General features: G+C 47.4%; 2 protein-coding genes across 9 annotated transcripts; both read left to right on the forward strand.

The window, feature by feature from the left end:
- The first annotated feature begins 5,141 nt into the window (after nt 1-5,141).
- Nucleotides 5,142-45,111, forward strand: INCENP (inner centromere protein). Of its 8 annotated transcripts, none has more exons than XM_030810941.1 (19): nt 5,142-5,448; nt 20,917-21,067; nt 21,537-21,650; nt 22,550-23,364; nt 30,581-30,632; nt 31,458-31,515; nt 31,633-31,750; nt 32,967-33,018; nt 33,437-33,554; nt 33,646-33,777; nt 34,235-34,246; nt 37,703-37,812; nt 37,890-38,010; nt 38,376-38,510; nt 39,414-39,658; nt 41,243-41,321; nt 41,506-41,613; nt 42,822-42,972; nt 44,551-45,111. In XM_030810941.1, the coding sequence occupies exons 1-19, from the start codon at nt 5,229-5,231 to the stop codon at nt 44,763-44,765; spliced, it is 3,006 nt and encodes a 1,001-aa protein (XP_030666801.1). In that variant the 5' UTR covers nt 5,142-5,228; the 3' UTR covers nt 44,766-45,111. The 8 variants fall into 8 exon arrangements, with proteins under 8 accessions (XP_030666801.1, XP_030666803.1, XP_030666804.1 ...); XM_030810943.1 differs by having other exon boundaries at nt 38,376-38,498; XM_030810946.1 differs by lacking the exon at nt 5,142-5,448 and adding an exon at nt 16,705-16,912.
- A 14,339-nt stretch (nt 45,112-59,450) lies between these two features.
- On the forward strand, nt 59,451-59,937 carry LOC115834703 (elongation factor 1-delta-like). The gene is made up of 2 exons (XM_030810136.1): nt 59,451-59,567; nt 59,640-59,937. Exons 1-2 carry the CDS (start codon nt 59,451-59,453, stop codon nt 59,913-59,915), a joined length of 393 nt encoding a protein of 130 aa, XP_030665996.1. The 3' UTR covers nt 59,916-59,937.
- The last annotated feature ends 10,864 nt before the right edge of the window (nt 59,938-70,801 follow it).

Raw genomic sequence — 70,801 nt, forward strand, 5'->3', positions numbered from 1 at the left:
CTTTTTGAGTTTAAATGTCTTTTATAATAGTAGGATAATAAGGGATAGGTGTTAAAAAAAAAAAACTCATATGTATTTATTTAATAAAATTAACTCAAAGTTAATGCTTAAACATATTTGCAAATTTTGCTACCTTGTGAAATCCAAAAGTCCAGAGAACTACCATTTTAACGAATGCAACTTGAGATTTAATGTGATATAATGGATTTAATAAAATTTAATTAAATTCCATTCTGATGAGAAAGGTTTTAGATAATCCAGCTCTCCATATTCAGAAAAGTCAACCTACCAGCCCAATTTAATGCTTAGATCCACCACAGGGAAGCAGAAATCAGTCTGGATAATGAAGACCAGAGAGCCAGACTCTTAGACCTAAAGGAACTTCGGAGATCACTTCTCATTATACAGCTGAGAAAATAGACTTGATGGTTTGTATTCCTGGTCCTGCCATTTACTTGCCATTGCCTTGAGCTAGCTACTCACCACAACTGCAAAGGGTGCCTTCAGGTCTGAAATTCTGAAATTTAACAAGTAACATATTAAGAAAAAGAGATGAGGCTGGGCACGGTGGCTCACGCCTGTAATCCTAGCACTTTGGGAGGCTGAGGCAGGCAGATCGCTTGAGGTCAGGAGTTCCAGAACAGCCTGGCCAACATGGTGAAACCTCGTCTCTACTAAAAATACAAAAAGCAGTCGGGCGTGGTGGTGCATGCCAGTAATTCCAGCTACTTGGGAGGCTGAGGCAGGAGAATCGCTTGAACCTGGGAGGCGACAGTTGCAGTGAGGTGAGATTGCACCACTGCACTCCAGCCTGGGTGACAGAGTGAAACTGTCTGAAAGAAAAACGAAAAAGAAAAAGAGATAGTTCCTTATGGGTAAAGGGTAAAATCCAGGGAAATTCAAGCTGATGTAGAAAACAACAAAATACTCATTTTTTTCTTATTGCTCCAAATGGCCACGATTTATAAGGCTTTATTGTAGCTTGGTATTGAGGGGAAAACCAGATTCCTTATCCCACCCACCTGCCTCTTATTTTCCTAATAAAGGTGTCACGGTATTTCAAGGCCTGTGGATCAGTGGATCCAAATGCGAACAGTTACTGCCCCCTAGTGGACTTACAGTATGGTGCTCATTTTTAAATTCAGATTAAAGCTTGACTCCCCTGTTGCTGAAAGAATTCATCTTTGGCGGTGGAGGGACCTTAAGACGCCACCTTCATTTTTATGTTTTAACATGTTTTAATGCCCTCATTCTACAGATGGGGACACTGGTCCTCTAAGTCACATAGGTGCCCCAGGGCTTTTTGTTCCAAGTCCGGGGCCCACGCCACTGCACCACAGTTTCATTAGGCTGCAGGAGCTCCAACTATTTCTGGAGTTGCTGGGGAACTACCATGACCTGTCCTTCTGTGGCAGGGAAAGCAAGATACCACCTCATGTTTGGTTTGTCTTCCACTGCAACTTTTGCTGTGGAGGACAACTCTGACACAGCTACGTGACCTAGTAAGGCGCACAGGGAGAACGCCGTGTGATCATGAATGCAGACTTTCAGCAAAACACCAGAGCCAGGCCAGTGTGGTGGCTCACGCCTATAATCCCAGCACTTTGGGAGGTGGAGGCTGGTGGATCACCTGAAGTCCGGAGTTCGAGACTAGCCTGACCAACATGGTGAAACCCCATGTACTAAAAATACAAACATTAGCTGGGTATGGTGGCAGCTACTGTAATCCCAGCTACTCGGGAGACTGAGGCAGGAGAATCATTTGAACCCAGGAGATGGAGATTGCAGTGAGCTGAAGATCGCGCCATTGCACTCCAGCCTGGGCGACAAGAGTGAAACTCCATCTCAAAAAAACGACAAAAATAACAACAACAAGACACCAGAAGCCACGACAGCTGCATGGAACAGATTCACCCTCATGGCTCTCAGAAGGGACTGACCCAACCAACACCCTGATCTCAGACTTCTGACTTCCACAATCGTGGGATTACACATTTCTGCAGTCTAAGCTGCTCCTTTTGTGACACTGTTATAGCAGCTTTAGCAAGTGAATACAGATTTTGCAGAGATTTATCCCCCAAACACTTTTCAGTGGTTACTTTGATTTTGCTGAACCAAATTAAGTTGACTTCCCCAAAGCAGCCAATAACTGGAAAACTTCAAATTGTAAGGATATATGAACTTCGAATCTCCAGTCCAGTGACTCATCCTGAGCAGGAATTCCTTATACAATGTCTTTGTCAGCCAGGGTAGAAAAGGGTGCTGTGCCCTTACAAAGAAAGTATGACAAAGAAACAGAAAGCTGGACTGCCCACAGCCGGACAAACTATTCTGTAATAGAAATTAGGCTTAGAATGCAATGAAGAATTAATGTGCTCGACTACCTTCAATACTTGGAGCTACAGAGAGGTGCTCCTAATGAAGCTGGAAATGAGGAAAACAGAAAACAAAATTGTCACCTGGGAGCTCAACTCTGAGATCACTTATAAGGGATCAGAGCAGAGACACACAAGGTCACCTGAGCGAAGCAAAAGGAAAGTTAGAGAGGCAAATGTTGGCATTTCCTATCCAAGCGCTGTATAAGGGAGAATGAGTTTCAGTCACCAAACCTGAAGTATCTTCTGTTCCAAAGGACAGGTTCTCCTTTTAGGTGGAGATAGATGCAGGGAGTTATGGCTGGAGGACTTCATGTATTTCTGATTCCATCGGCAAGACTCTCTCTGATATAAATGGAATGCACTAAGCTGTCATAGTTTGATGCCATTAACCATTCCTCGAACTGGCCTTCTTCCTTCATGATCACATGGCATTCTCCCTGTGTGCCTTACTAGGTCCCTGGCTGTGTCTGAGGCATCCTCCATAGTTTGATGCCATTAGTCATTCCTCTAATTGGTAAATATTCCTCTGAACTATTAGCAACCTCATGCTAACTCCGTGAGTACTGACAACCTTCAGACTATCCGTGGCTTCCGTTGTGCCTTAGAGAGAGAACACACTGGATTGCCCCCAGGTTAATTGGCTACTCAGGACAGTAATTCTTCATACTAAACCCTCAATAAAAGCCTCTGGCCAGGTGCAGTGGTTCACACCTAAAATCCCAGCACTTTGGTGGGCCAAGGCAGGAGGATTACTTGAGGCCAGTAGTTTGAGACCAGCCTGGGCAACATAGTGAGACCACATCTCTACAAAAAAGTAAAATATTACCTGGGTGTGATAGCATGTGCCTGTAGTTTCAGCTACTTGAGAGGCTGAGGCAGAGGACTGCCTGAGCTCCAGAGGCTGAGGCTGCAGTGAGCTATGATAATGCCACTGCACTCCAGCCTGGGAGCCAGATTGAGACTCTCTCTCTGGGAAAAAAAAAAAAAAGAAAGAAAAAAAAAAGCTGATTATGATTTTCCTCATGTGCTCTGCTTATGAAAGAGACTGAACAATAATATGCACACAGACATTCTAGTCTGATGAAATTTTATTCTTTACTGCAAGTTGATAAAAGGCACTCTTTTATTAACCTTCCGTCTGCACTTTTTTTTTTTTTTTGAGACTGAGTCCCACTCTGTCACCCAGGCTGGAGTGCAGTGGCGCAATCTTGGCTCACTGCAACCTCTGCTTCCCAGGTTCAAACGATTCTCCCAGGTAGCTGGGACTGCAGGCGTGTGCCACCATGCCTGGCTAATTTTTTGTATTTTTAGTAGAGACAGGGTTTCACCGTGTTAGCCAGGATGGTCTCAAACTCCTGACCTCGGGATCTGCCCGCCTCGGCCTCCCAAAGTGCTGGGATTACAGGCGTGAGCCACTGCGCCCGGCCAGATGCACATTTTTTAGTTAATGTAAATGAGCCTCTCAGCCATCATCATCCTCATAGGGCAACAACTAACAAGAGGGAGCCTTTGAGACTTCAACACACAGGCCCTCAAATAAAACACAGCACGGGTGACTTCTGCTATCATCTATGATGGAGAAATTGGTACAGAATTAGCCTTCCCACCATAAACAACAGAAAAACTAGACAAAAAATATGAGGCAACTCTTCCAGGCACTGGATCACAGGAAGAGAAAGAGTGTAATTCTGGAAAGAAGAAAAACATCTAGGGTTTGAGACCAGCTTGGCCAACGTGGTGAAACCCTGCCTCTACTAAAAGTACAAAAATTAGTCCCATGTGGTGGCGGGTGCCTGTAATCCCAGCTGGGAGGCTGAGGCAGGAGAATCCCTTGAACCCGGGAGGCGGAGGTTGCAGTGAGCTGAGATTGCACCATTGCACGCCAGCCTGGGTGACAGAGGGAGATTCCTTCTCAAAAAAAAAAAAAAAAAAAAAAGAAAGTCTTGTGGAGCTGAGGAGGCAAAAGATGCCAGATGCAAGAGCAGACCATAGGCTACATTATTATTATTATTATTTTGAGATGGAGTTTCACTCTGTTGCCCAGGCTGGAGTGCAGTGGTGCGATCTTGACTCATGGCAACCTCCACCTCCCAGGTTCAAGTGATTCTCCTGCCTCAGCCTCCTGAGTAGGTGGGATTACAGGCACCTGCCACCATGCCCAGCTAATTTTTGTATTTTTGGTAGAGATGGGGTTTCACCATGTTGGCCAAGCTGGTCTTGAACTCCTGACCTCAGGTCATCCGCCCGCCTCGGCCTCCCAAAGTGCTGGGATTGCAGGCATGAGCCACTGCGCCCGGTCTATTATTATTAGTTTATTATTATTATTATATTTTGAGACGGAGTTTGACTCTTTCATCCAGGCTGGAGTGCAGTGGCGCAATCTCGGCTCACTGCAACCTCTGCCTCCCAGGTTCAAGTGATTCTCCTGTCTCAGCCTCCCAAGTAACTGGGACTACAAGGCGCGCCTGCCACCACGCCCGGCTAATTTTTGTATTTTTAGTAGGGACGGGGTTTCGCTAAGTTGGCCAGGCTGGTCTGGAACTCCTGATCTCAGGTGATCCACCCGCCTAGGCCTCCCAAAGTGCTGGGATTACAGGCGTGAGCCACTGCGTCCGGCCATAAGTATTATTTTAAAAGCAAAGTAAACTATAATGCTTAGGGATGCTGCTTGGATGGTAAAGCAATAATATGATTACCATATTTTTAATTTAAGGAGGGCGGATATCGGGAGGGCTCAGGAGGCCTCTGGGAGGCTATGGGAGCTTTATTACTTGACCTGGGAGGTGGTTTTTCAGGAATGTTTTTGGTAGAGTAATAAGCTGCTTAACTGTTTTGTGCACTTTTTAAAAGATGTGTTCTATATTTCGCAATACAAATGGATTTTTTTTTTTTTTTTTTTATAAAGAGAAAACTTCATTCGGGATAAGCTGGGGGTGTCCGAGAGAAGCCAGGACCCACTCCCAGGCGCACACCACCATCTGCAGCCCGACCCCCTCCTCGGGCCGGCTGAGCGGCCTCGCGGGTCACCAGACTCCCAGAACGACGGCTGCAGGCCCCAGAGTCCACGAGGGTGGGTACAAATCCCCTGGGCACAAACAGCCCGGGACACTATCCAGCTCTGCAACCCCTCTTCCCGCACTCCGCAGGTAAACTCAGTAGCCTCGGACCGTCTGCGCCTGCGCGGACGACTCGACTGCGCATGCGCCCTCTGCCCCGCAGGAACTGTAACAGTAGCTAGAGTTTAAAGAGAGGCTGGCTCTGGGGCTGGGACTGCAGTCATGTGTCCCTTGGACTGCGTTGCAGGTTCCTAAAGGGGCAACTATGTTCAGTTCTAGAAATGTTCTCTTTTTTTAAATTTTATTTTATTTTGTTTTGTTTTCTGAAACGGAGCCTTGCTCTGTCGCCAGGCCAAAATGCAGTGGCGCGATCTCGGCTCACTGCAACCTCCGCCTCCGAGGTTCAAGCGATTCTCCTGCCTCAGCCTCCCGAGTAGCTGGGATTACAGGCGCGCGCTACCACACCCGGCTAATTTTTGTATTTTTAGTAGAGACGGGGTTTCACCATGTTGACCAGGATGGTCTCGATCTCTTGACCTCGTGATCTGCCCACCTCGGCCTCCTAAAGTGCTGGGATTACAGGCGTGAGCCACCGTGCCCGGCCCCCTTTTTTTTTCTTTAGACGTATTCTTCCACTGTCACCCAGGCTGGCGTGCAGTGGTGCAATCTCGGTTCACTGCAGCCTCCTCCTCCTGGGTTCAAGCGATTCTCCTGCCTCAGCCTCCCGACTAGCTGGAATTACAGGTGCGCCACCACACCTGGCTAATTTTTGTATTTTTAGTAGAGACTTCTGCCATGTTGGCCAGGCTGGTCTCAAACTCCTAGCCTCAAGTGATTTGATGGCCTTGGCCTCCCGGAGTGCTGGGATTACAGGCCTGAGCCACTGCACCCTGCCAGTTCTAGAAATGTTCTAGCGGGCAGACCTCTGTAAAGGGTGAAATAGTAACTATTTTAGATTTTGTGGGCCAAGAGACAAAATCCAGGACATTTAAGAGAGAAAAAATTGCCACAATTTTCTAAATTGATGAAATTAAAAATATTATAATAGAGTACATCTATTTTTAGTATAGGCCTACTATGAGAAGTATGGAATTCCTTTTTGGGAGTAGGGTATGGAGGATAATATTTTCCTTAATAGTGGCTCAAAGTTAGTGTTCTCTAGCTCTAAAACACAAATTGATTGCAATGTTCATCTGTTAATACAGATTTACTGTGAGATTTTACCCACTTCATTTTTGAAATGTCCTTTACTGCCAAAAACTGGTATGGGGCCCCCAACAAATGACTTCAATTGATCATATTCATCGCCAGGATAGGAGGGAGGCATTTATAGAATTCTATTTGATTCTTCTCTTGATAGTTGCCTTTTTGCAGGTCATTATATTGCAGATTAATCACTGCCAATAGAAGGTTAGGTGGAAGTGCGGTAGGAAGTGGAACTCCAGAGGTGGTGCTTGGACACCAGACCTAATTGGGGACTAGTTAAAACAGGCATGGGGCAAAAGCACCACCCCATAAGACACACCCACCAGCAAAGGACGTGAACAGACACTTCTCAAAAGAAGACATACCTGTGGCCAAAAATCATGAAAAAAAGCTGAATATCACTGATCATTAGTGAAATGCAAATGAAAATCACAATGAGTGATCACACCAGTCAGAATGGCTATTATTAAAAAGTGAAAAAATAACAGACGCTGGTGAGGTTGTGGAGAAAAAGGAACGTTTTTACACTGTTAGTGGGAGTGTAAATTAGTTCAACCATTGTGGAAGACAGTGTGGGTGTGGCAATTCCTCAAAGACCTGGAGACAGAATTACCATCTGACCCAGCAATCCCATTACTGGGTATATACCCAAAGGAATATAAATCATTCTGTTATAAAGACACATGCACATGTATGTTCACTGCAGCACTTTTCACAACAGCAGACATGGAATCAACCTAAATGCTCATCAATAATAGACTAAAGAAAATGTAGTACATATACACCATGGAATACGCTGTAGCAATAAAAAGGAACAAGGTCATGTCCTTTGCAGGGACATGGATGGAGCTGGAGGCCATTATCCTTAGCAAACTAACACAGGAACAGACAACCAAATACTGCATGTTCTCACTTGTAAGTGGGAGCTAAATGATAAGAACACATAGACACATGGAGGGGAACAACTCACACTGGGGCCTACCAGAGGATGGTGGGTGGGAGGAGGGAAAGGATCAGGAAAAATATCTAATAGATATTAGGCTTAATTCCTGGGTGATGAAACAATCTGTACATCTGTATTAGCCCGTTTTCACACTACTATAAAGAAATACCCAACACTGGGTAATTTATAAAGGAAAGAGTTCCACATGGCTGGGGAGGCCTCAAGAAACTTACAATCATGACAGAAAGTGAAGGGGAAACAAGCAGCTTCTTCACAAGGTGGCAGAAGAGAGAAGAGTGAAGGAGGAACTTCCAAACATTTGTAAAACCATTAGATCAGGTGAGAACTCACTCACTATCATGAGAACAACATGGGGGAACCTCCCCCGTGATCCAATCACCTCCCTCACTGGACACAAGGGGATTACAGGTCCCTCCCTCAATACTGGGGGATTACAATTCGAGATGAGATTTGGGTGGGGACACAGAGCCAAACTATATTAACAGCAAAACCCCATGACACACATTTGCCTATGTAATAAACCTGCACATCCTGCACATTTACCCATAAAATTAAAATAAAAAGACATGCCCACCAGTGTGCCATGCCAGTTGACCATTGCCATGGCAACACCCCAAAGTTCCTGCCCTTTTCCGTGGCAGCGAGACAACTGGGAAGTTACCACCTTATTTCTAGAAATTTCTGCATAATCTGCCCCTTAACTTGCATATAAACAAAAGTGGTTGTAAGTATGACTGCAGAACTGCCTCTGAGCTGCTACTGTGGGTGTACTGCCTATGGGGTAGCCCTGCTCTGCACACTGCCGCTTCAATAAAACCTCTGGCTGGCCCTTGATTTGTTTCCTAGGCAAAGCCAAGAACTCTCCCAGGCTAAGCCTGCCCTGCAGTAGAAGCTCCTCAGTTGCACAGTTGACTGGAACTGTAGCTTAAATTTGAAAAATGTATCTGCTGTGAATTTGTGTGGGAATGGAGATTTTGATTCTTGTTTTGACTTTTGACATCATAAGAACCATGTAAAGCAGTTTGACTTGTGATTCAAACAGTGTAGCCATCATAAAAATGACTTTACCGCAGTATAAGTTTTGCATATTCGTGCTGTTTTGCCTGGTAATTTTAGGTTGAATTCATTAAGAAACATTACCAAGTCTATAGCAAAAGCTAATTTCCAAAGCCACTCAGTGTTCCTTAATAAGGGTTGAGGGCAGTTCTTATTCAGAAAAAATTCAGCTCTCAGCTTAAACAATCACTGTGAATTCCTTGAACTGCTGTGTAATAGGGCAAGCAAAGATATTCAGTTTCTATTTTGGACAAAAATTCGTGGAGCTGAAGATGGCTATGGCACGAGAGTGAATTAAATTTCCTGTTGAAACTACAGGTTCAATAACACATGATAGATTCAAATATTTTCAGGAAAGTACTGATATACAATATGATGAATAAGCATAGGTTTTTAACACCTTATAGTGTCACAAGGTTTGTAAATTTGTCCAATTAACCTTTTACCTGCTCTATACATTTTTACCACCATCAATTATAACACTTCCTAGCAGATTCCACTACAGGTTGTACTGAATTAGTGTTTCCTCAACTTGTATGAAAATATTCCCTCCTATAATTATTCCATGCAGTGTATTCATAGAGGCTAACTCTGCAGTCATGCCAGCCTCAGCCCTGACTCCTCAAGTAAAAAACAACTGAGAAGTATCAGTAACATCTGTCAATTCATGAAGAGCCAAGAAAAACTACCTAAAATCACTTGACTTGTTTTTTTAATTAACTACTGTGTTAGTTTCCCAGGGCTGCTATAACAAATTGCCACAAACGTGGTGGCTTAAAACGACATTCTTCTGGAGGCCAGACGTCTGAATCTCATTGTGTTAGCAGGGTCACCCTCCCTCTGGAGGCTGGGAGGCAGAATTCTTCTTTGCCTCTTTCAGCTTCTGGTGGTTGCTGGTTTCCTTGGCTTGTGGCCACATCACTCCAATCTTTGCCTCCATTTTCACATCATCTTCTCTTCTTCTCTAGGTCTCCTACAAGAAAACTTGTCATTGGATTTAGGACTTACTGAGGGTATCCAGGATGATCTCATCTCATGATCCTTAATTATATCTGCAAGGGTTGTTTTTCCAAATAAGGTCACATTCACAGTTTCCAGGGATTTGAAGTGGATAAATTTGACATGAATATATATTTTTGAGGGCTTTTCTTTGGCCCACCACAACTATTGATATTGCTCCCAATGTCCTCAACTCTCTGAGCAACTGTTCTCACTGAAAGGCTAATAGTTTTATTTTTTTAGAGGCAAGGTCTTGCTCTGTCACCAAGGCTGGAGTGCAGTGGCATGATCATAGCTGACCACAGCCTCCTGGACCCAAGTGATCCTCCTGTCTCAGTCTCTCATGTAGCTGGGACTACAGGTGTGTACTACCATGCTCAGCTAATTTTACCATGATCAGTTTTATTCTTTGTAGAGATGGAGGTCTCATTTTGTTGCCCAGGCTGGTCTCAAACTCCTGGCTTCAGGTGATCCTCCCACCTTGGCCTTCCAAAGTGCTGGGATTACAAGTGTGAGCCATCTTGCCTGGCCTAGGCTAAGAGTTTATTTTCTCTGGACACATTACTTGGCTGCTGCAATCAAACACAATTTAATCAAATTACCTGCAGAAAACAGTTTTCCTTGCTTGGTTAACAAATGAGGCACTAGGAAACTTACTTTGGTTGCAGTCAAATTTTCATTTTTTATTTCTGTGAAGAAATTCTGCTGTGATGAGATATAATGTTTTGTATTTTATAATTTTTTGAACATTGCTTTCCTGTGAGTTGGGAATATTATAAGTGCTTAGTCTGATAATGCTGCTATATATCGTATTCCTTTAGCACAGCTTACTATCATTGCCTAATAAACACACTGCTTTGCCATCTAATCAGATAAAATAATCCACACTCCACTATTCCTTAATAGCACAACATTCTAAATCCACTTTTTGTTTTGTTTAGGCTGATGGGTTTGCACTGGTAATTTTAAAATACTGTAGTATGGCTGGGTGCAGTGGCTCACGCCTGTAATCCCAGCACTTTGGGAGGCCGAGGTGGACGGATCACAAGGTCAGGAGTTCGAGATCAGCCTGCCCAACATGGTGAAACCCCCTCTCTGCTAAAAATACAAAAATTTACTGGGCGTGGTGGTGAGCACCTGTAATCCCAGCTACTTGGAAGGCCGAGGCAAGAGAATTGCTTGAACCCAGGAGGCAGAGGTTGCAGTGAGCCGAGATCGTGTTGTTGCACTCCAGCCTGGGTGACAGAGCAAGACTTTGTCTTGGAGAAAAATAAAAATAAAAATAAACAAAAAAATCCCCCGTGGTGCGGTAATACGTGTGGCACTTGAAATGCTGTTGAATTATAACTATGCCACTGCAATTTGCAGTGCACCAAGCAGCAGTTCTAAATGATGAATACCAGAAATGGTCTTTACTGCACCTACTCAAAAGCAGCCATAGGTAGTACAGCATTGTCTAATATTGGCTGTGTTCCAATAAAACTTTATTTATGGATGCTTAGAGTTTTCATCTGTCACAAAATATTCTTGTTTTGATTTTTTTTTCAACCATTGAAAAATGTGAAAACTATTCTCAGCTTGTGAGCTATACAAAAACATGGTAAGCCAGATTTGACCTAATTGCTCTAATTTGTTGGCCCCTGGTTTAAGATCTAAACTAGGAAAAGAAATGTGTCAGTGTCTTAGCCTCTTTTCTGTTGCTTATGACAGAATACCTGAAAGAGGGTAATTTATAAAGAAAAGGAATTTATTTCTTGACGTTATAGAGACTGAGAAGTCCAAGGTCAAGGACCTGCACCTGGTGAGGGCCTTCTTGCTGATGGGGACTATCTGCAGAGTCCCAAGGTGGCACCGGGTATCATATGGCAAGGGGGCTTAGCACAATAGCTGAAGTCTCTCTTTCTCTTATAAAACCACCAATCCTACTCCCATGATAACCCATTAATCCATTAACCCATTGATCCATGCATACATGAATGGATTAATCCATTCACAGGGGTAAAGCCCCCTCATGACTCAGTCACCTCTTACACTTGATCTTAGCCAAAAGGCCGAGAAGCGATTCAGTCACCTCTTAAATACAGTCTGAGCTCAACTCCACTTACCCAAAGGTGGGAGTGCAGTGCTGCTATATATTGTACATAGGGTTTTTTGTTTTTGTTTTTTTGAGATGGAGTCTCACTCTGTCACCCAGGCTGGAGTGCAGTGACACGATCTTGGCTCACTGGAACCTCTGCCTCCCAGGTTCAAGTGATTCTCCTGCCTCAGCCTCCTGAGTAGCTGGGATCACAAGCGCCTACCACCATGCCCGGCTAAATTTTGTATTTTTAATAGAGATGGGGTTTCACTATGTTGGCCAGGCTGGTCTCGAACTCCTGACCTCAAGTGATCCACCAGCCTCAGCCTCCCAAAGTGCTGGGATTACAGGCGAGAGCCCCCGTGCCCGGTTGGGTTTTTAAGTGCTGGAGTAAGCTAACAGAAAAGTTCCGGAGCATATGAGGAGGGGGGTTGATCAATGGGACGTGTGAATTGCATTGAGTTATTGCACACTTTGCAAAGGTTTTTCTCTGTGATTAGGCCATCTGTGTTTGTTCATAAGCACCCATTGAAGTGGGGCAGGGGTCCTTCCAGACTCTGGGAAATAGGGGTGCTATCTTTCTTGATGGTTATATTTCAAAGAGATGGTACCCATGTTTTTTTTAAAAAAATCTTAACTTTTAGGTTCAGTGGTACACGTGCAGGTTTGTTATATAAGTAAATCGCATATCATAGGAGTTTGGTGTACAGATTATTTCATCACTCAGGTAATAAGCATAGTACCTGAAAGGTAGTTTTTTGATTCTCTCCCTCCTCCCACACTCCAGTCTCAAGTGGGTCCTGGTATCTATTGTTCTCTTCTTTGTGTCCATGTGTTCTCAATGTTTAGTTCTCACTTATAAGTGAGAACATGCGGTATTTGGTTTTCTGCACCTGTGTTAGTTTTCTTAGGATAATGGTCTTCAGCTCCATCTATATTGCTACATAGGGCACGATTTTGTTCTTTTTTATGGCAGCATAGTATTCCATGGTGTACATGTACCACATTTTCTTTATCCAGTCTACTGTTGATGGGCATTTAGGTTGATTCCACGTTTTTGCTATTGTGAATAGTGTTGTGATGAACACATGGGTGCACGCGTCTTTACAGTAGAATGATTTATATTCCTTTGGGTATATACCTAGCAATGGCATTGCTGGGTTGACATCTCACACCAGGCACCCATGTTTTTGAGAAAGACATTCCTAGATTGTAAAACAGACAAGAGGCTTTTAAAATTATTTACATATCGAAGCAGCACAGAAAGAATCTACAGTTCTTTCTTTATAAAAGTTTTTTTTGTTCTTTTTTTAAACCGTGTCTAGCTCTGTCACCCAGGCTAGAGTGCAGTGGCGCAATCTCTGCTCACAGCAACCTTGGCTCACTGCAACCTCTGCCTCTCCAGCTCAAGTGGTTCTCCCACCTCGGCCTCATGAGTAGCTGGTAGTACAGACACATGCCACCATGCCTGGCTAATTTTTTGTATTTTTTGTAGAGAGAAGGTTTCACCATGTTGCCCATGCTGGTCTGAAATTGCTGGGCTCAAGTGATCCACCCTCCTCAGCCTACCAAAGTGTTGGGATTACAGGCGTGAGCCATTGTGCCTGGCCCATGACTCACGGCCATTGATGGGACATTCTAAGTCCATAGGCTGTGCTGGGGACTCTCTAGCTTAAAGGTGGGGTGGCTCCGTGGCCCACATACCAAGAGTCCAGTTAACACATTACCTACGTATTCTTTCTGGTCCTGGAAGTGTGTATCCTTTAGCCAGGTGCCACAGACAGTTTAACCAAGCCCAGAGGGAGGGAGACACAATTCTAGCCTGGTCTTCTGGTCTTACTTGGGCTTATGTGCTTGCTCAGGGCTATTCTCGGCTCAGTGGTCAGACAAAGCTTTGACTGTGGTGAACCTTTGCAGCTTTTACCCCAGAGGCCCTCAATGCAAGGGGGATGTTGCGTGCAGTCCACTGGTCTGCAAATCAAGAAATACGTCCCCCACTGGGGGTAGAAAGAAGACTTTGGGGAAAATAAAAGGAAAGTTTTAAGGGAGTCAATTTCATATTCTCTTAGGTGTGTCCTGTATGCACTTTTTCTTTTCCTTTCTTTTCTTTTTTTTTTTTTTTTGAGATGGAGTTTCACTCTTATCGCCCAGGCTGGAGTGCAATGGCACAATATTGGCTCACTGCAACCTCCACCTCCTGGGTACAAGCAATTCTCCTGCCTCAGCCTCCTGAGTAGTTGGGATTACAGGCCACCAAACCCGGCTAATTTTTTTTTTTTTTTTTTGTATTTTCAGTAGAAATGGGGTTTTATCATGTTGGCCAGGCTGGTCTCGAATTCCTGATCTCGAGTAGTCCGCCCGCCTCGGCCTCCCAAAGTGCTGGGATTACAGGCATGAGCCACTGCGCCCAGCCTGCACTGCACTTCTTCTTTTATCTGCTTGTGAATGTACCTGCCATCAGCTGGTTTTCCTTTCCCTCAGCCCCGCTCCTTTTTTTTTTTTTTTTTTTTTTTTTTTTTTGAGATGGAGTTTCACTCTTGTTGCCCAGGCTGGAGTACAATGGCACGATATCGGCTCACCGCAACCTCCGCCTCTCAGGTTCAAGCGATTCTCCTGCCTCAGCCTCCCAAGTAGCTGGGATCACAGGCATGTGCCACCATGCCCGGTTAATTTTGTATTTTTAGTAGAGACAGGGTTTCTCCATGTTGGTCAGGCTGGTCTTGAACTCCTGACCTCAGGTGATCCACCCACCTTGGCCTCCCAAAGGGCTGGGATTACAGGCGTAAGCCACCATGCCCGGCCCCCTCAGCCCCTTTTATAGTTGCTCTTCTCTCTCTTGAGAAAGACGGACCTTAATCCCCTTGGAAACTTGCTACAGTGCATTGCACAGGGTAGAAAACTCTCTGAGGGAACAATCAAACAGTTTGAGATACTCATGTCAGAATTAATAAAGAGAATGATTAACGATTGGGTAACATATCCTTTTATGATTCAGCTGATTTCCAATTATTACATTCTTCAAAGAATAACTCAGAAATGTTTAGTTAATTTGCTCACAAATTATTTACTCACATATGATGGAGTCAGTTGGTAAACTGAGTAAAATAACAAAGGCAAAAACAGAATTGATAAAGACAGGGAAGAAGGAGAGAGGAAAAATACTACAGAGGACCTGGGAACAGGGTAAACTATCTGTTGGTAGCTAATCGTGGATGTACAAATCTCTTCAAGATTTAACTGCCTTATTTTACAGGTAACAGCAACCTTGACTCACAGAGTAAAGTGACTTTGTCTAAAGCAGTTTCTCAACAGCAGCAATTCTGGTATCTGGGGCCGGGTAATTCCTTGCTGTGGGGACTGCCCTATGCACTAGATAGTGTTTAGCAGCATCCCTGGCCTTTACCCACTAAATACCACTAGCCCCTTCTCCCAAACCCAAATGAATTCACACACTGCCAAATGTGGGGGGCGGGGGTGGGGCAAAACCTCCTCTGGATGAGAACCACTGCTCTCAAGAAATGTCCAGTACCAGGGTAGGTGACCAATGATTCTGTCGCCCAAGAGATGACAGAAGGCTCTAGATAAACGCGCACTCCGTTGCCATTCACAAGGCGTTTTGTTTTTACTTCTCAAAAGTGGCAGAGATTTTTTTTTTTGAGACGCAGTTTTCTGCTTTTTGTGGCCCAGACTGGAGTGCAATGGCGTGATCTCGGCTCACTGCAACCTCCGCCTTCCGGGTTCAAGCGATTCTCCTGTCTCAGCTTCCCCGGTAGCTGGGATTACAGGCGCAACCCACCACGCACGGCTAATTTTTTTGTATTTTAGTAGAGACAGGGTTTCACCGTGTTGCCCAGGCTGGTCTCGAACTCCTGAGCTCAGGCAATCCACCCGCCTCGGCCTCCCAAAGTGCTAGGATTACAGGCGTGAGCCACCGCGCCCGGCCAGAGATTCTTTATAGGACATATTAGTCCTTGTCTTTTTCCCCCCTGATATTGGAAAGATGAACTGATTGAAATATGACTTAGTAAAAACATTGTGTCAACTTGAAACCTTGATTAAGTAAAAAATCTCAATGTTTAGATCCTTTGTCCAATGGTAGTATTTATCAGATGTATTCAGCTTGCTCAGAAAACCAAAAGGGCATTACAACCACAAAAGCAAAGAAAAATAAGAAAACGTCCCATGTTTGGATCTTGTTCTGGTTGTAAAGATTAAATTGAAATGATTAGGCTTTTCGATTCATGAGCCAAATACCGTAACATCCTGGCCTTTGATGGGTTTGGATTTTTAACATTACTCGTGGGATTTCAGGAAGTGAGGTTACAGTTACACTCCTTATAGCTGCTAAGTGTATTAAGTTGAATGTAAGGATGCATAATATTGTTTGAATTGAGCCTCACTACCAATTCTTTAACAAATGGCATGAATTCTTATACGTAAATGATTTGGCGGAACTATTCCATCATAATTTCTAAATTGTTTATATACCAAGGTAGCCTTAATTTGTATATGTTTCAGTACAATGAAATTTTACTCCCTCTGGGATGCTGTTTGGTTTGTATTTTGAGGAATGTTTTTCTCATGGGAAGAGGAACCTATGACTTCTGTACCTAGATAATTTGTTACATTAAAAAGCTGCTCTTTCAGCAATGTAAGTATATACATACGTGTTTTTATGAGAAAAAAAAAAAGCAGCAGAGATCAGAAGACTGCCACCGTGCTTGGAGAAGAAAGGAAGCCGCGCGTGGCCTTCGCAGTGCTCGCCGGGACTCGTAGTTCCGGGTCTGCGGGCTCCTCCCAGGCGCGGGTCTACTCCCTCTCTCGGCCGCGGCCGGAGCTCCCGGAAGCTGAGGGGGCTTAAAGACTTTCGCTTCCTTTCCCTGCCTCTTAGTCCCGCAGATTGCTAGTCGACATAGCCAATAGGAGGGCTGATTGGTACTTCCTGTTATTTGATTGGCTTAAAATTTTGCAACCGCCCGGACAAACTTGCCGAGGATTGGCTGAGCCTTCAGTTTTGAAAATCATAGATTTCGCCCGCGCTGCGCCGCCTGGTTGCTCCTCCCGTGAGGTGAGTCCCGAAGGCCCGGAGCCGAGTGGGTCTGGGCAAGCGGGGTCTCAGCTAGGGATACCACCAGACTTGGATCGGAGCAGCCTTCAGGGGACGTGGCGCAGTCGAGTGAGTGCGCGTGGGCGTGGGGATTGGGGAGTGGTTCGCGATTTTTCCCCCGGTCCTCTGCTCCGTCCCTGTCGACTCCGGACCAGGGTCGTGACTCCCCACCCCAACCCCTGGCTACCTGGGCATATGAGGGTCACCTCTTCCAAGTGGCGAGGTCGCCTGCTTTGGTTCTCGGGCCCGAGACGCCTCCCACCCCTTCCACCTAGGCCCTCAGGTTCCTAGAGCATAGCCCCGTCCCCTCGGCTCCCGGCTGCCCGGCACCTTGTTTTGTGCCTGCGAGGATTATTGTTGACTTGGACGCGCAGGAAGCCCGAAACCAACCCGGTTGTTTGGCGGAATGATGCCAGATGGCATTTCTGTGCAGTTAAACCCCTCTCTCAACGCCCCCGCCCCCAGCTGAGCAGCATTTTAAACTGACCATTTCCGGAGGCTGGGCCGCCCCTTGTCACTCCCCAAGCCTGTTCGCTGTCAGCAGTTCAGTCTCGTTCAGCTAACATGGGTTGCTCGCGGAGTTGCCCAGCGCCAAGACTGGGCGCCTGCCTTTCGGAGGTTGATATGTAGAAGGCGGTATAGCCAGTGGTTGAGGGCACGGTTCAAAGGCGGTATAGCCCGTGGTTAAGGGCACGGTTCTATTTATGCCCCTGATTTACCGGCTGATTTTGACTTCTCTTTGTCTCAATTTCCTCATCTGCCCATGCATATCCTCAAGGTTGTGGTGAGAATTAAATGAGATGATGTCTGACTCGGGCATGGAGTAGGACTCAGTAAATGGGAGCAGCTGCTATGCGCTTTCTGCACAGAGGTGTGATAGGCGCCCAGCTTACAGCACCCTGACAAGGACAGGAGTCATAGAGGAGGACGATGGGGCCTTCGGTCTGGTGTATGGTGTGGAAGAAGTGTTGGAGAGGAGGAAGACTGGAGAGTGTCTCCCTCGGTGAGGTGTTGAGTGCTCTTTATCTGTGTGCAGGTGCTTACATGGGTTGAAGAAGAGATTTTTGCTGCTCTTCCAGGAGCCTGATTCTTGGTACACGATTCCTTCTTTTTCAAGGTCACCTCTGTTTTAACTTACGGTAACCCTTTTTAAATGGTTGCGCTAAGGTCTGCTTGAAGCAAACTTCCCTATGAAAGAAGTCCAATTGCTTTCATGGACTTTGTGAAAGAAGCTGTCATCCACGTTGTCCATTTGAACAAATAACTTTTTAAAAAGTTAGCCAGTTGTTGCTTTTCTCTGCAAACCTTTGGCTTCCTTAAACAGTTTTCTCTTTTCTGGCCTGAGGTCCTGCGCTTTGCCAGGGCTGTGGTCTGGGTGCAGAAGGGTTAGGGGAAAGTGAGGGATGGCAGTGAAAAGGGCTTGCCCATGATTGGCTGGCTGCAGAGCCAAGGTTTCACCCCAAAGCCTGTACGATCCTGCCCATTTGGCCCTGCCCCGATTATTGCTGCCCCTGGCATCTAGGAACAGGGGTTTTGAACATGTGTTGGTCAGTTCTAACCTGTGCAGATTAAGTTTATTTGGTGCCCTTTGTGTGGTGGGATGAGCACCTATAGGATGTTTATTTCTAGGTGTAGAGTTGATGGGTGGATTAATTCATTTAACAAATATTCCTTGTTGCCAGGCACTGCTGTGCTCTGGGCATTCAACGATGAGCAAGATAGACGGGGGTTTGCCCTCAGAGAGCAATTGTTTAGTGGGCAGGGACAGGCAGTAAGCAACAGGTAAACAAGCACGCAAGTGCTCTGCAGAGAATTGCAATCAATGGATGGGATCGTGGCTGGGGCTACTTTAGATTGGTGTTCAGGTTTTCCTGAGGATCTGAGATCCAAGCCATGAGGAGTGAGCCATACAAAATGCAAGACAATGTTCCAGACGCAGGGCAGAGCTTGTTGAGGAACAAAGACTCTGTGTCCCTGAATCAAGCCTGAGGAAGTCCCATGAGACTGAAACCTGACCTGGTGCTACGCCCTGTGAGGGATCAAGGGGTCAGCGATTTATCCCTTCCTTCCAAGACCTTCCATTGTAGGTGGGAGGCTGAGAGCTGTGCATGATTCTTGTTTTTGTTTTTGTTTTTTTTTTGAGACGGAGTCTCCCTCTGTCGCCTAGGCTGGAGTGCAGTGGTGTGATCTTGGCTCACTGCAGCCTCTGCCTCCCAGGTTGAAGCAATTCTTCTGCGTCACCCTCCTGAGTAGCTGGGATTATACGCGTGCACCACCACACACGGCTAATTTTTTTGTATCTTTAGTAGAGACTGGGTTTCACCACGTTGGCCAGGCTGGTCTTGAACTCCTGACCTCGTGATCTGCCCACTTCGGCCTCCCAAAGTGCTGGGATTACAGGCGTGAGCCACCGTGCCCGGCCGGTTCTTGGTTTTAAAGAGGTAAATCAGGATGGTGGATCACTGCCATGACTTGAGGCATGCAGTCTGTTGTTATGGCTTATGACCACCACCCATTCATTTGTGCTTTCACTCATTCACCTGTCGGGATATTTAATGAGCCCCTGTTGTGATGTAATAGAATACAGTTGTCTCTTGGAATCCTCAGGGGATTGGTTCCAGGACCTCCTTTGGATACCAAAATCCACAGATGTTCAAGTCCCTGATATAAAATACATAGTGTTTGCATATAACCTACACACATCCTCCTGTATACTTTGTATCTCTATATTACTTATAACACCTAATATGATGTAAAAGCTATGCAAGTAGTTGTTATACTCTATTATTAGGGAATAATGACAAGGGAAAAGAGTCTATGCATGTTCAGTACAGATGCAGCTCCTTTTCAAATATTTTCCACCAGTGGTTGATTGCATCCATGGATGTGGAACTCACAGATATGAAGGGCTGACTGTACTTCTTCCTTGCTTGAGGTTTTTGTAATGGCTATCAAGTTTTCTTTTTTTTTGAGACAGAGTCTCACTGCGACGCCCAGGCTGGAGTGCAATGGCATGATCTTGGCTCACTGCAACCTCCGCTTCCTTGGTTCAAGTGATTCTCCAGGCTTAGCCTCCCAAGTAGCTGGGATTACAGGCGCACACCACCACGACCGGCTAATTTTTTTTTGTATTTCTAGTAGAGTCGGGGTTTCACCATGTTGGCCAGGCTGGTTTTGAACTCCTGTCCTCATGTGATCTACCTGCCTTGGCCTCCCAAAGTGCTGGGATTACAGGTGTGAGCCACTGCGCCCAGCTGGTTATCAAGTTTTAAGGAGGATACCTGAGCTGCTAGTTTTATAAGAAAGTGAGAAAAAACTGTTTTTGTGTTTTCTCTTGCTCAATGCTTGTAGGCAAGTTTTCTTAAAAGCAAGATATTGCTTACCGTTCCCTTCTTGTTCTATTTATGCTCCATTTGGAGGGCATTTCAGCTCAAGGGAGAGGGGTGTGGGAGGCCCCTTGAGGGCATGTCTCTGGATCACTACTTTCTCACTCATTTCTTTGGAACACAGAATCCCTTCTGCTCACTGGCCTCTTAAAGAGGCAGTTGGGTTCGATGTTCTTTGGCCTGATGTCTGGAGTCAGCTTGTATGTAGTGCAGGGTGGCTGTGTCTTAGCCCTTACTTAACCATTGAGTAGTAAGATGACGGCCTACTGGAGAGCGAGAGCAGGACTGTGTTTGGGCAGGGAGTGAGGGGCCCTGGGGTGGCCAGGAAGGCAGATGGCAGTGCCCTGTTGTCTTAAGCCCAGAAAAGGCCATTTATAAGGAGGACCGTCAATGTCAGAATTGGCTGGGAACTGTGGACTTATGGGGACAGTCATGCTGGCGGGGGGTGGGGACAGGGAGGTATTTGAAGAGTATGAATAGAAGGGCTTCTGTTCGTAGAAACGAGGCTAGGGGATGAGTGTTTGGAATTCTGCAGCTCTGGGGAGTGGCTGTGAGCAGAGAGGGGCCCTGGTTCGGGCACTGGGTGTTTGTGGTGGTTGTGGGTCAGGTGGGTATTGCAGCTTGGAGAAAGCCCCAGACCCCTACCCTGGGCCCCTAACTTGTGCCTCTTGTCCCTGCCTTCACCAGACAGAGCCACCATGGGGACGACAGCCCCAGGGCCCATTCACCTGCTGGAGCTATGTGACCAGAAGCTCATGGAGTTTCTCTGCAACATGGATAATAAGGACTTGGTGTGGCTTGAGGAGATCCAAGAGGAGGCCGAGCGCATGTTCACCAGGTGAAGGCAGGGGCACAGTGAGGGGCTGGGAACACCAGGGCCTGTCTGGGCTGCTTTGGTCTTGGGGACACAACAGCCCCTCGTCCCCACCTACCTGGCAAAACAGACAGCCTGTCAGGGCTCCTGCTGTATACTCTGTGTGCAGTGTGCTAGGGGCCCGACCTAGTGTCATGGGAAGAGGCAGCAGGAGAGATCCAGTCCCTTGCTTGTTTGCCATCATTTCTGGCTGGGCCTCTCAAGGTGTGGGGCAATGGACGTGCGCCTGGGAGCTTGCTTCCCTGCCGTGTCTGCAGGAGGAAGCCCTGAGTGCCCGCAGGTGACTTGCACATGGCCTTGGAGAGCTCGCTTGGTGCTGGACACCCCAGCTTGACCTGTCGCTGCCAGGAAATGGGCAGGGGCCAGGCTGCATGGGAGAGGGGACCAGCGGTTCCCAGGCAGCCTCGAGTGACACCGTCCTTGTGCCAAACAGAGAGTTCAGCAAAGAGCCAGAGCTGATGCCCAAAACACCTTCTCAGAAGAACCGACGGAAGAAGAGACGGATTTCCTATGTTCAGGATGAAAACAGAGATCCCGTCAGGAGAAGGTAGGAGGGGTTGAGGGAGAGTGAGCTGAGCAGTGGGCTCAGCAGAGGCTTGGTGCCATCTGGGAGAGTTTGATTCTAAAGGTGTTGATTTGGAAGTAGCAGCCTGTAGGAGGGGTGGTGGGTACCACCGCGGGTACTGCGTGGGCCATGCTGAGAGGGGTTGGGATGCCACAGGGAACTATAGTTTGACCCAAGACCCCGGAGTCCAAATCTGTGGCTGTGTGTTGGGGGTGGGGGTGTTTGATCTGGGCCCTGGAGAATGGGAAAGATTTCCATAGGTGGGATGAAAAAGAGAAGCCGTCCTTCTGTTAGGTGAGTGTGACCAGGGGTGTAGACCACGTGCCTTGTCCCAGCCCTCATATTGTCATGCTTGTTTTAGTCCCCCTCAGGAATGATTGGGGCTGCAGAGTGCTAGGGAAAGAGGCTGGGTCTTGGGGTTAGGCTTGGGTGTGAACCCCAGCTCTGCCCCTTAGCAGAGCAGTATGGCTTTGAATTGAATTTCTGCCTCTCTGAGCCTCTGTTCCTCATCCCTAAAATGGGGATAGTGGTCTCTACCTCTCAAGGGCGTGCTCTGGATTAAGGCACAGCGTGTGTAAGGCTTTCAGCAGGGGCTCGGTGCGGTGTAACTTCAGTCAGCTGGAGGTTTGGATGAATATAATCTTCCTAGCCAGTTCTGTGAGGACTGTGGCATGATCCCCAATTTACAGTAAGGAAGACTGAGGCTCAGACAAGAATGGCCTGGGGCCTCATGACTAGAGGTGGCAGAATCTGGGCTGGAACCCAGATCTTTTGCCTTCACATTCTCTCATCATACTCCATCCAAGCTGGTGGCTCTTGGAGAGACTGGGTGCCACCCTGTCCTGCTGCCCATCTCAGCCTCTGCCCTGCGCCCCTGCCAGGTTATCCCGCAGAAAGTCTCGGACCAGCCAGCTGAGCTCCCGACGCCTCCGCAGCAAGGACAGTGTAGAGAAGCTGGCTACAATGGTGGGGGAGAATGGCTCCGTCCTGCGGCGTGTGACCCGTGCTGCGGCTGCGGCTGCGGCTGCTGCAGCCACCGTGGCATTGGCTGCACCTTCTTCGCCCACCCCTGAGTCTCCCACGATGCTGACCAAGAAGCCCGAGGATAACCACACCCAGTGCCAGCTGGTGCCTGTGGTGGAGATCGGCATCAGTGAGCGCCAGAATGCTGAGCAGCATGTCACCCAGCTCGTGTCCGCCCAGCCTCTGCCCCGCACTCTGTCCCCGACTCCGGCTTCAGCCACAGCTCCAGCCTCCCAGGGCATCCTGACATCAGATGAGGAATCAACACCTAAGAAGTCAAAGGCCAGGATACTGGAGTCCATCACAGTGAGCTCCCTGATGGCTACACCCCAGGACCCCAAGGGTCGAGGGGTCGGGACGGGGCGGTCTGCGTCTAAGCTCAGGATTGCGCAGGTCTCCCCTGGCCCACGGGACTCGCCAGCCTCTCCAGACTCTCCATGGCGGGAGCGGGTGCTGGCTCCCATCCTGCCGGATAACTTCTCCACGCCCACGGGCTCTCGCACGGACTCTCAATCGGTGCGGCGCAGCCCGATCGCCCCGTCCTCCCCGAGTCCCCAAGTCTTAGCCCAGAAGTACTCTCTGGTGGCCAAACAGGAAAGTGTTGTCCGCAGGGCGAGCAGAAGGCTTGCCAAGAAGACTGCCGAAGAGCCAGCTGCCTCTGGCCGCATCATCTGTGAGTCTGGGGGCTTGGCAGTGGTGGGTGGTTTTTGGTGCCAGGCTCAGATGGAGGGTTTCTGAGGTATCGTCTAGCAAGGAGCTGTCCAGAGAGCTTTCTGCAGTGAGGTAGATGTTCCACATCTGTGCTGTCCTGGGTGCTGGCCGCTAGCTGGCGTCATCTGGCGATTGTGTCCTCAAAATGTGGCTAGTCTGATTGAGGAACTGAATTTTAAATTGTATTGCATTTTACTTCTTTTAGATTTAAATAGTTACACGTAGCTAGTGGCTTCCACGTTCGATGGTGCAGATTTGACCCAACCTACTTGCTTTACAAGTGAGGAAACTGAGCTTCGGGGAGGTCGGCCACCGTGTGGCCGTAGTTACTGGCCATGTTGAGGCTGGTGCCTAGGCCTCTTCCACAGGGCCAGCTCATTCCTCCCAACCCTGTGCTGCAGAGGCCGCTTAAATTCACCAGATTTGTGCGCCGCCTGTTAGCGACACTGTGTTTGATCTGGAGGAGGAAATTATGGCAGCAGGCTCCTTCTGGGAGATCAGATGACTGGGCATCTGATGGGAGCCAGGAGGGGGAACCATGCTGACTCTGGAGCTGGCCAGCCTGGGTCTGAGTGCCAACTCAGCCATTCACCCACCCTGCAGCCTGGGGCAGGTCCTGGAAACTTCACAGGCCTCCACTCCTTACCTGTCAACTGGGGCTAATCGCATCACTTCAAAGGGTCGTCATGAGGTTTTCTTTAGTCACCCCACACGGAGTTTAGAAGGGTGCCTGGCATATAGGAAGGACTCGGTAATGTTAGCTGCTCTCTCAGATCTCAGCTTAGGGGGCCGTTGCCCACTGGAGCAGGTGTCTGGAGAGGGGGGCTGGCTGCATGAGGAGGTGAATCTGAGCTGGGAGGGTTTTGAAGGATGGCTGCGCTTTTACTGAGTGGAAAAAAATGCGAGGATATGTATTCTTGGCAGAGGGAACAGCTTGTACGGAGACCCTGATGCCTAAAGCAACAAGTGATGGGTATCCGGGGCTCGTGCTCACACAGGAGCCTGAACTTGACCCCACTGAAGCAAAGAAGTGGCCTGATGACGGGGAAGGGAGGAAAACAGGGAGACCAGATAGGAGGCTGCTGTAAGGATGCAGGCAGAGGACGGGCGAAGCAGCAGATTGGTGGCGAGGATAGGCCAGGATTTATCTTTTTTTTTTTTTTGAGATGGAGTTTCACTCTTGTTGCTCAGGCTGGAGTGCAATGGCAGGATCTCGGCTCACTGCAACCTCTGCATCTCGGTTTCAAGCAATTCTCCTGCCTCGGCCTCCCAAGTAGCAGGGATTACAAGCGCCCGCCACCACACCAGGCTAATTTTTGTTTTTTTGTTTTTTAGTAGAGATGGGGTTTCACCATGTTGGCCAGGCTGGTTTCGAACTCCTGACCTCAAGTGATTCACCCGCCTGAGCCTCCCAAAGTGCCGGGATTACAAGTGTGAGCTATTGCGCCCAGTCCAGGTTTTATCTCAACACATATTAAATAGTAGCTGGCATCTGCCTGGCAGTTTAAGATTTATAAAAGGAAAGGTTATTTCATTTGGTCCTTACAGCAGCACTGTTAGCTTGTGAGGAATTTTTCACTTCACAGAGGAGGAAACTGAGGCTTAAGGAGGCCATGGAGTCTGTAAATCGGGAAGCTGGGGCTTGAGCACTGCATGTTTCATTCTGTCCAGAAAGTCAGATGCTTGCAGAAGAGGCTTTATGCAAGGCCCCAGGGCAGGGCCTGTCAGGCAGGGGAGGGCACCTCACCTTGGCAGCTTTCTTTCTGCCTGAGTCACACTGCCTGGGGACGGGCCTGCTCCAGGGTTTGGGGTGACACACACTGGGACGTGTGCAGATGTGCAGTCTGGCACACTGTCTATTTCTGGATTCTCAGAAGGATCTAAATGGTTCTGATCTGTTTTGGAGATTTTCTCAGGCCTGGATCTGATCTTGGGAAGGGGCTCCAAGGGAGCAGGTGAGCCTGGACTTGTAAAGGGAGGGCCAGGCAGGGTTGCAGAGAATCTCTGGAGACTTTTGGAGCAGACATACAGATCTGCAGCTCTCATGCCCTTCCATCACTCTTTCCTACCTACCCTTTCCCTGCCCATGAATGGGCTTCTGATTTGACTGGTGCATGTTACCTAGGTCTGTCTGACTCCCAGCCCAGCATCATCTCTCCTCTTGAGGTGGGTGGAAGAGAGAGAGGAGGATACAGGATCTAGGATCTGGAATCACACAGACCCTGGGTGACCTTGGGCACACCCCTTCTCTCAACCTCAGTTTTTCTATGAAATGGTGATAACACTTGCTTTGAATGTGAATAGATAACTCATCTTAGTGCTTGGGTGTAGTGGATACTTAGTACATCTTATTTGAGTAAACTCACCAACGGCTGACGCTCAGTTTGGGTGTGACAAGGCCGACCCCTAGTGAGGAGCTGCAAGGGTGTCAGGGAGTGGGGCGGTGACAGGGGAGGAGGCTTCCCGGGGGGTCTTCCTGATACCAGGCTCTGGGAGAGGCTCTCGGGCAGCTCCGAAGTGGGGTCTTGGTTTGGGTTTTTCCCACAAGCAGCCCTTGACACAGGGATTTGAGTTCAATTTGTTAATTTTTGGGAAATTAACAAATTTAATTTCCCAAAAATTAAATTCGGGATGGGAAGGAAACACCTGCACCAGAGGAATGGAAAAATGAGATAGGAAAAAAAGCCAGCAGTCAGGGTGGGTGGAGGGGGCCTCTGGAAGCCAGAGTGTGGCCCCAGGGTGTGGAACTGCTGTGTGTCAGCAGGAATCCCCTGCCTCCTGGCCTGGTGCGCACCTGCCTGCGGGGCCCGTTGGGCAGCAGTTCTGAAGTGGATAGGAAGGGACAGGGCCACTGCCTCAGGGCTCCACCTTGGGGCGTTCAAGCCACCTCTGCATTGGAGAATAGCCCTTCCGTCCTTCTGCAAGTGCTTAGGCCACTTCCGTACCACCAGACCAGCTCTGAGGCCTGAATGGCGTGCAGATGGCACTTAGCATTCCAGAGAACACTTGTGCTGGTGGGAGAGCCATGTAGTCACATGGGCGTCTTCATCAGGGAGCACGTGAGCTGGGATGACATGGCATGGGGAGATGCGGGGGATGTATCTTCTGGGTATAGACCCCTTAAAATGGGGGTCATCACCACCCGCCACTGTCAGCCCGGCCCTGCAGCTGCTCCCACCACCTCCCCAAACCTGGCTACTATACCCAGGAAGGGTCCCGGCTTCCCTTCTCTATGCCTGGCCTGTTGTCTTCCCTCTTTTCCTGAGACCCTGTGCACCCCAACCTCCCACTGGCCACCTCCCAGCCTGAACTCTGGCCAAGCCCCCATGGCTCAGGATGTGCCAGCTCAGCTACCTTCTCTCTGTTCCCCAAAAAAGCCTCTTTTTTTCCTGCCTTGTGGCCTTGGCCCTCCTTCTCCCTAGACCAGTGACATTGGGAACAGGCAGCTGGGAAGAAGCCGGGGACATAAAGCTAGCAGCTATGGTGAGGATACCAGAGTGAGTGCTGAGAGTGAGGGCCCCGGGCTTCCTGTTTTTAATGATTAAGCCTCAGCCTCAAAAAGCTTTTGATAGCCTGGACAACATGGCCAGACCCTATCTCTACCAAAATGGAAAAAATTAGCCAGGTATGGTGGCATGTGCCTGTAGTCCCAGCTACTCAGGAGGCTGAGGTGGGAGGATTGCTTGAACCCAGGAGGTTGAGGCTGCAATGAGCTGAGATTGCACCACTGCACTGCAGCCTAGGTGACAGAGTGAGACTCTGTTAAAAAAAAAAAAAGCTTTGATTATGAGGTTATATCTATTGATAGTTACTGTATTAGAAATTAAAACTGAGGAGTTTAAAAGTATTTTAAATATTAATATTTTTATATGAATATTTAGTACTTTAAAGATTTAAAAATATTGTTTAATATTTTAACATTATAAAATGCAAGTACCAAGCCTATCACCTGTTTACATTAAGACTTTTTATGAAAAAATAACTTTTCCAAAACAAAAATGTGCTGAAGAGACTGGCATTATTCTACATTTTGCAAATCTCTTTATTGTGTGACTTTAAGTAAGCCACATTCTGCGTTTGATCTGTTGTTGCATTGCGCTGTTTGGGTTAAAGTAACTGAAGAACTGGATGGGCACGGTGGCTCACACCTGTAATCCCAGCACATTGGGAGGCTGAGGTGGGTGGATCATGAGGTTAAGAGATTGAGACCATCTTGGCCAACATGGTGAAAACCTGTCTCTACTGAAAATACAAAAAATCATCTGGGCGTGGTGGTGCGTGCCTGTAGTCCCAGCTACTCGGGAGGCTGAGGCAGGAGGATTGCTTGAAACCGGGAGGTGGAGGTTGCAGTGAGCTGAATTCACGCCACTTCACTCCAGCCTGGATGACAGAGTGAGACTCTGTCTCAAAAAAAATAAATAAATAAAAGTAGCTGAAGAACATCTGGCCTCACACAGACGTGTAGTTGGGAAAGGGAGGAGTATCTTCATAGCTTTTTCAGATAATTGTGCATATTCTTTGTTATCAGGAGCAGTGCAAGAAGTGGTAGTTCTTAAAGGTTTGTTGTGGTGTGGAATCTGAAACTATGTTGCTGATTCCACATGGGTCTACCTTGCACTTTTTTTTTTTTTTTTTGAGATGAAATCTCACTCTGTCGCCCAGGCTGGAGTGCAATGGTGCGATCTCGGCTCACTACAACCTCCGCCTCCCAGTTCAAGTGATTCTCTTGCCTCAGCCTCCCGAGTAGCTGGGATTACAGGTGCCCACCGATGCCCAGATAATTTTGTCTTTTCAGTAGAGACAGGGTTTCACCATGTTGCCAGGCTGGTCTCAAACTCCTGACCTCAAATCATCCGTCTGCCTTGGCTTCCCAAAGTGCTGGGATTACAGGCGTGAGCCACCACGCCTGGCCACACTTTGAATGGATCTTTTAGATGTGTGTGATTTCATAACCACATACATCCATCATTTGGAAAATATTGTTTCACCAAGTTATGCACGTCTTCCAAGTGTTGACACCCTTCATTGTATAATATCCTAAAAAAGCACATTTGTTTTCTGACCTCATCAGAAAAGTCCTTAGGTATTAGGATGCTGTGACCTTGCTGGTGGTGGATACGTGCTTTTCAAAATTCTACTCTTGGATTCTTTTTGGCTCAATTTTTTTTTGAGACGGAGTCTCGCTGTGTTGCCCAGGCTGGAGTGCAGTGGCGCAATCTCGGCTCACTGCAAACTCCGCCTCCCGGGTTCATGCCATTCTCCTGCCTCAGCCTCCCAAGTAGCTGGGACTACAGACACCCGCCACTACGCCCGGCTAATTTTTTGTATTTTTAGTAGAGACGGGGTTTCACCGTGGTCTCAATCTCCTGACCTCGTGATCCACCCGCCTCAGCCTCCCAAAGTGCTGGGATTACAGGCGTGAGCCACCGTGCCCGGCCTTGGCTCAATTTTTAAATTATTGTCAGCACATGGTGTTTTATTTTTGTGATGGATTCACTTCATTGACTTGTGAGAAAATGTCTTCCAGATACCCAAGATTGAATAACCATTGTTTGTCGGTCGTTCTTTTAATTAATAATAGTGTTCCAGGTGAAAAAGTGGCTAGTGCAGCTGGCAGCTTAGAGATGAGCGCTTTTCATGGAGAGTTGGGTTTGCAGCAACAGGCATTGTGCACACTTCCCACCTCAGCACACAGAAGAGTAGAATGGCATGTACTTGAGTTTAGATTTAGTAAAATTAGGACTTTTGCAGGCGCGGCGGCTCACGCCCATAATCCCAGCACTTTGGGAGGCTGAGCCAGCTGGTTCACTTGAGGACGAGTTCAAGACCAGCCTGGCCAACATAGCGAAACCCTATCTCTACTAAAAATATAAAAAATTAGCTGGGTGTGGTGGTACGTGCCTGTAATTCCAGCTACTTGGGAGGCTGAGGCACAAGAATCGCTTGAACCCAGGAGGTGGAGGTTGCAGTGAGCTGAGATTGTGCCACTGCATTCAGCCTGAGTGACAGAGTGAGAGTCTGTCTCAAAAAAAGAAAAAAAATTAGTACTTTTTACACCTTCATCAAGGACATTCCTCAGTGAAACTGGACATCTCTCCTTCCCGTGAGTGTGTGGTCCGAGGATAGTGTTTGATGCTCTGGCCTTGACTGGGTCTGAGGCTTCAGCAGCTTGTTCCTCATTGCTTTTGTGCCATCAGGGCAAATGTCAACATAGTGAAAGGGGAAAGTAACATTTTAGTATCATCATTTTAGTATCGTGATTAGTTATGACCTCGTGGATCCCCCATGGATCTCAAGGACGTCCAGAGGTCAGAGGATGCAAGCTGAGAACCACTGGCCTGGGCATCCTCCTCCTTTGTCTGTAAACTCCAGGCCAGCTCAGGTCCCCCCATCATAGGCTTTTAAAATTCTCTGCTCTGGACCAGGCATGGTGGCTCATGCCTGTAATCCCAGCACTTTGGGAGGCTGAGGCAGGTGGATCACTTGAGGTCAAGAGTTCGAGACCAGCCTGGCCAACATGGTGAAACCCTATCTCTACTAAAAATACAAAAATTAGCCGGAAATCACATGAACCCAGGAGGCAGTGGTTGCAGTGAGCTGAGATTGTTCCACTACACACCTGCCTGGGCAACAGAGCGAGACTCCGTGTCAAAAAAAAGAAAAAAAATTTCTCTGCTCTGTTCCATCATTGCCTGTGCCGGTGTTGTTGATAGGACTATTCGATGATTGTTATCTAGACCAGATAGTGGTTCTGTTTTGCTCACTATTGGGGCCCTGGGGCCTGGCCCAGGTCCCAGTACACTGTAGACACTTGATGAACGTTTGTTGACAGAATAAGCTGCTTTGTGTTGGGCCCCATGCTGGGGGTTTGGGGCCTGGAGCTGCAACAGACATTGTCCCTCTTCTCAAGATATTCCCAGCCCAGTGAAGGTGCCCAGCCGTGCTCTCAGATGGGCATGGGAAGACCATCTGGGAAGCAGCAGGGGACATGAAGCCAGCAGCTCTGATGAGGACAATAGGATGAGTGCTGAGGGGAGGGTCCTGGGCATGGTGGGGGCTCTGCAGCTAGTGATGGGAGCAGTGGCCAGGCCCTTGCTGGAACCTGGTCCCTGGACCCCTTAGAGTGGGACCTGTGTGGTTTCTGATGAGATCTTTTGTGCCTTTCTTTTCCCCCTCAGGTCACAGTTACCTGGAGAGGCTCCTGAATGTTGAGGTGCCCCAGAAAGTTGGGTGAGTTCAGTTCCAGGGCTTTGCAGGTGGGCAGGGCACACCAGGACAGGGAGCCAAGGTGAGCACCAGGGCGGGAAGCAATTCCTGGGCTGAGTCTTCCCCACTGAGCCTTGACCGCCTAGGGGCTGCCCCTTTTCCCTGTCTGACCAGGCAGTGAGTGATGTGGGTGTTGGCCACCTGGTCTCCTTGCAGCGCCCGTCAGTTTTGCTGGTTGCCTGGCCAGACCTGACCCTGGGGCATGGGCTGCAGAGGTTGGGGGTGAGGCGGAGCTGCCAGGAAGAGCTACATTCAAACTGGCTGGGGTAGGATAGGGGTGCTCCAGGATTACACCCAGTGCTTCGGGCCAGGACACAGACTCCTTTTCCTGGAGGCCGTGTCCTGCCGTCACTAAAACCAGCCCCCTCCCTCCTTCCTGCAGAGCAGAGGGTTTGTTCTTGGGATGGGGAAACAGGGTGACTGGGCAGACCTGCTGGCCTTGCCAGCCCCGTGATGAATAGAGAACAGACCACAAAAGAGATGCAGCTCACCTGGGCCCAAGAGGTGGAGGCGGAGCTGAGGACAGGGCTCACATCCTGAGCCAGCTCTGTGGTGGGGTGCTGGGGAGATGAAGCCACATTCTGAGGCTGATATCCCTTGTCTGTCCATGGAGCCATTGCCTGGAGCTGCCATCCTCCCATCCTGCAGGGGGCTGTGGGTTGGTGGCCCTGGCCAGGGCACTTTGTGTTGATCTCTTGGGTCCCCATCCCTGGAGTGGGAGAGGGACTCCCTAGGGGGAGGGCGTGGACTAGCTGGGCAGTCCCCTCAGAGTCCCCCTTCTGTTTTCAGTTCTGAGCAGAAGGAGCCCTCCGAGGAGGCTGAGCCTGTAGTGGCAGCTGAGCCAGAGGTAAGACGGCTGCCTGGGGAAGGGAGGACTCACCTCTGGGGCTCCCACTCTGCCCTGCGGCCATCCTGGGCCTTGGGTTCCAGGTCGAGACCCCTAAAGCCTTGGTTCTTTCCACAGGTCCCTGAGAACAACGGAAATAACTCGTGGCCCCGCAATGAAGCGGAGATTGCCAACAGCACACCCAACCCGAAGCCTGCAGCCAGCAGCCCAGAAACACCCTCTGCAGGGCAGCAAGGTGAGGCTTCCTGACCTGCCGTGTGCAGTGCCCGGAGCCACAGCAGGCCTTGGCGGCCTCGGCCTGACCTTCTCTCTTGGGATAAGGAAGCCCCATTTTCTGGGCCAGTAGGCTAAAGAGAAATTAAACCTGGGGGTACAGAGATCCCTTTTGAGTCTGTAGGCTTCACCTCCCACCGCTGGGCTGGAGCTGTCAGTGAGTGCAGCATGGGGGGCTGTAGCTGGTTGGGATAGGAAGCAGCGGAAGGGGCTGCACTGGGGTATGGATATGAAGAGGCCAGGTCAAGGCCTTGACTTTGACTCCAGGGGCCAGTGGGAAGAGCCGTAGGCTGGGGATTGAACACCCACCTGGCCTCCTGCTTTGCCTCCCCGGCCAGCTCCTTTCTGACCTTTGTGTGTCCATCCTTGTCTAAAGAAGGCTGGAGAGCAGTAGGTTTGGGAGTGTCTCACATCTCCCTGAGAAGGGTACCTCTCTCTGATGGAAAGTGCACTGTAGCTGTGAGATCTTGAACACAGCCCCCTCCTCTTTACGACATGGTCAGGGACAATGGTCATTCCAGCCCCACAGCCCCAAGGGCTGCTGCGAGGAACTTTTGGAGTAAGGTGCACCTTCTTCTAGCAGTGAAACAAAATAATACTGACCCTACACCCTGCATGTTGATCCTGCAGCAGGAGCTGCCCCCTCCTCCTGTCATGGCCACACCAGCTGCATGGCCCAGGAGGGATGGGATTTAGAAGCTGTGCAAGGGGCTTGGAGCTCCTGCTTCTACAAGGTGTCCACACACCGTTCTTAGTGTCAGAGGTGGGTGGGGCACGTCTGGAGCTGCCGCCTCAACAGGACCGTCCCGCCCTGCCTTGCCTACCATAGAGCCAGGCACTCGCGGGGAGGTGTTCATGAGCTGGGGGTAGCCAGGCCCTGGCATCTGTAGATTTGTATTTTTAGTAGAGGCGGGGTTTCACTATGTTGGCCAGGCTGGTGCTGAACTCCTGACCTCAAGGGATCTGCCCGCCTTGGCCTCCCAAAGTGCTTGTAGATTCCTCAAGGCTAGTCAGGGTTAAGGCTGATATGTCTGCGTTTGGCCACCCGGGAGCTGCCAGGAAGGGAGCCTTGCCCACTGTCAAGGCTGCTGCCCAGGGACCCCTTCCCCCTAGACCCCTATTCCCACCCTGCCGCCGCCATCATTTCTGCAGCCTTGCTGAAATTGCTATCTTCACAGAGGCCAAGACGGACCAAGCAGATGGACCCAGAGAGCCACCGCAGAGTGCCAGGTTTGCATCAGGGAAAGTGTGTGTGGGCAACTCTGAGGGCCCTGGAGGACATGGCCTTGTGTCCTTGCTCAGGGAAGGTGGATGTGTGCTCAGGGGCTTCAGAGCCTCTCTGCTGGGGTGTGGCCTGGTGTTGTGGCTTAACCAAGGAGGCGGCTCCATGCTGTGGATAAGCGCAAGCCTGTGAATACGGCGACCTGATTGTTGACCCCGTCTTGGTGTGGTCTCCTGGCCGTGTGACCTTGGACTGTTCACCCCCCTTCCTCTGAGTGGGCAGCAGAGGGTTGCTTAGGCTCTGCAGCCTCTTTCAGGCTAGAGGCCTGTGGCCTGGGCCCGGTATTGTTCACCGGGGTGACTTTTGATGGGGCGTGGCTGGGCTGTGGCGGGCTGCCCTGTGATGCCACTGCCCGTGCCTTGGCAGGAGGAAGCGCAGCTACAAGCAGGCGGTGAGTGAGCTGGACGAGGAGCAGCACCTGGAGGATGAGGAGCTGCAGCCCCCCAGGAGCAAGACCCCTTCCTCACCCTGCCGGGCCAGCAAGGTGAGCCAGGCGCCTGCCCTGTCCTGGAGCCCTGACCCCCTTCGGTACCCTGCCCCGCCTGCCCACTCCTGACCCTGGTCCTCGTCTGCAGGTGGTGCGGCCCCTCCGGACCTTTCTGCACACAGTGCAGAGGAACCAGATGCTCATGACCCCGACCTCAGCCCCCCGCAGCGTCATGAAGTCCTTTATTAAGCGCAACACTCCCCTGCGCATGGACCCCAAGGTGAGGGGCCTGTGCCCAGGTCGGGCTTTGTGGGAGCCGGGCAGTGTGGCTGAAGGTCCAGTCTGTCCCCTAAGATACTGGGAGTAGTGTGAGCCTGGGCGGAGGCAAGTATGGCCTGGCACTGTTAGGGGCCAGCTGAAGCCTCTGGGGCCACCGGCTGCCTTGACCTCTGGGGGCACTGTCCTGCACTTGACCTTGTGGGCTCTGGACTGCAGCCTGGAGGCTCAGCTGGCTCAGTGTGAGCCCTGGGGATCTGTGTGGTTAAGGTGAGGGGTACTTGTGGACACCTCCACCATTGGGGTGAGGGTTGGGTGACAGAAGAGGCGGTGGGGGTGCTGCTGGCAGGAGGGCAGGCCCCACGCAGGCTTGCTAGCACAGCTGGGCATGTGGCCTGCCTGGCAGGATGCGCCCCAGCCTGGCATTAACTCTTGCCTTTTCCCTTGTCTCCTCTCCACAGTGCAGCTTCGTCGTAAGTAAAGCCTTTTCCTGTCGGTAACCTCGCCCCACCTAGCACTCACCCGCTGTAGCCCCTTCCCTGCGTAGCTGACAGCACCTGTAGATGCACTAACATTGTAAGCGGGAAGGGAGCCTTAGGAAGAGAGTGGGACGGTGAGGGGTGCACTGTCTGGAGGCGCCCAGCAGTTCTGGGCCCCAGTGTCCTTCTCTGCCCTCCCTGCCCTCCCTGCCCTTGACTCTGCTCCTAGGAGGAAGCAAGAAGGTGCGGCTTTTCACCAGGGCTACAGCTTGATGTATTCCCCACAGCCACCTTCCCTCCCTCCTCCCCAGCACCAGGCCCCGTCAGGGTCTCTGGGTCTTTGAAGAGAACAGACAGGTTGTCTGTGGTCCCTAGAGCCACTGAGATTTATTGGTTCACAGACCTGAGCAGTAGCCTTGAGGCAGTGGGGTGATGGGAGAGGGCAAGTGTGGGTCTGAACTGAGGTGGAAATGCTGGGTCTTGCTGTGCTGGGTGACAGTAGAACAGTGGGTGGTAGCTTCTAGAAACAAGTCACAGAAGCTGTTCTCTTCTCAGACACCTCAGAGCTGAGCTGAGCCAGGCTGGCCCTGAGCAAGGACCCTCAGATGGGGACATGTTTAGCCCACAGCCTCAGCTCCCCATGCCATTTGCCAAGGCCACAGTCGCCTCATTCCTTTAGTTCCTGCACGCCTTCTGAAGGGTCCTCTGCAGCCACACAGGGACACCTGTGACAGCTGGGAGGGCTTCTGCCTCCAGTTGAGGGCCTCGGCAGGTGAGAGGGGCTTCCCAGCAGCTGGCCAGATGGGCCCTGAACTGGCTTCTCCTCATGGAGGCCTGTTCCCCTCTTGCTGGAGAGGGTGACTGACAGTATACCTTTCAGTGGCCTTACCACCGGTGCCGATTAGAGCCCTGCAGGTCTCACAGGGTGATAGAGAAGACCAGGAAGTGGTCCCCTTTCCTGCTTTCGGGATCCCAGGTCCCTGCACAGGGCATCTAGTGGGTGGGAACAGTCCACAGTTAGGAGACCACAGTTAGGAGTCATTTTGGATTGCATCCTGAACATTATGCTATGAGCCTCTGGGTCTTGTTTAAATCTATGGACAATGTTGATATTGTCTCAGCATTGCAATTTAGCAGCAATTGACCTGGTTAGGTTTAGGCTGCAGGTTCCCATCTGCCTTCTGTGGACTGTGGTTCCAATGTTAGTCCCGATTTTGAAGATGGCAGTGCTGTTTGGACTTTTCCCGGATGTGTGCCAGTCAGCAGTCAGCCTGGGACTTGGTAGGTGGTCTGTTAGTTTAGTTCTCAGCCTTTGGTGTGATAATTAGGGTCAGATCCTAGCATCTGCAGCTTGGAGCTGAGCCTAGGTGTTCGTCCATAACCTGCAGTATCATTTTCCCGATCTCCCCTGGGGCTCCCTTTTCTGTCCTCCAGCTGGGAAGCTGGGGCTTCAGTTACCTTGTTCTGCTTGTTCTACAACCACGTCCAGGGCCACCTGCCAGGGGGACAGGGAAAGAACAACACACAGGATTTGGCCCACACTTTTGGGATCACAGCTCCTCCTCTGAGTTTTGACTTGGCAGCTTTCTCTGTCCAGGGTCACCTGGCAGGTGGACAGGCAGAAGAGCAACACACAGGGTTTGGCCCACACTTTTTGGATCACAGCTCCTCCCTCGAATTTTGACTTGGCAGCTTTTCTTGAACTGCTGCTGCCCCTGGTTGCCGTAGGACTGCTTGTGGGCTGGAGCACAAGGCAAAGAAGAAAAGAGAACAAACAAAAATGGGGTTTCTGCCTTCTCTGAGCATTAGATACTCCCTTTCTGCTGCTGGAGTCAGGACTAGAGGGCTTGTCCTGGAATTCTTTCTGTCCGTGCCCCAGTGACTCCTTTGGAGTTCCAGGCTGTGTTCAGTTAGGCTGGAGGAAAACAATGGGGAACTCACTGCTGGTTGGCTGGTGCTTCCAAGTCTGGTCTTCTTCCCTGTCTGCCTGCTCCTCTTTAGTTTTCAGAGGCCTCAAGTAGCTGCTCCTCGCATTCTGTCCAGGTTCTGTAGCTGCGTTCAGTGGGAGAGAGAGGTGGAGTGTGTCTGCTTCATCTTACCCGTTACTGGGACCCGTTCTCTCCGTCTTTGGGAGGATGGTATTACCTTGGAGCCAGATTTCTAGGTGAGAGTGCTCCTCCAGTTAGGCTTAGAAGCCAAGGAGAAATCGATAGTAACCAGTACAGGAAGAGGGGCAGCTATTGGACACTGTGCCCGAAGGTGGGAGTCTACTGGGAGCCAGGTTGGAGTGATGGGTGTGGGGCTTCACTCTGGGTCCCAGCCTCCACCCAGCCCCAGACTTTTCATGGGGAAAGCACCAGCCTTGTCCTTGGCCAGGGAGGGCTTAGAGCCCCTGCCCATTCCTGCTGGCTGCCCATTGCTGTGGCTGTGCCCCTGGGGCTTTCTGTGTCTGCCCAGGAGGGGGTGCCAGCATCAGTCAGCTTTTCAGCCAGCGAGTACTTTTTAAAAGTTGCCTTCAAAATGAACGTAGCCAGCTGGGCTGTAATCCCAGTGCTTTGGGAGGCCAAGGTGGGCGGATCCCTTGAGGTCAGGAGTTCAGCACCAGCCTGGCCAACATAGTGAAACCCCGCCTATACTAGAAATACAAAAATTAGCTGGGTGTGGTGGCACACGCCTGTAGCTCCAGCTACTCGGGAGGCTGAGGCACGAGAATCTCTTGAACCTGGGAGGTGGAGGGTACGGTGAGCCGAGATCACGCCATTACACTCCAGCCTGGGTGACAGAGCAGACTCTGTCTCCAAAAAAAAAAAAGGTACATAGCCGTGTCACAGGAAGTTTGGAAAATAAAAGAAAAGTAATACCATCCCTAATCCATCTCACTAGACTATAGTAACGTCTGTTAGCATTTGGCAATATTTCCTTTTTTTTTTTCAACTATTATGAAATAGTTGATATACACAATAGAATATATGTATACATATAGTATGGATGTTACAAAACATGATAGTAGTAAGTTAACCCTTGCGTCTGCACCACCCCCTTACTAGAACATTCACCATGACTGGGAGAGCTGCCTTTCTGCTCCTCACCCTTCCAAGCTCATCCTTCATCATTTTCTTTTTCAAAGCACACTTCATGTAGTTGTCATCAGCACATAAATCCTATTTGGAGCCTGACTTTTGTGCTGCCCAAAACTTGGCAGGGCTCAGTGGAGGGCACTGTGGCTCAGGCCCTTGTGAGGTAGCTGAGTACTCCTGGGAGGAAAGATGGGAGCTGCGGGCCTTGGCTTGGGTGCTGTTGGGGCCACGTTGGGGATACCTCTGCCTAAGAAGCATTCTGATGCTGCCACCCACGTGGCTGCAGGCTGCTGGGGACTGTGGGCAGCGTTTGGGGCTGGGTAGGGGGTCGTCCTTGCTCATGTCCCATCTCCCTCATTCACTGCCACCCCAGGAGAAGGAGCGGCAGCGCCTGGAGAACCTGCGGCGGAAGGAGGAGGCCGAGCAGCTGCGCAGGCAGAAGGTGGAGGAGGACAAGCGGCGGCGGCTGAAGGAGGTGAAGCTGTAAGTGGCCTGGCTCTCTGGACTGTGGTCTGTCCCAGCCTTGGTGGGGCTCCCCATGACTGTCCTATGCCCCGCAGGAAGCGTGAGGAACGTCTCCGCAAGGTGCTGCAGGCCCGCGAGCGGGTGGAGCAGATGAAGGAGGAGAAGAAGAAGCAGATTGAGCAGAAGTTTGCTCAGATCGACGAGAAGACTGAGAAGGTGGGAGCCTGGGCTGTGGGGGCCCAGGCAATTCAGACTTGAACCAAGGGTTAGGACTGGACCCCTCAGGAAATTGCAGATTTGTCACTGTACCCCTGTACCCATCTCCGGTCTGCCCCACGGGCCCTGGAGTCCACTCGGAGCTCAGCCAAGGGCTGACGCTCTCAGCTCTGGATTTCCCTGGCAGCCCTTTGTGAGTGGGGTCTGACACTCAGGCAGGACTGGCTTCTGGTGTCCTCTCCCTGGGTGGTGGGAACAAGCCAGGTGTTCAAGGGCAGGTGGGGCCTGTCACGCAGAGTTCTGGGCCCCACTCTGCAGGATTGAATGTGGGTGCTCTAATGGGCACGTGTGGGTGGGCTCTGCAGGCCAAAGAAGAGCGGCTGGCGGAGGAGAAGGCCAAGAAAAAGGCGGCGGCCAAGAAGATGGAGGAGGTGGAGGCGCGCAGGAAGCAGGAGGAGGAGGCGCGTAGGCTCAGGTGGCTGCAGCAGGTGCGAGCGCAGGTGGGCCTCAGGGAGGAGGTGGGCGGGGTGGGCGCTGTCTCAGCACCATGGGGCCCTACTGGGCGCACCCCACCTTGTGTGGTTGACCCAGACCATCTTGTTGCTTCATGCCAAGGAGGAGGTTTCCCAGAGGCCTCCAGGGCGGGGATGGTGACCAGAACCTGCCTCTCATCTTCTGTAGCAGCAGTAATTTGAGGGTTAAGTGCTCGTACTTGGAGCCAGACTGCCTAAGTCAGCTCTGCCATTTATTAGCTGTGTGACCTTCTGCAGGCTGTTTGACCTCTCTGCTTCCATGTCTTCAAGTAGCAGTGAGGGCTAAATGTGTTAATGTCTGTAAAATGCTCAGTAGTGTCTGATGCCTGCTAAGCGTTCTATACAATTGCTGTTATGGTCCACCCCCTGACTGTTCTGTCTGTAAGAGTAAGGGCCCACCTCTTCCCAGTCAGTCTTAGGACTCTAGAGAAGGCAAATCCATCATTAGGGGTTATGTGACTAGTTACCAAGGTCAGTTATTTACTGTGTGCTAGGCCCTGTTCTAAGTGTGTTGTGCATATAAACCCAGCAACCTCATGAAGTGTAGGAATAACTGCGGTCTCCATTTTATCGACGAGGAAACAGGCCAGAGGGTTTAAATGCTTGCCCGTTGTTTCATAGCTAGCGAATTTGGCTCCGAGGTTCCTTTCTGATAAATCTACAGCAGCAGCAGCTGTCACAAGATGCCTTTTCAGGCTGCCGCTGGTGGTTCTGGCAGAGCCTTGCTCGGGATGTCCCACGGTGCCCTTCCTGTGGTGTCCGTCGTGGTGGCTGATCTGAGGGGCACCTGGGCTTCGGGGGAGTAGGGCTGCTGTCCTGCCTCTCTGGCCCAGGCCTGGCCACAGCACCTGACCTTGCTCTCCATTTCAGGAGGAGGAAGAGCGGCGGCACCAAGAGCTGCTGCAGAAGAAGAAGGAAGAGGAGCAGGAGCGGCTGCGGAAGGCGGCCGAGGCTAAGCGGCTGGCAGAGCAGCGGGAGCAGGAGCGGCGCGAGCAGGAGCGGCGCGAGCAGGAGCGGCGGGAGCAGGAGCGGCGGGAGCAGGAGCGGCGAGAGCAGGAGCGGCAGCTGGCGGAGCAGGAGCGGCGGCGGGAACAGGAACGGCTCCAGGCCGAGAGGTGAGGGACCTGCTGGCCCGCCTGCCTGCCCTCCATGTGTGGAAGAGAGACGGTGTGAACCTTGCCTGGACACAGCCCCACCTGCACGTGACGGTTTGCAGGTGCTTTCCTTGGCACCAAACCCAGAGGCCTATAGCTAGTGGCCCACCTGAATACACTGCCCATTGGCTATGGGAGATCCAAGGAGTGGTAGGTGGGCTTGCTTAGGGCTTGGCTTGGTTCTGCCTCCAGCTGCATGTGCTGACCTCTTAGGTGTCTTTTTGTAACTGACAGAGGTGTGGTGCTCAGAGGATGAGTTGATATTTCTCAGCAGGGCCACCATGGGCATTTTGGGCAGGAGAGATCTTTGTGTTACATTGCAGGATGTTTGGCATCCTTGGCCCCTGTCCCCACTAAATGCATGTTCCCTGGTGAGGACAATAATCAGATTGCCCCCTACTGATATTTTCAGACTATTCCCTGCCTTAGGAACCGTGGACCCAGGAGCCCTGGGATCTTCCAGCTCTGCAGATGCAGTGGTCTCTGTACAATAGACAAGAGTTCCATGTTTAGTTTTACAGGCATTTGTCCTGGGCCTACCCTGTGCCTGGTTGTTCTGAGAGTCGTGGGGATGCCAAGGAGGAAAAGCCACACTCACTGTTGGTCATGAGATACGTGGGATCCTGTGTCTGTGCACACAGAAGTAGAGCACAAGGCCCGTGTGTGTGAGACACGCAGGCCCCGTAGCTGTTCCCTCTCCCGCTCTACCTCCTGGGAAACACCAGGCAGCACTTTTTTTCTGTGTCCATCTTTGTGGGTGGCTTCAGGTTTATCAGAGAAGTGAAGAGTCACAGCCAGAGGGCTGCACTGCGTCAGGGCTGCTTGATGGGGACAAAGCTGTCCTTGGTCCTCTGGGCAGAGTCTGGGAAGGCGAGAAGGCGTAGGGTGCAGGTAATGTGCAAGGTGCTGGGCAGGGCAGGGGGCTTTGAGGGTGGCGGTGTGATAGTCATAGTGTCGGCAGCTTTGATGGGTACCCGAGCTGCATGCTTTACACCTGTCTCCTTGTTTAGTCCTCAGTTGAAGCCCATGGTGGCATGGGAGCCATCAGCTCCACTTCACACAGTGGGAAACAGGTCCAGAGAGGTTAAATGACATGTTCAAAGTCATGAGCCAGTGTGTTGTGGAGGTGACTCCAGAACTCATCCACAGCTCCTTGTTCATGCTTGGAGCCGGTGTCTGCCCTGAAGGTTAGGATAATAAGGGGTATTGTGGATTGTCCCATTTGATTCTCGTGTTGACCCTGGAGGAAATGTGTTATGGTCTCCATTGTATAAAAGTGTTATGAGGCTCAGAGACCTAAGTTACAAGGAAAAGTGGGGGCCAAATGTTGGGCTCCAGCTTGTGTTCCCTGCACCCTCAGGTGTGCACACTTCTAGCTGCTGGGGCAAAAGCGCAGCTCTTGGCTCTAAGCTGGTTGCCCATTCGGCAATCCCACTTTCTAAGGTGTGTCCTACTGGCTGGGCTTGGCTTCCCCAGCAGGGATGGGAACAGGGCTTGGGCTGGGGCTCCACTTCCTATCCTAACAGGCTCTTGCTGGGTCCTCAGGGAGCTGCAGGAGCGGGAGAAGGCCCTGCGGCTGCAGAAGGAGCGGCTGCAGAAGGAACTGGAGGAGAAGAAGAAGAAGGTGAGGGGAGCTGGGTTGCGGGCTCCCCTGGGGTCTGCCCTGAGCTGTGGGCCGGTCTGGACTCCTGCGGCAGGGGCTGCCTAGGGAGGGGAGGGAAGGGGAGGAGAAGGGAGAGGAGGGAAGGGGAGGGGAGGGAAGGGCACCTGCACAGCTCCCTAACACCCCATTGCCACCTGGGTTCCAGGAAGAGCAGCAGCGTCTGGCTGAGCGGCAGCTGCAGGAGGAGCAAGAGAAGAAAGCCAAGGAGGCAGCAGAGGCCAGCAAGGCCCTGAACGTGACTGTGGACGTGCAGGTGCAGCCTGGGCCCCAGTGGAGAGGCCCTCAGGTGGAGGGGCCCACTCTATTCTCTTCCCAGTAGCTGGAGGCACAGGCTGTTAGGCCCCTAAGGAAAAGGACAGATACACTTGGCCCGATTGTTTTTACTATTTTTTATATTCTTTGTTATTCTAAAAGTAGAATTTGTTGAGGTGGGGGATAAAAAGGAACTAAACTTTATAAAAGAGTATAAAGTTTTTAAAAAAGGGACCCTCAGGAAAACTCTACTAAGCCCGTTGTATATCCTTCTAGATTTTTACATATGTAACCCTTTTAACACACACACAGATATCTTCTCTCTCTCTCTCTCTCTTTCACCCATGCACATACATATTTAAAATGGGACATACCATTTGGTGGCTTGATTTCCAGCCCCCCAACCCCCACGGTTTTTTTTTCACTTAGTATGTTATAGACATCTGTCTATTTCAACACAGGTCAATTTCTTAGTTTTGATGGCTGTGTACCTTAATTGTGCTGGAATTCAGCCAGCTCCTCTTGATGAGCATTTAATCTATTTTCACTTCACTGCTGTTACCAAACAAAACAATGTTTTCATTGCAGCATAGTTAAGATGTGGAAAACTTGGAAGTTAGTATGGTATCTGTCAATGATGGATGGTTAAGTTGCAAATCCTGGAGTCTCCTCAGCGGTTCCCAGGAGGATTCTAGACACACTGACTTGGAAGAAAGTTTGCAATACACCTTAGCATGAAAAAAGGAGATACACAGTAGTGTGTGTTCTGTGACTTTTTAAAATTAAAAAGTAGGCCTGGTGCAGTGGTTCTCGCCTGTAATCCCAGCATATTGGGAGGCCAAGGGGGCAGATTACTTGAGGTCAGGAGTTCGAGACCAGCCTGGTCAACATAGTGAAACCCAGTCTCTACTAAACATACAAAAACTTAGCCGGGTGTGGTGGTACACACCTGTAATCCAGCTACTTGGGAAGGCTGACACATGAGAATCCCTTGAACCTGGGAGGCGGAGGTTGCAGTGAGCCGAGATCACACCACTGCACTCCAGCCTGGGCGACAGTGAGATTTTATCTCAAAAAAAAAGAAAAAGTGATCCTGCACCTTTTGTTTCTCCTGCGAAATGGGAGGAGGTGAGCAGTGCCCCAGTACTCCTCGGTGGTGAGAGATGGGAATGCCGTGGAGGGAGCTGATGGCCACATTTGTTTTTCCAGTCTCCAGCTTGTACCTCATATCAGATGACTCCGCAAGGGCACAGGGCCCCTCCCAAGATCAACCCAGATAACTACGGGATGGATCTGAATAGCGACGACTCCACCGATGATGAGGCCCATCCCCGGAAGCCCATCCCCACCTGGGCCCGAGGTAAGCAAAGCCCACAGCTCCCCGGGAGACTCAGGCCCTCCCTGGTCCTCACCTTAAGGGCCCTGGAAGCAGTGGGTTGGCTGCTGTGGTGTTGGGAGGCTGCCATGTGCTTGAGTTGGCAGCTTGAGGCTCTGGCCTTGGGCATGCATGTTCCCGGGGGAGTGTGGGGCACCCTGTGGTCATTGCGCTTTCCTGAGGACCAGGCCTATGAGGTTGGGTTCCTTTGTTCTCAACAAATATATGAAATTGCGCTGGGCTTGGGCATGGCATTTGCTGCTGGGTGTCCTGACTCGGACTAGGCCCCTCCTTAGAGTCGCATCCAGCAGGGCTGAAGAGACTTGGACCCAAGTAAGCCACCTGGGGCAGGGGCAGAGCTAGAATGGAGAAGGGTTTAGGCAGAACATCAAGCTGGAGTCTGGGGCTTCCGGCCAGCTGGGGGAGGTAGGAAAGGCCCTGAGGAGTGCATGAGGCACTTGAGCAGGATCTGACCTGGAGTTTACAGGCCCCAGCATTAAACCAGAATGTGGGTTAGCGTGACTGCAATGTCTCAGGCCTGAGTGCAAGGCCAGCTTGAGTGAGCAAGGTAGGTGCTAGAAGTGGGTGCTGCCAGAGTGGATGGGTACCGTGGGTGCCTTGCAGCAGTTGCTGAGCTGGAAGTCAGGGAGGGGCGCAGACGCCCCAGAGAGAAGGGCCTGGAATCCCATAGCTGGTAGGCACTCTACAGAAACTTGTTTTTGTGAGTTTCACCTCATCTGAACCCTACAGTAACTGGCATGTGCTTTAAGCCTCTTAACTACTAGTGTCAAGTCATTTGGGAGATGGCAGTGAGCAGGAGCCAGCTCGCTTACAAAACCGTCTAATCGGAGGTGACTTTGAACAGCTTACTTAAATAGTTTCCTCATCTGTGAAAGCGGGTGAAGACAAGACCCAGCTGAGGAGTTCTATTGAGAGTGACATGAGTGAGCTCACGGCTGGCCCTTAGAGCCGCACCTGGTGCTGAGCAAGTGCTGGTGCATGTCTGGCCTCCTGATCCCCTGGGTCTTCCTCAGTCCCGTTGTCAGGACTGCGCCCTCCCACATCCACTGCCCAGAGGCCCCCTCAGCACTGCGCCAGGGCCTGTGGGGTCTGTGAGAAGCAGCTGGCCAAGGTGGTTGAGGATGGCATCCTATGCTTAAGCTCTGGAACTGGGCTTGTCTTCAAACATAGGCTCTGCCATTATTAGCTGTATGCCTTTGGGCAAATCTGCTGAATGGGAGAATACAGAGCCTGCCTCCCAGGTGGTGGTCGGGACAGGTTCAAGGAGTGCCTGGCTCATGCGAGCTCTCGAGGACTTTGTACAGGTTAAGCTGCCAGAGGAAGGTTGGAAGGATGTGACACAAGGGCGTTCTCTGGGTTTGGTGGTGGTGCAGGCAGGGGCAGGGCTGAAGAGGGTGACAGAGCTCTCTGTAGGGAGGTTGGAGAGGGTGACAGGGCTCTCTGTAGGGAGGTTGGAGAGGATGACAGGGCTCTGTGGCGGGCAGGGGATGGGGAGGTTCATGGAGAGCCCCAAGGCAGTGTCTGGTCTGTTGTCTCCTGCAGGCACCCCGCTCAGCCAGGCTATCATTCACCAGTACTACCACCCACCGAATCTTCTGGAGCTCTTTGGAACCATTCTCCCGCTGGACTTGGAGGATATCTTCAAGAAGAGCAAGCCCCGCTATCACAAGCGCACCAGCTCTGCTGTCTGGAACTCACCGCCCCTGCAGGGCGCCAGGGTCCCCAGCAGCCTGGCCTACAGCCTGAAGAAGCACTGAGGCTGGCCTGTGGCCTTCTTGGCAGCCTCACCTGCTGTCCGTGTCTATCTATCTGTCTGTCGGTCTCTGTCTTGGTCTGTTGCCCTCCTTCTTGGCATGCCATCGTGGAGGTCTCGGCCAGGTGTATATAAACGTCCTCTGTGCTGGGTGTTTCTGCTGCAGGTGGCAGGTGGCCCCAGGCCTGTTTGGAGGATGGGCTGGGTGGGTGGGGAAGAAACGAGCCCAGCCCCACATGGCCTGCAGACAGTGCTCTGTAAATAGTTGTTTTAATTTAGCTGAATGTTAGCATTTTAGTCTTTGGCATTTTAGCACTTGGGAGGTAGATTAATAAAGTATATTCCTTCAAGCCTGCTGTTGATACCATAAAGACTAGGCGCCTCAGCCCTGGCCCTGTAGCTGTGTGTCTTGGGCCACCAGTGGCCTGCAGGACCAAGGTACTGTTCCATCACCTGCGGTGTGCCTCAGGATCACCAGGTGCAGGCCCCCACCCTCGGAGATGCTGCTGCAGTGGGTGGTTCCACTGCCTGGATAACCCTTGAGGAACACTTCAGTTACTGTCACGATGGGGCAGGTGGAGCTCCTTCCTGTTTTTTGGGGTGCTCCCTGTTTGTAAAGGGGAGCTTGTTCATTGGGAAAGACCTGGGTCTTGACACAGCCCTGCCACTTAGTCCCCTACCCTCTCCATTCCCCAGGCTCCACCCTTGCTGCTCAGGTGCAAATGGACTTGAGAACATCTGTGTGCTGGTGAAGAAGCATGAGGTCTGAGTAGAAAAGGGGTATCCCTTGAGACCACCTTGGGGCCAGTGCTTGCAAGCAGCGAGATATTTCCCCAGCAAAACCAGGCAGCTGCTAATGAAATGCTTAGAACCAATGAAAGCTGGCTGTGGTCCTGCCTGTGAGCTGCCTACTGCTGCCTTCTGAATGCATACATCTGCTACTCTGGCCCCGGGATGCCAAACTATGGCCTGTGGGCCAAATCCAGCCGCAGTCGGTTCTTTAAAGTTTTATCGAAACACAAGCAATGGAAATGCCCATTTCCATTGTTGTCTCCAGTTGCTCTGCTCCGAGGGCTGTGTTAAGTTGTGCAGCAGAGGCCCATCCATGCAAAGCTGAATATGTTTACTATTTGAACTTTTTCAGAAGTTCTGCTTAAGGACAAAATAAAGCCTAAATCCAAGAATACTTTTAAAAATGAGGAAATAGTGGACACAATAGATGGAAGTCTGGAAGTTTCTACCCATGCCAAGAAAAGCATTTTAAGTTTTGTTCAAATATTTTGTGCAATTCAAATTTTTTCCCCTATATTCTCTGACTAGACACTTGTGCTGAGTAAATTGGCAAGTGTGTCTGTCTAAAACCACTATCAAAATATCATTTAAAGCATCTTTATATAAAGTGTGTTTAAGAAAAAGTTGTTATTCAGCAGAAAGGTAATTCCAATTGGTCTGCATATTTACCAGCACTTGGTATTATCTGTTTCTTATTTTAGCCATTCTGATAGGTGTGTACTAATATCTAATCATGGCTTTAATTTGAATTTCCCTAATGGCTGATGGTGAACATCTTTTCATGTGCATTTCTGTCATCTGTATGTCTTTGGTGAAGAGTCTTTAAATCTTTTGTTCATCTTAATATTGGATTGTTATATTACCATTGGGTTTAAGAATCTACATATTATGGATACAAATATGTTGTCAGAAATGTGCTTTGCAGTCTGTAGCTTGTCTTTAAAAAAAAATTTTTTTTTTTAGAGATGGGATCTTGCTGCATTGGCCAGGCTGGTCTCGAACTCCTGGCCTGAAGTGATCCTTCTGCCTTGGCCTCCCAAAATGCTGAGATTGTAGGCATGAGCCACCATGCCTAGCCCAGCTTGTCTTTTTGTTTACTTACCAGTGTTTTTCACAGAACAAAAATTTTAATTTGATGAAGTCCAATTAATTAAATTTTTAAAATAGAGTGTGATTTTTTTTTTTTGTCATGTCTAAGAAACCATTGTCTAGTCCTAGGTCCTCATTCTCCTTTGTTTTCTTCTAAATGTTTTATTATTTTACATATTACCTTTAGATTTATGATCTATTTTGAGTTAACTTTTTTTTGAGCATGAGTTTATGTTTTTTGTTTGTGTTTAGGAGCATATGGATGGATGTCTAGTTGTTTCAGCACCATTTGTTGGAAAGACTATCCTTTCTCTGCTGAATTTCTTTTATATCTTTGTCAGGAGTTAGCCATATTGGTATGGGTCTATTTCTAGACTTTTTATTTTCTCCATTGATCTGTACATCTCTCCTTTTGCCAATACCACATAAGTCAAGATGACTATAGCTTTGTAATAAGTATTAAAATCTGGTAATATAATTCTTCCAATTTTATTTTTCTTTTAAAATTATTTTGACTACTGTATCAAGTGTTACCTTTCCGTTTAAATTTAAGGATCAGCTTAGCTACAAAAGTCCTGCTGGGATTTTGATTAGAATTGCATTAAATCTATAGATAAGTTTGGGGAAAATTCACATATTTATGATCGCCTTTTAATCCATGAACATGACGTGTCTCTCCATTTATCTGCATGTTTAGTTTCTTTCTTCAGCATTTTATAGTTTCAGCATACAGATCTTGTACTTATTTTCTTAGATTTATAACTATTTATTTTCTTGGAGCTGTTGTAAATGGTATTGTTTTTCTGATTTTTGGTTTCTACTTGTTCATTGCTGGTGTATAGAAATACAGTTGGCTTTTGTGTCGGCTTTGTATCCTGTGATGCAAGTAAAGCAGTACTGAGGGGAATTTATAGGGCTCAATGCCTGTGTTAGAAAAAAAGGTCTCAAATCAGTGACCTCAGCTTCTACTTTAAGAAACTAGAAAAAAAAGACTAAAAGTGTACACAGAAAAGGGTAAATCATGCAAGTGGAGCAGAAATCAGACATTAGAAAGAGAAAATATAGAAAATTAATTAACCAAAAGCTGGTTCTTTGAGAAGCTCAAGAAAATTCTATTTAGACTGATCAGGAGATATATGAACTTTTATGGAATCCAGAAATAGAACTACACATATATAATCACCTGGTTTTTGGCAAAGGTAGAAAGGCAATTCAATGTGGGCAGCATAATTTTTTCCACAAATTGTCATGGAACAATTGGATATGTTTTTAAAAAGCTCCAGCCCTTCTTAACACCATATATCAGGTTTAATTCCTAATGGATCATAGGCCTAAATGTAAAAGCTAAAAATACAACACTCCTAGAAGAAAACAGGGATTGCTGGGAAGATGGCTAAACAGGAACCTCCCCAGCCTGCAGCTCCCAGCGAGATCGACACAGAAGGCGGGTGATTTCTGCATTTCCAACTGAAATACCCGGTTCACCTCACTGGGACTGGTTGGACAGTGGGTGCAGCCCACAGAGGGCGAGCCAAAGCAGGGTGGGGTGTTGCCTCACCTGGAAAGTGCAAGGGGTCGGAATTCTCTCTCCCTACCCAAGGGAAGCCGTGAGGGACTGTGCCTGAGGAATGGTGCACTCCAGCCCAGATACTGCACTTTTCCCACTGTCTTTGTAACCCGCAGACCAGGAGATCCCCTCCAATCCTACGCCATCAGGGCCCTGGGTTTCAAGCATAAAACTGGGCGGCCATTTGGGCAGACACCGAGCTAGCGGCAGGAATTTTTTTTCCCATAACCCAGTGGTGCCTGGAACGCCAGTGAGACAGAACCATTACTCCCCTGGAAAGGGGCTGAAGCCAGGGAGCCAAGTGGTTTGGCTTGGTGGGTCCCAGCCACCACAGAACATTGGTGAACGTGAAAGTGACAGGGAGAATGGAACCAAGTTGGAAAACACTCTTCAGGATATTATCCAGGAGAACGTCCCCAACCTAGCAAGACAGACCAACATTCAAATTCAGGAAATACAGAGAACCCCACAAAGATACTCCTTGAGAAGAGCAACCCCAAGACACATAATCATCAGATTCACCAAGGTGGAAATGAAGGAAAAAATGTTGAGCGCAGCCAGAGAGAAAGGTCGGGTTACCCACAAAGGGAAGCCCATCGGACTAACAGCGGATGTCTCTGCAGAAACCCTACAGGCCAGAAAAGAGTGGGGGGCCAATATTCAACATTCTTAAAAAGAATTTTCAACCCAGAATTTCATATCCAGCCAAACTAAGTTTCATAAGAGAAGGGGAAATAAAATCCTTTACAGATAAGGAAATGCTGAAAGATTTTGTCCCCACCAGGCCTGCCTTACAAGAGCTCCTGAAGGAAGCACTAAACACTGAAAGGAACAACTGGTACCAGCCACTGCAAAAACATACCAAATTGTAAAGACCATCAACACTATGAAGAAAATTCATCAACTAACAGGCAAAATAACCAGCTAGCATCAAATTTGACAGGATCAAATTCACACATAACAATATTAACCTTAAATGTAAATGGACTGAATGCCCCAATTAAAAGACACAGACTGGCAAATTGGATAAAGAGTTAACACCCATTGGTGTGCTCTATTCAGGAGACCCATTTAACGTGCAAAGACACACATGGGCTCAAAATAAAGGGACGGAGGAATATTTACCAAGCAAATGCTAAGCAAAAAACAGCAGGGGTTGCAATCCCAGTCTCTGATAAAACAGACTTTAAACCAACAAGGATCAAAAGAGACAAAGAAAGGCATTACATGATGGTAAAGGGATCAATGCACAAGAAGTGCTAACTATCCCAAATATAAATGCACCCAATACAGGAACACTCAGATTCATAAAACAAATTCTTAGAGACATACAGAGAGACTTAGACTCCCACACAATAAGAATGGGAGACTTTAACACCCCACTGTCAATATTAGATAGATCAATGAGAAGAAAATTAACAAGGATATCCAGGACTTGAACTCAGCTCTGGACCAAGCAGACCTTATAGACATCTATAGAACTCTCCACCCCAAATCAACAGAATATACATTCTTCTCAGCACCTCATCACACTTATTCTAAAATTGACCACATAATTGGAAGTAAAACACTCCTCAGCAAATGCAAAAGAACGGAAATCATAACAGTCTCTCAGACCACAGTGCAATCAAATTAGAACTCAGATTTAAAAAACTCACTAAAAACTGCACAACTACATGGAAACTGAACAACCTGCTCCTGAAAGACTACTGAGTAAATAACGAAATGAAGGCAGAAATAAAGATGTTCTTTGAAACCAATGAGAATGACACAACCTACCAGAATCTCTGGGATACATTTAAAGCAGTGTGTAGAGGGAAATTTATAGAACTAAATGCCCACAAGAGGAAGCAGGAAAGATCTAATATCGACACTGAAACATCACAATTAAAAGAACTAGAGAAGCAAGAGCAAACAAATCAAAAGCTAGCAGAAGACAAGAAATAACTAAGATCAGAGCAGAACTGAAGGAGATAGAGACATGAAAACCCTTCAAAAAAATCAATGAATCCAGGAGTTGGTTTTGTGAAAAGATCAACAAAATAGATTGACCACTAGCCAGACTAATAAAGAAGAAAAGAGAGAAGAATCAAATAGACGCAATGAAAAATGATAAAGAGGATCCTACAGAAATACAAACTACTATCAGAGAATACTATAAACACCTCTACCCAAATAAACTAGAAAATCTAGAAGAAATGGATAAATTCCTGGACACATACACCCTCCCAAGACTAAACCAGGAAGAAGTTGAATCCCTAAATAGACCAATAACAAGTTCTGAAATTGAGGCAGCAATTAATAGCCTACCAACCAAAAAGAGTTCAGGACCAGATGGATTCACAGCCGAATTCTACCAGAGGTACAAAAAGGAGCTGGTACCATTCCTTCTGAAACTATTCCAATCAACAGAAAAAGAGAGAATCCTCCCTAATTCATTTTATGAGGCCAGCATTATCCTGATACCAAAACCTGGCAGAGACACAACAAAAATAGAAAATTTCAGGCCAATATTCCTGATGAACATTGATGCGAAAATCTTCAATAAAATACTGGCAAACTGAATCCAGAAGCACATCAAAAAGCTTATCCACCACGATCAAGTTGGCTTCATCCCTGGGATGCAAGGCTGGTTCAACGTATGCAAATCAATCAAAGTAATTCATCACATAAACAGAACCAATGACAAAAACCACATGATTATCTCATTAGATGCAGAAAAGGCCTTCGACAAAATTCAACACCCTTCATGCTAAAAACTCTCAATAAACTAGGTATTGATAGAACGTATCTCAAAATAATAAGAGCTATTTATGACAAACCCACAGCCAATATCATACTGAATGGGCAAAAATTGGAAGCATTCCTTTTGAAAACCAGCACAAGACAAGGATGCCCTCTCTCACCACTCCTATTCAACATAGTATTGGAAGTTCTGGCCAGGCCAATCAGGCAAGGGAAAGAAAGTGTATTCAAATATGAAAAGAGGAAGTCAAATTGTCTCTGTTTGCAGATGACATGATTGTATATTTAGAAAACCCCACCGTCTCAGCCCAAAATCTCCTTAAGCTGGTAAGCAACTTCAGCAACCTCTCAGGATACAAAATCAATGTGCAAAATTCACAAGTATTCCTATACACCAATAATAGACAAACAGAGAGCCAAGTCATGAGTGAACTCCTGTTCACAATTGCCACAAAGAGAATAAAATACCTAGGAATACAACTTACAAGGGATGTGAAGGACCTTTTCAAGGAGAACTACAAACCACTGCTCAGGGAAATAAGAGAGGACACAAATAAATGGAAAAACATTCCATGCTCATGGATAGAAAGAATCAATATCGTGAAAATGGCCATACTGCCCAAAGTAATTTATAGATTCAATGCTATCCCCATCAAGCTACCATTGACTTTCTTCACAGAATTGGAAAAAACTACTTTAAACCTCATATGGAACCAAGAAAGAGCCCGCATAGCCAAGACAATCCTAAGCAAAAAGAACAAAGCTGGTGGCATCACAGTACCTGACTTCAAACTATACTTCAAGCCTACAGTAACCAAAACAGCATGGTACTGGCACCAAAACAGATATGTAGACCAATGGAACAGAACAGAGGCCTCAGAAATAACACCACACATCTACAACCATCTGATCTTTGACAACCCTGACAAAAACAAGCAATGGGGAAAGGATTCCCTATTTAATAAATGATGTTGGGAAAACTGGTAGCCATATGCAGAAAACTGAAACTGGACCCCTTCCTTACAGCTTATACAAAAATTAACTCAAGATGGATTAAAGACTTAAATGTAAGACCTAAAACCATAAAAATGATAGAAGAAACTTAGGCAATACCATTCAAGACATAGGTATGGGCAAAGAGTTCATGTCTAAAACACCAAAAGCAACGGCAACAAAAGTCAAAATTGACAAATGGGATATAATTAAACTAAAGAGCTTCTGCACAGCAAAAGAAACTATCATCAGAGTGAACAGGCAACCTATAGAATGGGAGAAAATTTTTGCAATTTATCCATCTGACAAAGGGCTAATATCCAGAATCTACAAAGAACTTAAACAAATTTACAAGAAAGAAACAAACAACCCCATTAAAAAGTGGGCAAAGGATATGAACAGACACTTCTCAAAAGACATTTATGCAGCCAACAAACATGAAAAAAAGCTCATCATCACTGGTCATTAGAGAAATGCAAATCAAAACCACAGTGAGATACCATCTCACGCCAGTTAGAATGGCAATCATTAAAAAGTCAGGAAACAACAGATGCTGGAGAGGATATGGAGAAATAGGAATGCTTTTACACGGCTGGTGGGAGTGTAAATTAGTTCAACTATTGTGGAAGATAGTGTGGCAATTCCTCAAGGATCTAGAACCAGAAATACCATTCTACCCAGCAATCCCATTACTGGGATATACCCAACGGATTTTAAATCATTCTGCTATAAAGACACGTGCACATGTATGTTTATTGCGGCACTATTCACAACAGCAAAGACTTGGAACCAACCTAAATGTCCATCAGTGATAGACTGGATAAAGAAAACATGGCACATATACACCATGGAATACTTTGCAGCCATAAAAAAGGATGAGTTAATGTCCTTTGCAGGAACATGGATGAAGCTGGAAACCATCATCCTCAGCAAACTAACACAGGAACAGAAAACCAAACACCGCATGTTCTCACTCATAAGTGGGAGATGAACAATGAGAACACATGGACACAGGGAGGGGAACATCACACACTGGGGCCTGTTGAGGGGTGAGGGGCTACGGGAGGGATAGCATTAAAAGAAATACCTAATGTAGGTGATGGGTTGATGGGTGCAGCAAACCACCATGGCACATGTATGCCTATGTAACAAAACTGCACATTCTGCACACGTACCTCAGAATTTAAAGTATAATAAGTAAATAAAGAAACAGGAGAAAGTCCTAGTGTCTTTGTGTTTGGCACAAGTTTTTTACATATGACACCAAAAGTGTGAACTATAAAAGCAAAAGTCAATTGGACTTCATCAAAATTAGAAACTTTTGCCCCTTAAAAGTTACTGTTACTCTGCATCTTTCATTCTGTCCCGGGGTGGGATGGTACAAATAGCCCATCCTGCCATATTCTCAGGAATAGGAAGGGGCTCGATCCTCACCCCTTGGTTAGGATGAAGATGAGAAAACCTAGGATCATCCAGGCTCTTTCTTGCTTCAGTAGGACCCATTTATGGATACTAACCCCACCCCTTACTGTAGCCCACCCCGTTGCATGCCTGGCACACTTCCTCTTGTCAAGTACCAGCTAGCTACCTGCCATGTGAGGCTTTTCCTGTCTCCCTTTGGTAGACTAAACCACAGCTTTTTTCTGGATCCATCTGGGCTTTTCACAGCACACGCCTAGTCCACGTGTTGCAGTGGGATCTGGGACCTTGAGCTGTGGCTACCGCTTGCTGCTGAGCAACTGTGGATGCTGGCTGAGTTCTGCTGGGGCAAGACCCATAGCAGCCTCTCTTCCCTCTGGGCTTCCATGATGCAAACATTCCTCCAGGTTTAGGAAAGAAAAAAGAGCAAGCATGAGAAGGAAAGTGGGCTGTAACCTGTATTCCAAGGGATTGCAAACAATGCAGATTGCAGGTTATTGTCCTATCTGAGCCTCTTGGAGCTTGATTCTGAGGCTTCCTTGGACATCTATAGAAACCTGGGTAGCAGTACTCAGAGCTAAGCTGAGTTACCTGATGCCTGAAGCACCTGTGCTGTACTCCTTACAGTGCTCGCTGCTCTGAACCAGCAAAGTAGAAAGTAACTTACATGGCTAATCCCAACCACATCCCCACACCTGTCCAGTAATTTTGAATGTTCTCAATCAAAGAGATCTACCCTGCATGCTGGAAGGAGGAAGTAAACTACAGCTTGCAAAGGGAGCTTTTTTTTTTTCTTTTCCTTTTTGAGACAGAGTTTCGCTCTTATTGCCCAGACTGGAGTGCAATGGCGCAATCTCAGCTCACTGCAAACCCCGCCTCCCGGGTTCAAGTGATTCTCCTGCCTCAGCCTCCTGAGTAGCTGGGATTACAGGCACACACTACTATGCTTGGCTAATTTTGTATTTTTAGTAGAGACGGGGTTTCACCATGTTGGCCAGGCTGATCTCGAACTCCCGACCTCAGATGATCCACCCACCTCAGCCTCCCAAAGTGCTGGGATTACAGGTGTGAGCCACTGCGCCCGGCCAGGGGGGCTTTTAAAGTGCTCTTTAAGTAGTCATTCCTTCGTGGGGGTATTTGCTTTTATTGCAGTTTATTAAGCCTGAAAGAGCTGACATGAAGATGGATACTTTGACTCAGGTTTGGTTGCCTGATCCATGAAGCTTTAATCTTACTTGCCTACAGATACACACACACATACCCCTACCTGTATTACTTTGCACTTTAAATATGCCCATTCCTCTGCTATTAAGACATACGAAAGTTGATAGCATCAGATTAATTTCAGGTGAACTGTTCTGGAGTTACCTATAAAAGAATAGGAGCTAATAACCCATGAGTGCTATGACGTTTTTTTTGGATCTCTATTCTTCCTGCCAGCTCTGCCCCGGCCTGGCAGAATTGGTTTGGGTGGGCAGTTGGTCCTTGAGAATTGAAGTAAGGGATCTTGAGGAATGTGTTTAGTCTTTGAGTTGTTATTTGAGAATAACAGAGGCAGGAGCCCTTTGCGGGGCTCCTGACCTACTTGTCCCTGGGACGCTGTAATAAGACAAGTATGGATCATCCCCAGTGAGGACTCCTATAACTATTTAACTCAGAAAGTGCCCCAGAGGTGCTGGGGGTGCAGCAGAAAGGACTGGAGGGGTGCAGCCACTACTGCGGGAATGGTAGGGAAAGGGGCTAGAGGCCTCCTGCCCCAGTTATCTTATGTGTTTTTTGTTTGTTTGTTTTTTGTTTTTTGAGAAGGAGTCTCACTCTGTCACCCAGGCTGGAGTGCAGTGGCATGATCTCAGCTCACTGCAACCTCTGCCTCCCGAGTTCAAGCTATTCTCCTGCCTCAGCCTCCTGTGTAGCTGGGATTACAGGCACCTGCCACCACGCCCGGCTATTTTTGTATTTTCAGTAGAGATGGGGTTTCTCCATATTGGTTGGCCAGGCTGGTCTCGAACTCCTGACCTCAGGTGATCCACCTACCCTCCGCCTCCCAGAGTGCTGGGATTACAGGTGTGAGCCACCGTGCCTGGCCCAAGTTATCTTATGGTGTCACTGTTTGCATGTTTGTGATGGCCTTAGACTTAAGAGATTGAGAGCAGGCTCTATGGCTTAGAGAAAGACAGAGAGAAAAGAGAGAGTGATTGATTTGGGGTACCTAGGTAATCTGTAAGCCCAGGGCAGCGATGGTTGCTTCATCTGGTCAGAATTTCATCAGAGACACCTCTGATGAAAAAAGACCAGACTTTTTTTTTTTCTTTTTTTTTGCTACTTGGGCAACACTGGCTTGATATAGGTTACCACTGCGTTCCCTACATGGATAACCTGTGTGGCCCCCAAACCTCTCCCTCTTACCCCAGTACCCCTTATTATCCTCAGCTACCATGCCACTCTCTTCCACCCCAGCACGCAGTCCTCACCCACCTCTGTAGGAGACCTCCGCAGGGAGGAGCCTCACCACGAAGGCTATTGCAGTCTTTTTAATGAAAGGGACCAAGAAAAGGCGGCAACAAGGTCCTGCTCCTACGAGCGCCACTCTCCGGATTGAGACAGTGACGCTTGTGGGAGCGGGGGCCACTGAGACCCAGTCCGAGGGCTCAGGTGGGAGAGCATCCACTGTGGCACTGCCGCGCTTGGGACCAGGGGCTGCTGGCCTTCAACAGTCGTGTCTCACGTTCTACTGAAGCAGATTGAGGAGAGTGACTCGGGCAGAGAACTCAGGGTGTTCTCTGTCTCCCTCCAGTAGACTAAGGCAGGTTAGTCTACATGAGGTCAACATGCAGACTGCAACGGAGGGAATCCTCTCTCATTCCTCGGGTGGGAGGGCAGGGCTGGGAATTACAACAGGGACCTCCCCTAATCGTCCCCCAGCTGCCTGGAGTCACTTAGCAAAAAATAAAAATAATGAAAACCCGTGTTTGGCGCTGATGTGGACTCTACAGCTCCTTTTGCCACTCCCTGTGTCAGCGCCAAGGAGATGGGGTTTGTTCTCCAGCTCTGTCTAACCATTTCCCAGGGAATAGTCTGGGAATATGGATGACAACCTTTAATCGCAAAGTGCCTACTGTGCGTGAGGCACTGGGCGAGTTGGGTTGCATTGGCCATAACCTTCAATCGCATTTGCTGAGTTGAGGGGTGATATAATCTTCACCTTCATTTTAAGCCTCTGGAAAGTGACTCAAAGAGTTAAAGCAACATCAAGCCCAAGGTTGTATGGAGTGTGCAGTCGGGCAGGAAGCTCCGTTGGACTTCGAACGTGTTGCTCTAAGGCAAGCCTGCTACGATGCATGTCAAGACATCAGAAATGTTAAGAGGCTTCCCTCCATTACCTCTTGATGGCCAAAAGCACCCAGACTTTTCTGATGCCAGTGGGGACTTCCCAGTCCTTGCCCTGGCAAAGTTGGGCCCTCTCTCGGACTGCTATTTCCCACCCAGGGTTTCTGGCCCCAGGCTGCAGGACATGGGATCTGGTACCACTGATGGAGCTGTACAGATAACATGTCCCAGAAGTGCAGGGAATTGAAGTTCACGGGATGAACTTTGGCCAATGGCAAACAGGAGGCAGGAGGGGTCTGGACAGGTGAATTCTGCCACCTTTGTCTCTCCAATGCTGGATCCCGACATTGTTTCTCCTTGCAGCCCATCGGGAGAAATCCCACCTGCTGAGCAAACGACTGTGTCTCTTGATGCCTAGGTGTGAAATAACCATCACTTCACATTTTCTTCATATCTGTCCTGTCTCACTTCCCTTTTGTCAGGTTCCTGTGAGGCCAGGGGAGATCTGGTGGGACAGGGGGAACAGCAGGGGTACACAGGGTCGTGGGGTTTGGCAGAGAAAGGGAGTGGCCAAAGGAGCTGTAGAGTATGTGAGGGTCAAACACAGAGTTGTATTATTTTTACTTTTTGCTAAGCACCTCTAGGCAGCTGGGGGACTTTCAGGGCTCTGTAACTTTGGATATTGGGAACTTTACTGGTCAGGCTCTAATGGCCAGATTCTCATTCATACCTGAGCTGCATATTGATAAGGCACAGTGAAGTGGATATCCCACCCTTTGGGCCTCCAGGCCAGTTCCTCTCGGGGTTGTCCTGCCCAGGACTGAGCCCTGACTCAGGACATCACTGTTAGAGAGATGGGCAGAGAGGGGCTCACTACCATTGACTGTTGCTGCTTTCTGCTCAGCTTGCTGGATATCCACCTCCTCTTTGAACTTCTTCAGACCCTCAAAATCAGCACCTTTGAAATCAGGGTCCTTGAAATCAGGAGTCTCAACACTGGGAGAGGACCCAAAAGGACCAGTAGCAGCTGGGAAGCCAGCTCTGGAACCCTCAAAGAAGCTTTGCTTGACTCAACTACCTTTTTGCACATGGAGGTGGGAAGAAAAGAGTTAGGCACATTTATCATGATGGGGGAATGGCCATCGTGCCTTGTCCAGGGAACAATGCACACAGAGCATGAGCCCACCTGTGCAGCAAGATGCTGATATCCAGGTATCTGTGTCTGGATGGATGGGAAAAGACTTGACCCCATGAGCCCAGCAAGTTAACACTGGTTGTATATGGACTTCCATGGGCTTTTCTTTATTTCCCCAAATTTATTTTATTTTATTTATTTATTTATTTATTTATTTACTTATTTATTTATTTATTTTGGGACAGGGTTTCACTTCAGTTGCCCAGGCGAGAATGCAGGGGCACGATCATGGCTCATTGTGGCCTCAACCTCCCAGGCTCAAGCAATCTTCCTGCCTCATTTTTTTTGACTTTTTGTAGAGATAAGGTCTCACTATGTCACTCAGGCTGGTCTCCAACTCCTGGGCTCAAGTGAACCTCCTGCTTCAGCTTCCCAAAGTGCTGGGATTACAGGCGTGAGCCATCGCACCCAACCCTGTATTTCCCAAAATTTCTAAAGAATGGCAGGCACAGTTTGAGACCAGCCTGAGTGACATAACAAGACCCTGTCTGTATTTATTAAAACAAACAAAATAGTAAAGTCTCCAAGACACACAGCCTTGCCTAATAACTTTAATTTGTTTGGAAAAGCCCTGCCTTCTAAGTGAAAAGCTGTCACATGAAAAAAATATTCCCATTACTTTGTTCAATTCTTTTATTGCAGTAAAATACACAAAACATGAAAATTACCATCTTAATCAGTTTTTTAAAATAATTTTTAAATGTATACATCAGTGGTATTAAATACATTTTGTAATGTTGTGCAACCATTACTGCCATCTATCTCCAGAGTGCTTTTCATCTTGCAAAACTGAAAAGTTACACCCCTTAAACAATAGTTTCCTATTCCTCCCTCCCCCGTCCCCTGGCAATCACCATTCTACTCTCTGTTTCTATGATTTTGACTATTTTACATACTTCATATAAGTGGAATCATACATTATTTGTCTTCTTTTGTGTAACTGACTTATTGCACTTAACATGTCTTCAAGATTTATTCATGTTGTAGCATGTAGTTTTCCTTCCTTTTTAAGGCTAAATAATATTCCATTGTATGTATGTACTATATTTTGATTATTCATTTGTCTGTTGATGGACACTTGGGTTGCTTCTGTGTTTTATTATGAATAATGCTGCTATGAACATGGGTGAACAAATCCTTTTTTGAGACTCTGCTTTCAATTATTTTGTGTATACCTTGAAGGGGAATTGCTGGATCTTGTGGTAACTCTATTTTTACTTTATTTCTGGCCTTTCTATTTTATTCCATTGGTCTACATGACTGTCTTTATGCCAGTACCACATTGTTTTGATTACTGTCACTTTGTAGTAAGTTCTCCAGCTTTGTTCCTTCTTTTCAAGATTTCTTTCACTATTTGGGGTTCCTTGATATTCCATATGGATTTTATAATTGTTTTTCTATTTCTGCAAAAACCATTTTTGGGATTTTGATAGGGATTGCATTGAATCTTTAGTGGTATTGACATCTTAACAACATTAAGTCTTCTGTTCTCTTGCCTCAGGTGTCCCACGTCCGCCCATTCGTCTTCCTTCATTGCTGAGTTCTTGGCTGGCATCAGAAAAATGGCTACAAACTTCTCAGTGCATGAGAAGATCTGGTTTGCCAAGTTCAAATATGACATTGCAGAAAGGAGATTCTATGAGCAGATGAACGGGCCTGTGGCCAGCACCTCCTGCCAGGAGAATGGGGCCAATGTGATCCTCCATGACATTGTGAGAGCCAGAGAGAACATCCAGAAATCCCTGGCCAGAAGCTCAGGCCCCAGGGTCTCCAGCGGCCCCAGCGGAGAACACAGCAAGCTCGTTGTCCAGATCGCCAGTCTGGAAGTGGAGAACCAGAGCCTGCGCAGCGTGGTGCAGGAGCTGCAGCAGGCCATGTCCAAGCTGGAGGCCCAGCTGAACATGCTGGAGAAGAGCTCTGCTGGCCACCGAGCCACAGTCCCTCAGACCCAGCACGTGTCTCCCATATGCCAAGTGGAGCCCCAGCCAAGAAGCCAACCACACCAGGAGAGGATGACAGGACAATGACATTGACCTTTTTGGCAGTGACAATGAGGAGGAGGACAAGGAGGCAGCACAGCTGCGGGAGGAATGGCTGCCATCTCCCCCAGTAATTAGAAAAGTCTTATTGTGAGGTTTTTGATACCTTTTTATAGTTTTATGTTGTCTTCTTTGTTTTAAGGAATATATGAAGTTGTTTCAAAATTGGGAACAAGAATTGTCACATTCTTTTGTTTTTTCTTCATATTTTCTCCATATTTTTCTCGTTTTCCTCTTTTGCCCTCCAGTCCTAGCAGGAAAGTAGGTGTCATGGGTGAAGACTTTCCACTTCCTGGACCATTGGAGTCTCTGGGACCATCCACAGTCCCCAAGCCTGGGAAAGTGCTCTGTTCTTTAGCATATTAAAAATGGCCCTAGCCTGCCCTTAAATGACTCTAGAGGGGTCATTCAAGTGTATGTGTGTATGTGGAAAGATGATTAATATGTCAAATATGGCTTAAAGGAGCCAGCAGGATCTTGAGACACAGTAAAAATATCCCCCCCGCCACCCTTCAGGGGTGGGGAATTTTGATTCCTCCCTGGTAAATCTCTGTCAAATTACTAATTATCGATCTCTGATAATTACCAATTATTGATCCCTAACTCATGATTTTCTCCTTTACAGCTGGTGAGCAAGCCACTGATTCTAGACTTTCATGACTTTCTGATGACTTCCTACTGACCAAATGATAAACCGCTCAGAATTTCCTGTTTGCACTGTGTGGGATAGTGTCCCCTGAGCCACCTTCTTTCTCAAATTGCTGTTACATTGTCTTAATCCACAAGGAAGGTCTTGTGTGGACATATGTATACATCCAGAGTGTTCTGGTAGAATTATAGCTCCCCTCGCACTAAGGGGCGCCCGGGGCACTTAGATGATGTGTACTTCTTGTTATCCACCACTCCCCAGGGGCTGGATCTTATCCCCCGTGCAAAATCAGAAGCAGTTTCCCTAGTCTTGGTTCACCTGGTTGCAGTTCTCACCCTCTTCCTAGGAGTCCACTCTGCTGAGTTCCCATCAGGTCTTCTTCTGCACTGACTCTGTGCCAGGTAGCTGGAGGTTAGACCGCTCCTTCAGCCTAGGTACTTTCTTTCTTTATCTCTTCATCATGTCCTCCAAAAAGCCCCCTCTGAATGTGTAGGTTGGTTTAGGTGGCCATTTTTTTTCTTTCTTTCTTTTTTTTGTTTTGTTTTTTTGTTTTTTGAGATGGGGTCTGGCTCTGTCACCCAGGCTGGAGTGCAGTGGTGCGATCTCGTCTCACTGCAACCTCTGCCTCCCAGGCTCAAGCGATTCTCCTGCCTCAGCCTCCAGAGTAGCTGGGATTATAGGCATGCGCCACCAGGCCTGGCTAATTTTTGTATTTTTAGTAGAGATAGGGTTTCACCATGTTAGTCAGGCTGGTCTCCAACTCCTGACCTCGGTGATCCACCCGCCTGGGCCTCCCAAAGTGCTGGGATGACAGGCGTGAACCACTGCGTCCCGCCCGTTTACTCTTTTAATTACCAAAGCCTAGCTGGTAGTAGGATATGCCTGATGAGTTTTTCTTAAATTGAACGCCAACAATAAGGTTTGAGCCTCAAGGTGGCGCCATTTCATGTAGAGTCTGGAATCTCTGAACACGTAATAGACCATCGGTCACCATCAAGCAGAAGCCCTTGAGTTCCGTTCCTGGATGCCGTTCTCAAAGTGAACACAATGAAATACAAGTTTCACTTGTGTTTGCATAAGGTCAAAACAACTGACAGGGTCGTTTCTTCTTGAGAGGAGAGGACTGTGCATTATCCTAGCAGGTGTATATACTATTTATCTTGTCAGATTTCTTACCAAGGAGACAGAAGCTGAGAAGAAATGAGATTAGGGGTTGTCTATCAAGGACAGAGGGAAAGAACGGGGTAGCTATGACTGTGTTTGTGGTACGTGGGATGAAAAGGAAGATTTGAAGGATAAAACTGGAAGGGAAGTGAAAATGACTCCAAAGTGCCTTATTTGGAGAAGAATGAGATTGACTGGATGGTTCATGTTAAAGGGATCATCTCAGCACTGCTGAGGGTTTTTCACACATACTATTATTTAATTCTAATGACTTTCACTTAAAGAAAGTGTAGTCTTTATTTACTGAGACTTAAAAAGATTAAATGGCTTTTCCAAGCTCACACAGTCCATATAACCCAGAGATGGGAAACTATATTTGGACCCTAAATCCTTGATTTTACTTATCTGCCAGCCCACCTCTTCCCTGTTGAACCTGGGGAGGCATCAGGGCATCCAGTTAGTGGTGTCCCACAGCTAAACAAATTTTAAACTGGATTATGAAAAGCTGGACTAGCTTTCTTACTTAAACAATACTAGGGCCGGGGATGGTGGCTCACACCTGTAATCCCAGCACTTTGGGAGGCCGAGGCAGGCAGATCATGAGGTCAGGAGATCGAGACCATCCTGGCCAGCATGGTGAAACCCCGTCTCTACTAAAATACAAAAAATAAATTAGCTGGGCACGATGGCGCCTGCCTGTAGTCCCAGCTACTCGGGAGACTGAGGCAGGGGAATCGGTTGAACCTGGGAGGCGGAGATTGCAGTGAGCCAAAATCACGCCACTGCACTCCAGCCTGACGACAGAGCAAGAATCTGTCTGAAAACAAAACAAAACAAAAAATAATACTGGAACTTCTTTCCCTGCTGTTGCTCCAATTCTCTTCCCTGGATTATCTTCCTCTTTGACACAACCACACATCTAGAAAGATTAGCATTTCTATTACAGAAGCAAATGTCAAAAGGAGATTTAGAGGGAGTTACAGTTGCTTAAAAAAAAAAACAACAAACAAACCCTGCCCTTTGACATCACAAGCCCATGATCATCACAGTTATCTGTCAGTCAAGCACCTGACCATAATGGAAGTGAACAAATAAAACGCATCACTGGAGATCGGATAAAGAACACAGGATGAGCATGAGTTTAATCCTTGTCCATCCTCTTTAGAAATCTGAAAAAATAACAACTTAAAATGATGGCAAAAGAACAAAGTGGCAAACTCTACAGTGTGGTGGAAACAAGCAAGTGACAATATTTGATGAGAAATATTTAAGATTTTCTGATGGATGGAGAGCAGATAGGATGAAATCTACAGAGAAATAAGATGAGAGGAAACTGAAGTTCAAACATGTGCTGGAGAAAAAAAACCTTCAGATAGAGGAGCTTTTGGAAAGAAAGAGGAAATTAGGTTTAAGATAGGTCTTGGATAATTATTGAAATTGAATACAGGCAGGATGAGAGTTGAAATACACAATGAGATGTGGACAGCGACCTCACACCACTTTGCTCTGTTCTTCCGCAATATATGGTTTTTTTTCACAAAATGTTTTTATTGTTCCCGTCAGTGCAAAGGACTATTGGGGAAGAAAGTTCTTCCCAGTGGGCAGCAGAAAACCATGAGATTAAGCAAAAATAATTGCTGTCAAGGATCCTAGGTGAGTATGAGTTCAGAAGTTTGCTGGTCCATCACAAGTCTTGGGGTTATTCAGTCTGCTTCTCTGTGCAGAGGTCTTCTAGAATTCTGTTTTTAAAAAAAAAAAGCCATCAACTCATTATGGGTGTCAAAGGGGTAACCCCTTTTCCTTCTAGGCTAAACATGAAAAAAATCTGATTTTCATCATCCTAAGTGGCACCTGTTATTGCAGAGGACATAAACTGCCTCTTTTGGGTGGTCTCAAACTCCCCTTCTTTGGGTGGTACCTTTGATGTGGTTGTGCCTGATGTTCTTAAGTCTCTGGTTTTCAAGGTGGGACAGACTTACCATGAGATGCAGGTATCTCAAGCAACGTCCAGCACGACTTACTAACTGCGGGGATGGTCAAGATGGGGTGTTAGGGCCTGGCTTACTTCGCTGCCAGGCAGTTCTTTCTCTGAAATTCCTTTAGGTAAGATCAGTTCCCCAGGTAGAAGAGATGTATTGGAACAGAGCCTCACCTTGGTGTCAGCCTTGACAGGAACTTAGGATGGAAGGAGACTCCTTGACTGACTTCCTTCCTTCCTTCCTTCCTTCCTTCCTTCCTCCCTCTCTCTTTCTTTCTTTTTTTATTTTGAGACAAAGAATCACTCTGTTGCCCAGGGTGAAGTGCAGTGGCGCGATCTCAGCTCACTGCAACCTCCGCCTCCTGGGTTCAAGCAATTCTCATGCCTCAGCCTCCCGAGTAGCTAGGATTACAGGTGCCTGCTACCACACCCGGCTAATTTTTTTGTGTTTCTAGTAGAGACGGGGTTTCGCTATGTTGGCCAGGCTGGTCTCAAACTCCTGACCTCATGATCCGCCCGCCTTAGCCTCCCAAAGTGCTAGGATTGCAGGCGTGAGCCACTATGCCCGGCCAAAACTCCTTGACTTTCAAGGATCTGCTCTATTGCAGAGGAAAATTGCTGGACCTCTCCTGGGGCCATGATGATTTCACAGGAGCAGAGCCCCACAGCTCATTTGAACACAGCCTGCATGTTCATCAAGACATTAGGAGGGTTTTAGGCCACATAAAGTCTGTTCACTGTAGTTTATGTCACCTCTGTTTTGCCACTGAATTTGTGTATAGCCTTGTCAGAACTCTGGGGAGGGTGTGGGATATATGGTTGTAATTTGATGTTTGAGGCTTTGCATACCCGTTGGAAAATTCCATAAAATGAGATCCTTGTCCTGAGTCTTTGTTGAATAGAATTGCCCCAAGGAGACTGTATTACTAAAGCAAATGGAATAAGCCCTCAACAATAGATGGAATTGGGTAAAGCTATACAGACGTATAATTGTAACATTGATTGGAGTTTGAAGTTAGTTCCAAATACAAAGTTATGGAATTGTATTGTATTACTGAGGTAAAATGTATCACGATTAAAAAGTGCCTGCTTCCAGAAGCTTCAGGCCATCCAGAGAATGTACATTTTAGATCTGGGTTATGGATGTACCCCACTAATGGGAGATAATGTATGAAGTCAATTTAAAGGTGGATTAAGAAGGGTCCCCAAACTCTCGGTGGTGTCCCAAATGGTATCTGCATTAGTTTGTAGCATTATGAACAGCACAAATAGGGTAGTGCAACTGGGCACGGTGGCTCCCGCCTGTAATCCCAGCACTTTACAAGGCTGAGGCGGGTGGATTGCTTGAGGTCAGGAGTTCGAGACGAGCCTGCCCAATATGGTAAAAACTCATCTCTACTAAAAACAGAAAAATCAGCCTGGCATGGTGGCATGTGCCTGTAATCCCAGCTTCTTGGGAGGCTGAGGCACGAGAATTGCTCGAACCTGGGAGGTGGAGGTTGCAGTGAGCCGAGATTGAGATCGTGCCACTGCACTCCAGCCTGGGCAACAGAGTAAGACTCTGTCTCAAAAATAAACAAACAAATAAACAAACAAAACAAATAGGGTAGTGCATAGAGTGAGAAAATATTATTTTGGAAATTCAAGAACAAACTAAGAATCTTTTCCTTTTCTTTCTTTTTTCTTTTTTTTGGGACAGACTCTTGCTCTGTTGCCTGGGCTGGAGTGCAGCAGTATGATCATAGCTCAGTGCATCCTTGAACTCCTGGGCTCAAGCAACTCTCCCACCTCAGCCTCCTGAGTAGATGGGCCTACAGGCATGTGCCACCACACCTAAGTTAAAACTTTTTGTTTGTTTGTTTTTGCGGAGACAGGGCCTTGCCATATTGCCCAGGCTGGTCTCAAACTCTTGGCCTTAAGCGATCTGCCCCCTTCAACCTCCCAAAGAATTGGGATTACAGGCGTGAACTACTGCACCTGCCCCCAAACTAAGAATTTCTGATTTCCTTCCTTCATTCTTCTTCCTAGGGTATGACACAGCTAAAGGATTTAGACAGCACAGGACCAGTTGATCACAGCAAGATTTGGTGAATAAAGTGAAGGAAACGAGTTCAGAGGTCCTTTTCCATATTGTGGGACTTACAATTCAGAACTTGCAGCAAGAACTCTGAGTATGTATGAGGTCTGCAAGGAGTTTGTGACATGATACATTGGTGACTTGGGTACCAGCAGAGATTCTTGAAGCTTTGACTGATGACCTGACATATGTATTTCAATTTTTGATAATCATTAAATAAATGAAGCAACATGTTAATATATCTCTTAATAAGCTGAGGGCTTAGTGAAGCCCTTTTTGATTTTATATATTCGTGGATTATATTTTTTATTGCTAAAATGAGACAATTTTATTCATGTTTCTCATCTTCATAGATGTAAACTCTGTAAATACTTGTTACATAAATGGGCAGATGGGAAAAGAAAGACTATTGTGATAGTGATACCACTTGGTTCTCTGAATTCCTCTGAGCCACAGGCTAAAGATGACATTGTGATCTATCACTCAAAATTATTATTTTTAATAGGCACCTAATACAAAAATGTGATGTTTTAATAAATGTATACATTGTTTAATGATCAATCAGGATAATTAACATATCCATCATCTCAAACATTTATCATTTCTTTGTGGTGAGAACATTCAAAATCTTCTCTTCTAGCTATTTTAAGATATGCAATATGTTATTATTAACTACAGTCGCCCACTGAGTGATAGGACATCAGAACTCATTTTTCCTAATTGTAACTTTGTACGTGTTGACCAACCTCTCTCCATCCTCTCTCTTCCATTCCCTACCCTCTCCAGTATCTGGTAACCGCTGTTCTACGCTCTACTTCTATGAGATCGACGTTTTTCTTTAATTAATTAATTTATTTTTTAATTTTTTGAAACGAAGTCTTGCTCTGTCACCCAGGCTGGAGTGCAGTGGGGCAATCTGGGCTCACTGCAACCTCTGCCTCCCGGGTTCAAGCGATTCTCCTGCCTCAGCCTCCCGAGTAGCTGGGATTACAGGCACGTGTCACCACGCCCGGCTAATTTTTGTATTTTTAGTAGAAACAGGGTTTCACCATGTAGGCCAGGCTGGTTTCAAACTCCTAACCTCAAGTGATCCACCCACCTTGGCCTCCCAAAGTGCTGGGATTACAGGCGTGAGCCACCGTGCCCGGCCAGATCAACAACTTTAGATTCCACTTAGGAGTGAGAACATGTGTTATTCATCTACTGCGTCTGGCTTATTTCACTTTACATAATGTTCTCCAGGGTCATCCATGTTGTCACAAATGACAGTATTTCATTCTTTTTAGTGACCCAATAGTATTTCTTTGTGTACATATACCACATTTAAAAAAAATCCATTTATTTGCTTTTCGACACTGAGGTTGATTCCATATCTTAGCTATTGTAAATAGTGCTGCAATAAGCATGGGATTGTAGATGTCTCTTGAACATACTGATTTTGTTTCCTTTGCATACAAGGTTGACCCTTGAACAACATGGGTTTGAACTGTGCAGGTCCACTTACACACCGATTTTTTCAACCAAATGTGAGTTGAAAATGCAGTGTTTGAAGCATGTGAAACTTGTGTATATGGAGGGCTGACCTTTTGAATATAGGGGTTCCACAGGGCCGAATGCAGGACGTGAGTTTGTGTAGTTTTTGATATATGTAAGGAGTGAGTGCCTGGAACCAATCCCCTGAGTATAGAGAGGAATGATTGCGTACTCAGTGGTGGGACTGCTGGATCATATGTTGTTTTATTTTTAATTTTTTGAGGAAACTCCATACTGTTTTTCATGACCGTACTAATTTATATTTCCACCAATAGTGGGTAAAAGGTTTTCTTTTCTCCACATCCTCGATAATACTTGTAATAGCCATTCTAACAGGTATGATCTAATTGTGGTTTTGATTTGCACTTCTCTGATGATCAGTCTATTAAGCTCTATTAAGTCTTAGGTCTACTGAGGTCTTTTGCCTATTTTAAACATTATCTTTAATGATTTATCAGCCACTGCTAAATAAAGACCTCCTTTGAGTTTATTAAAAACAATAAATTAGATACCACTTGATATGGAAAAAATGTTGTTATCACAAAACAATACTTTAAATAGTTTCTTTGAAGTCTACAGATTCCTACCTGCAGAGTCCATGCTCTGTGTTAAGATTCTGATGAAGGATACATGTGCCTTCTGTCTTTGGTAAAATGGAACGAGAGTGATTATGGAAGGGAGGTGGGAAGGAGAACCAATGTGACCACATGATCCATAAATAGTAAAAGCCTATGTGATGTCAGGATCTCAAAGTGATCCCTTAAAAGTCTCCATCCCTAAGTGTGTGTTCACCAATGTGAACACTGAGTCCCTAGAAAATCCTTGGATGATAACCTCAGCCAAAAGGACACGTGACCAGCACATCCTGCTGAGGACAGGAGTCCAGAGACTCTGTGTGTCTTGAGGATTGGTAATATTTACCCAACTTCCCACCCTTCTATGTCCTTAGGTCCAAGATTCATTATTAAGGATATTAACAGCACAATGATATTCACTTGGACTTGACCATATGTGAGTAATTATCTTAACTGTGAGAAATGTCAATGAAACCAAAGCCAGATTCTGAAGCGCACTTTGGTAGCATAGGGTAAATAAACATTCCTTATTAATAGACTCAGATTTAGTTGATATTTTACTTTGGGATTGAGGTGATTTATTTTATTTGACTTTCCCTCCCCTTGTTGTTACATAATTGTAATCATTGACATTTACTGCTAGGCACTGTACTGGGTACTTTTCCTTTATTAATTCATTTATTCTTCATACAAATCCTATGAGGTAGACACTATTTTTATCACCTTATTTTACAGATGAGGAAACTGTGGCTACAAGGCTAAGCAATGAGCTGAAAAACTCACAAGTTGGGTATATACCCAGAGAACGATTCATATTCCAAACATCACTTCAGAATTCAAAACAAAGCATACAGCTACCCTATTTGGATTCTGATGGGGGCTGCCTGAATTTGTAGAATAATTGAGAAAAGTTATCTTAAAATTTTCCAAAATTTGCTTCAGAACAAGGTGTGTGTCTCCATTTATTTAGATACCCTTTTATCTTTGTGTAAATTTCATGTAAAATTTCATGATTTTATTGTTGACAGTTTGTATATTTCCAATACATATGTTTCAGTATATTTTTATTGCTGCTGTCATTACTATTGTCAATGGTATAATTTTTTTCCTGTTATATAATGCAATAGCTGGTTACAGGAAAGGGATTCATTTCCAAATTGTGATTGTTATTCGGCTAACTTGATAAACTCATCAGTTGCATTATTTATCTATTTTCTAATTAATATTATATAATTTTTTTCTTAAGGAAAATAAAATACAAAATTATCAGACATCAGAACAATGGATGATGGAATTCATTCAGCATCTATTACTGTACTCCCTAAGTTTCCAGTTGAAATATTCAAAAGCCATGATACATGGCTTTTTTTTTCTTTCCAACTTTGCTTTTTTTAGGTTCAGAGGGTACATGTTCAGGTTTGCTATGTGGGTAAATTGCATGGCGTGGGGGTTTGGTGTACAGATTATTTCATCATCATGTAATAAGCATAGTACCCGATAGGTAGTTTTTCAATCTTCACCCTCCTCCCACTCTCCACCCTCAGGTAAGCCCTGGTATCTCTTGTTCCCTTCTTTGTGTCCATGTGTATTCAATGTTTAGCCCCCACTTGTGAGTGAGAACATGCAATATTTCATTTTCTGTTTCAATGTTAATTTGTTTAGGATAATGGCCTCTAACTTCATTGCTGCAAAAAACATGATCTCATTCTTTTTTATGGATGTATAGTATTCCACAGTCTATATGTACCACGTTTTCTTTACCCAGTCCACCACTGATGGGCATCTAAGTTAATTCCAGGCCTTTGCTATTGTGAATAGTGTGGTCAATGAACATATGCATGCATATGTCTTTAGGGCAGAATAATTTATAGTCCTTTGGGTATATATCCAGTAATGAGATTGCTGGGTAGAATGGTAGTTCTGTTTTACGTTCTTTGAGAAATTTCCAAACTGCTTTCCACAATGGCTGAACTAATTTACATTCCCACCAGCAGCGTACAAACATTCCTATTTCTCTGCAAACTTGTCTGCATCTGTTAGTAACAGCCATTCTGACTGGTGTAAGATGGTATCACATTGTGGCTTTGATTTGCATTTCTCTAATGATTAGTGATGTTGGGCATTTTTCGTATGCTTGTTGGCCACGAGCATGTCTTCTTTTGAGAAGTGTCTGTTCATGTCTTTTGCCAACATTTTGTTTTTTTTAGGCAAAGTCTTGCCCTGTTGCCCAGGCTGGAGTGCAGTGGCACAGTCATGGCTCACTGCAACCTCAGCCTCCCAGGCTTAAGCAATCCTCCCACATCGGCCTCTCAAACTGCTGGGGATTACAGGCATGAGCCACTGTGCCTGGCCTTTGCCAACTTTTTAATGGGATTGTTTGCTTTTTGCTTGTTAATTTGTTTAAGTTCCTCTTGGATTCTGGATAGACCTTTGTTGGATGCGTAGTGTGCAAATATTTTCTTCCATTTTGTAGATTTTCTGTTTACTCTGTTGGTAGTTTATTTTGTTGTGCAGAAGCTCTTTAGTTTAACTAGGTCCCATTTGTCAATTTTTTTTTTTCAATTACTTTTGCCATCTTCATCATGAAACCTTCGGTAGAGCCTATGCCTAGAATCGTATTTCCTAGATTTTCTTTTAGAGTTTTTATAGTTTCAGGTTTTACAGTTAAGTCTTTAATATATTTTGAGTTGATTTTTGCATATGGTGAAAGGAAGTGGTCTCGTTTCAATCTTCTGCATGTATCTAACCAGTTATCCCAGCATGATTAATTGAATAGGGAGTCCTTTTTTCCTTGCTTGTTTTTATCAGCCTTGTCCAAGATTCGATGGTTGTAGGTGTGTGACTTTATTTCTGAGTTCTCCATTCTGTTCTGTTGGTCTATGTGTCTGTTTTTGTACC

This window comes from Nomascus leucogenys, chromosome 4 (assembly GCF_006542625.1).
Source record: "Nomascus leucogenys isolate Asia chromosome 4, Asia_NLE_v1, whole genome shotgun sequence".
NCBI lineage: Eukaryota > Metazoa > Chordata > Mammalia > Primates > Hylobatidae > Nomascus > Nomascus leucogenys.

Coding starts and splice junctions, on each gene's coding strand:
- LOC115834703 (XM_030810136.1), top strand. CDS start 59,451: ATGGCTACAAACTTCTCAGTGCATGAGAAGATCTGGTTTGCCAAGTTC. Junction 59,568..59,639: donor TGGCCAGCACCTCCTGCCAG/GAGAATGGGGCC, acceptor TCCCTGGCCAGA/AGCTCAGGCCCCAGGGTCTC.
- INCENP (XM_030810941.1), top strand. CDS start 5,229: ATGTGTTCTATATTTCGCAATACAAATGGATTTTTTTTTTTTTTTTTT. Junction 21,651..22,549: donor AGAGATCCCGTCAGGAGAAG/GTAGGAGGGGTT, acceptor CGCCCCTGCCAG/GTTATCCCGCAGAAAGTCTC. Junction 39,659..41,242: donor GAACGGCTCCAGGCCGAGAG/GTGAGGGACCTG, acceptor CTGGGTCCTCAG/GGAGCTGCAGGAGCGGGAGA.